Source organism: Mya arenaria, chromosome 8, assembly GCF_026914265.1.
Source record: "Mya arenaria isolate MELC-2E11 chromosome 8, ASM2691426v1".
NCBI classification, from domain to species: Eukaryota; Metazoa; Mollusca; class Bivalvia; order Myida; family Myidae; genus Mya; species Mya arenaria.
In genome coordinates, this window is record NC_069129.1 from 41,575,860 (window position 1) to 41,632,027 (window position 56,168).

Consider the following 56,168-nt stretch of genomic DNA (forward strand, 5'->3'; position numbering starts at 1 on the left):
TCAATTCATATATTAACTCCATTTTAAATAAACCATTGTCTTTCATTCTGTGTAATGTTAAGTTATGATTACAGTTAAATCCCACTTTTAACCACATAGATTGGTGTCCTGTTAGCGCAGTGGTCAGCGCATTCGCTTGTCACTTATGCGACATGGGTTCCATTCTCGGCCTGGCCGTATGTGTGAGTTTGGTTTGTGGTCACTAAGCCGGAAAATTTGGTTTTCTTCTTGTACCCAAGTTTCCCCCACAACAAGACCACACTCTTAGTAAAATTGTGGCAAAGAGAGTGATTAATTTAATGTAATAGTAACTTCATTATCTTAAAATAAAGAAGTTTAAACTAAACCACTAAATTTGAACCATAAACTCAAAGGTCCGTGGAATCAATCAGTATTTTAGCTTATTGCAAATTAATGTAAAAGGGATATAACTCTTGTGTAACTTGAGTGATTTTTCCAACAAACTGTGTCTACAAAGGCTCTCACTTAGTTCATTATTGTACTGATCGTTCTATAATTAAGTAATTGTCTCTGCAAGTAATTATGCTATTCTATATTTCACTGTAAAAGGGGCATGACTATTGAGCTACTGAGGCGATTCACCCAATAACCGAACCTGACAGAGCCAGTATGCCCATAACCACTGAGAGTTACTGGTGCGGTTCACTCCGAGACAGTATGCCCATAATCAATGAGAGTTACTGGTGTGGTTCACTCCGAGACAGTATGCCCATAACCAATGATAGTTACTGGTGTGGTTCGCTCCGAGACAGTATGCCCATAACCAATGAGAGTTACCGGTGCGGTTCACTCCGAGACAGTATGCCCATAACAAATGAGAGTTTCCAATGGGAGTTACTGGTGTGATTCACCCCGAGACAGTATGCCCATAACAAATGAGAGTTACCAATGGGAGTTACTGGTGCGGTTCACTCCGAGACAGTATGCCCATAATCAATGAGAGTTACCGGTGCGGTTCACTCCGAGACAGTATGCCCATAATCAATAAAAATTACTGGAGCGATTTACGCAGAGACAGTATGCCCATAACCAATGAGAGTTACTGGTGCGATTTACCCTTAGACGTAATGCCCACAAACACCGTCACCAAGTTTTATCATGATCGTACAATACAAATTAAGATATTTTCTGCCGCATACTAAAATACTTTTTTCCTAATGTAAAAGGGGCATAACTGGGGAGTTACTGACATGATTCACTCCATGACGGAATTTGACTGAGACTTGCCATCAAATGCTGTAACAGAGTTTCATCATTATTATGTAAAAGGGGCATAACTGGGGAGTTACTGACATGATTCACTCCATGATGGAATTTGACTGAGACTTTTTCTGGCGAATACTTAAAAGAACTATTTCCTTATGTTAAAGGGGCAAAACTCTGACATGATTAACTCCACAGTGGAACTGGGCTGAAGCATGCCCACAAATACTTTAAACGAGTTGGATAATAAAAACTTAAGTAACCGCCTGCAATATATATACATACACTTACTTTTTTTAATGGAAAAGAGGCATAACTCTCGAGTTACTCGGACAATTGATTCTCTCCACAATGGAACTTGACTGAGACTTGCCCACAAACGCTGTGCCTGAGTTGCATCATGATTGAATAATAATTATAACTTAAGTTACTGCTTGCATGATATATACACCTATTTTTAATGTAAAAGGGGCATAACTCTGCATATACTAGGGCGAATAACCCCACGATCAAACTTTACCAAAACATGAAGCCCACAAACAAGAACTGTGACCAAGTGGCTCATAATTGGATAATAATTATACAGGTTTTGAAAATAATGCAGTTGACCTTAGTGGATACATGACTCGTAAATAGCTCATTGAAATTAAAACAGTCAAAAAGGTTTATCACCACATGTTAACTACATACATGTAAATAATAGAAAGCTGGTTGGGTTTTGTTGCAGATTATAATCAAATTTCAAAAATCAATAATTTAGATACATAAACCCATAAGAAGATGGCTGAAAGTTTTTAAATACATTTATTAGTTAAAGGTTTATACAGAAATCAAGTTGCACAATACTACAAAATTGTTGTGAAAGTAATTACAACCAAGATTCCCTTGTAAGGAATATACGGTTATTTTAATTCTATGTCTTAATAAGACAGGTCACAAACATTGTCAATAACAATACAATAACATTCAGTAGGCAAACGTTCAAAGAAGATAATCTGAGATATAAAGAAATTTTTGTCATTTTTTAAGAAATTGAAGACTTTTCATTTGTACTATTCCTATGGAATAATCACTCGGAAATTTCCATTTTGAACATTCTTCATAGTAACTTTGCAATGCTTTGCATAAACGTAAAATATAGTCCTATTTTATGCATGTCAGGTTTAACACATTTAAAACAATTCTAATATCTAATATATAATTTGAAAAAGAACATTCATCCAAAATCTTGGTTTTACAGTTAGTCAAACATAATTATAACTTTAACTTTAAAACCATGAAAAAATATTCATCTATATAAAGACGATTTTGTAAAGCATTTTTAGATAAGGAAATAGTCATTTTGTAATATTATATATATATATATATATATATATATATATATATATATATATATATATATATATATATATATTAGGGGTGCAAACGGATATTCGATCGTACGTTTAATATTTGAATGTCAAAATCAGTTTTCGAACATTCGAAGTGTTTTTTTTATTGAATAGATAAGGCAATAAACCTTTCGCCTACATCTGTGTTGTTGTTTATAAAATTCGTTTGTCTTGTTTTTACAACAATTGGCCCCTAATGTCATTGGCGTGAATGTGATGACAATACACTATACACGCGTCATATGTCAATTAGGGCATATGGTCGGGTACTATAAACAGTTCCATAGCTCAAATCACCATGATGATATGAATGCAATAATTTTGTGACAAATATGTGCTTAAAACTGTTTTCCGTGTTTCCATACAATGTTCGCGCATTGAAATGTAAATGTATAGTATAGAGTTTTAGGAAATATTTTCTATATTGTTGTACAATAGATGAGTCAAATCCACATGTTTTCGTTTTATTATTCAACTAGTTTCCGAGTTGGTTTGGGTTTTTCATAGTTATATTTAGTCAATTTTTAGAGGTCAATCTCAGAATGAGGCTGCTCATCCTATGGAAAGACCCTCCATTGGTGCAAAACCCTATTTGACTAAGAATCCACCTAATTTCACATTGTTTAGAAATATAAAGGCTGCGGTATTGAAATTATTCAATTTTGTTGTTTGTTTGTTCATACTGTATTGCTTTTTTTCTTTCTGAAAATGGAAAATTTCAAAGGCTCATTTGGGAAAAATCAGAATCCGCCACGTGTGCTGGCTACGACAAAGTAGGGTGAAAATGTCCCGGTTATTACTTTAGCAAATAACTATAGTAGTTAACTACATCTTCTAAAATATGTATGTTGATAATCGAATATTCGATCGGAAGAATTACCGAATATTCGAATATCAGTTTTGCCATTCGTTTGCATCCCTAATATATATATATATATTGATTGATTGAATATCTAAAACATCACAATCTAAAAACATAAAAAATATGATTGAATAGGTTTTTGATGTAATACAATATTTACACTTGCTCATTATCCTATTTGTTGCAAAATTAAACTGCAAAATAGCTGAGCATTTATTAGATACATGTATATCTCAAAGCTGTCCAGACATAACGGAGCATATTTGGGGACATGTGTTATAAATCATGAGTTGCCTTTTTTCCATTATTTCCATTTTTGTTTCACATAACTAGCAATTTTCATTCACTTTGATAGAACTCTTTTACAATGAATAAATAAGCGTATGTTGAAAAATAAATTGGATTGCAGTTACATTTCACTTGCTAAAACATTATTGAATACATGGTTATGCATGCCAGAGAAAGCACAATCACGACTGATGAAGAAAAACTGTCAGTTTGCATTAAAGACCTTCAGTGAGTCAATATCGTACATCCCGGCAACTATGGCACGTGTGTAAGGACAGAAGGACACGGAGTCGGGAAGGGTCAGTCCGTCCTTCTTTCCAAGTATTTCCGTCATCTTGCCATCCCTCTCTGTTAGCAGCATCACGTTGTTGCTGTCCCGCCCACACACGAGAAGCTGACCAGGCCCTACTTTCAACACGGACAAGGGATGGCTGAGCTCCTTGTCTCGGTACTCCCCCAAGACCTTCCCTTCCAGGGTCAACTGGAGGACGGTGTGGGCAGAGTAGTCAGACACGCACAGGGTTGGTGGTGTTGAAGCTGACACAGTTAGGTAATAAGGTTCATGGAAAAGTAGTTTTCCATCATCTTTTAGAAATGTACTAATGATATGACCATCCAATGTCATCACTTCAATACGCGGGTTTGACTTGTACGAAACGTATAATTTGTTGTTGTAAGACGCAATACCTCGACAGTCGGGTGATGCTTTAATTTCCTTTCCATACGACAACTGTACTTCCTTTGTAGACATCAGATGGATGATGGACTTGTCCGGGAGAGTGACTGCGGCCTGGTCATCAGGGAGCACACACACGTCCCAGGGCTTGTCTGGCAGATGGAGGCGGGACGTGACGGTGCCGGTGCTGACATCTACGAGTTTGACACAATTGTTACCATTGTCAGCTAAAAGGAAGATACCAGGAGAGATCAGGGCTGAGCCCGTGATCCAGCAGAGAAACTTGTCATGAGACGTTCTAGCCTTGATATCCGTCTGCTGCTTCCATGTCACAGTCGAGAGATCAGGAAATGACACTGAAAGAAATAAAGGAATACATGTATATCTTTTGTTACTTTGGCAAATGTAAGAGTATACATGTACATGCTCACACTTGTATAAAGGCAGAACTTCAATATCCAGTTTGTTTTGGGTAAACTAACACAACAGACACCACAGAATAAATAGTAATTATAAATACATTTTATGACCCCCACACATTATCAACTGCAACCGCACACACTCTCAACATCACACACTCGCAATCCCACCCGCACCCACCCACACCCGGGCACACACACGCACGCAAACACATACACACGCATGCACACATACCCGCACACACACACACACACACACACACACACACACACACACACACACCCGCACACACACACACAAACACGCACACAATCTCACCCGCACACGCGCACACATACACACGCATGCACACACGCGTGCACACAACACGCGCACGCACACACAAGTATTATTTTTAATACGATCTTAAGGCACAATTTGCTATTTTAAACCACGTTTTATGACGAGATTTACCTCGGGGACAGCTTTTGCCACCGTGGCCAGATTTACCCCAGGTGCAAATATGTGCCTTTAAATGCTAAAACCTATGTCTGGAGGTTGAACAAATTGCCCCTGTCATATAATCAGTATTTGCATTATAATAATGCAAATACTGATTTGTCCCCAGTGGTATTTCTATTTTGGGAGGAACAGTAAAGATTCAACATAACACAAGATACTAATTTTCTCAATAGCTATAAAACGCGTCCAAAACTTACCACTTGGGCAAATTTGGATATATAAACGCAGCACTTCAATGAAAACAGTGAAAACTGTCTTTTAAATAGTATTTCGAACTGAAACTTAGAACTAAATAAATGTCGCTAGAGACAATAAACACCTATAAAGCACGGTCAGTAACTGTTATAATTGCCAATTTATACCGAATGGGGAAAACAGACGAGCGTTGGTGTTCGCTCAGGGGCCTCTTTTGTTTATTTACACTGTAATTGAAACTAGAATGGTTTACCCAATTGACCAGCAGATACTTATTGAAGATCAGTAACCTTGTATTAAAACATTTAACCAAAGTATGAAACTGTATTTCATAATTGTAATAGTTAAGCATATTATTCCTACCAAACTCCCCCGCTACGTCCAGTGATCCAAGCCCCATTTTCGACCACAGCAGCCGCTCCGTGTCCGCGTCTTTAACAAACCGGTACTTCCGGGCCTTCATTCTACCAGCCATCGTCTCAATCTTGTGATGAGCCCCCTGTAGCTCCTTCTGTGCTCGCCTTGCCGACACGTACCGCTTGTTATCCGAAACGTCCCCGGAAGTCAGTTCTGCCCTAGTGTCCGCAAGTCCCCCTTTCGCCAACTCACAAGCAGTCTTCAGCTCAGTCAGCACGCTTTCATCCTCAGTCTTCATTTTCTGGATGTTGCCGAGCAACTCCTTCTCGCGTCGGTCCAGGTAGGTGTTGATTTCTGTCCGGAACTTCCTCAGTCTGTCGATCTCGTCCTTAGACTGGTGTTCGACCTCGTTAAAAAGCTCAGTGACATTACTTATGCACCAAAATAGAAGATCTTCCGCTTGTTTCATTGATGGTTCCAGCTCCCTGAATTCCCTTTCATTGACGAAATCTTTAGACACATCAGCAATGTAATCGACTTTGCACGTGTTATGATCGATGTCTTCACAGTCACCACAGCCAAGATCGCCGTGGGTCGGACAGTAAAACCTGATCATCTGCCTGCTGGGCTCACACCTGCTCGGCCTGCAGAGATATACGCAGTGTACCAGCCAAACCTACCAGGGTGCGACCAGGAGACGTTCGTGCGGGAGTGCAGCAGATGGACGGCTAAATGGACGACAACATCCCCTGCTCCATATCCATGCCTAGAATCAAGCTTGGGCGTGGCAACTGAGGCGTCCTATCCTAATATCCGGATATGCATGATGATTTTGTTGTGTATGCCTGTATCCACAGCTACGGCAGAGAGGTCGTTTTCAACGATGAAGCGGGTCAAGACCTACCTCCGAAATACCATGACCACAGAGAGGTTACCCGGGCTTGGGCTACTGAATATTTACCAGGAGCGAAACATTAACGTTGAGCAAGTGGTGGATGCTTTTGCCCGTCAAAAAGATCGTCGCCTTGCTCTTATTTTCAAAGTTTAAACATATTATAGACGAAAACTGGTTAAGTGGTTGCATAAACACTTAATGAACTAACTGACGCCGCAACGAAAGATGTTTGATATTATATGAATGTTATTTCAACTTTACAAAAATGTATAATGAAGTTAGTATTTGTTACGTATCGAATGTTAATATATGTGACTTTGCATTTTCCTTACATATTTCCATTTTAACCCCCCAGATATATTGCACGGTGTAAGTCTTACAATTTTGATGCCACAATGCCCTCAGATGCCGTCTAAGACGGTCTGTGAATTAAAAAAATCCCGGGGGGGGGGGGCATGCCCAAGGACCCCCATAGAAAGGCGGGAGTATCTCGAATTATGGCCTGGCTACGCCCCTGTATATAGATGAATACTTGACAATGCTAGTCATTTCGCTATGCCACAAAATACCCAAACACAACACTGTTCTGAAATGGTCTTAAAAATGTTTGTTTAGGTTAACATCCCCAAAATTATCAGGCAGGCTAGGTACCGGTAGGGATTTTATTAAAAAAATATCAAATATGCTTTATGTTGTCATTTTCTTGCAAACAGCACTATTTCTTGCCAGTCACTTATATATTACTGTGTGACAGAGCTATATTATGTCAAAAAATAATGAGAGTTAATGTTTAAAAGAATCAGTTAAGTTGGTTGGGTTACCTGAAACAAACATTTTTTGTCTTAGTGTTGTGGTTATTTTTTTCTTTTATAGAAAGATTATTTATTTTATGAAAAACAAATGTTTAATTTTACATTTTGTTTATTTTTGGAGAACTTCACCATGATTATCATCACAAATAAATCAAGAAATAGCGGATATTTGTTTATTTCAGTGTAAGATCATATTTTATTTCACAAGTGTCATAGAAAAACATATTTTCACGAGTGGCGAAGCCACGAGTGAAAATGTAGTTTTTTTATGATCACGAGTGAAATTAAATACGATCTTACACTGAAATAAACAAATTTTCTGTTTCTTTTATGCTTATTTTCGGAGTTTTATTTGTTTTTTTTATTTATTTCTGAATTACCCCCTTTTTTGAAAAGGGTGGGCTTTACGCCGCTACCCGTGGGGCGCCCCTCATGCATAATTATAGCTGTCAACTTTTCTACTTTCGGTTTGCTGAGAAATAGTTCTCTGCTATTCATTCTTATAGCTTAATATTCGCTCGTTTTTTATTGCAAAGCTTTATGAACAGTAAACAATGAAGTATTATTAGTGCACATATGTTCCAAAAATAATGAAAACACTTTTTATTTTAAGATGGACATGAATCATAACCAAATTACTACGCCGCTATTTAAAGAATGAAAATTTGGAAGGTCAAATGTGTTAGCAAAACAAATGTGGATACTCATTGGATTTTAACCATTTTTCTTAGTTTAAGCTAGGCTGCATGTACGCGTGTTTTTATAGTAAGTTAATATTCAGTCAACTTACTGTCAGAGACCAGTCTGTTTCGATTTAAAATGTTTGTTTTCCAGATATTAAAAGAGTAAATGCCACGCTAGTTTGTTGACACATTTTGAGGTGTGGGTGGGGTAAAAAATATCGGATCTATCTGTAAATTGTTGTGTGAATTCTCCAGGAAGCTCATTTTACGTACTACAATGGTTAACAGTTCAAAATACATTTGAACGATGATATAAAATTTTATTTATGTTCGAACAGTTGTTTTTGTCTGTAATTTGTTTGGTATGAAAGCAAATGTTCGAACATTCAGCTTCAAAGATCAGTAAAATGTTTGATAAACGGGATAACCGGTAATAAACGGTAAGCTGTTAATTTCCAATTATATATTTATTTGTTTAAATTTATAAAACATTTCTTTTATATTTTTTTAAACATTTTTTGACATAATTTATTGAGGTCCAGTGTTCTGTTTTGATCAAGGCAAGTACATGTAACAACAAAGGAATTTAAAGTAGTTCTGAAAGTTGATATTTTCACCCCTTATTTTGCAGTGAAAATATCAAATTGATATTTTCACTGTTGTTATTTCACTGGTAAAACCCCATATTTCATCGAAAAGCATGAAAGAAATAATGTTCAACTTTCAAAGTATCCGATCTGCTTTTAATATACCCTTTTTTCAAAGGGTTTTGGTAAATCCACTTTAATACAAAATCGAACTTTTTTTCAAATACTTCAAATGTGTTCACATTAGGAAGGTAACACGACTAATTACCGGTAAGCTGAAGAGAACAATTATACATACATGATTGGAGTACGATGATATTATTATCTGCACACGATTTTGACGACTGTGCCACTGACTACCTATATATCGCCTTTAAATATGACACAAAAATATATAAGTTGGAATTCATCATATTGGCAAATGGCTTCGTAATTGGTATGAGACAAATGCATGCAGTTGAACTTATGCAATGAATATATGACCTGTAAGCAGCTCATTGAAAATGAAACCAGAACAAATGTGTATAAAGTCATGACCTCATAACTTCGTAATTGATATGAGACATATACAAGTTCATGTCCCTTGATTATACTTGATTCGGAAATAATGCAGTTGAGCCTGAAAACAGCTCATTGAAATTGAAACTGGAAAAAAACGTTTATAACCTGTCTACACATATATGCAAAATCATGGAAAGATGGTTGGGTTTTTTTTGCAGATTATATTCAAATTTTGAAATCAATAATTTAGATAAACATATACTACTGTTTTGAAGTTATCCATAATAAGAGGACTGAAAGTTTTTAAATACATTTATTAGTGAATGGTTAATACAGAAAACTTGTTCCACAATAGAGAAAAAAGAACAGTAAATGACACTGGCACCGGATTTTCAAACTCAATATTTTATTTTTTTAAATCCAAAAAAAATCTTATAATTCCATACTAAAAATTATTATACCGAAAATATGAAAAAATATTGAAAAATATTTTTTTTTATAAGTATGCACTTTGTACTGTATATTATACTAACTAAACTAGGAAAACAGAAAACTGGGAATAAAGTAAAAAAAAAATCGTATGATCTGCGAATTCCTTCGCAGGCTAAGGTGCGTGTTTGGAAGATGGATATCATATCCTTTAATTCCGATGGATGTTAATCTGCAGAAGTTCATTTAAACCGCGTAATTAGATGATTACGTGACCCGGGTAGCGAAACGTTCAATACCATGTTAGTATATAAAAAATATATACAGAACAAAGTGTATACTTATAAAAAAAAATGTTTTCAATATTTTTTCACATTTTTGGTATAATAATTTTTAGTTTGGAATTATAAGATTTTTTTTTGATTTTTAAAAAAAATGTTTGATTGAGTTTACAAAATCTGGTGCCAGTGGTAAATGAATATAAAATTGTTGCAATAAAAGTGATGACACCCAAGAATCCCTTGTAAGAGAAATATACGGTTATTTTCAATCTTTGTCTAATTTAGACAGGTTACAGACATTGTAAAAAGACACATGTAAAAGAAGATAATCTGAAAGTCATGCTTGTCAATTTTTAAGATTTTTTATTTGTACTTTTTTTAATGGAGGCTGGATTTACACTTTGAAATTTCCATTTTAAATATGCTTCATAGTAACTTCAAAATTCTTTTCACTAACGTAAAATGTAGTTATATTTTATGTATTGCTACTGAATAAGAAGGGGCTGGCCATGACAAGTTCAACTAAGTGGGAGACGTGAATAATAACCCACAGTGAGTGAAAAGGACATTTATTCAATGTCGAAACTAAAAAATAAATACGAGTTTGACGTCCTCGTAACATATTATTCATTATAGCATATTGGGCGTCCAAACAACCGCCCAATAATGAATAAACGTGAAACAATAAAACCAAAATATACTAGAACAAATGCATAAACATGTATACATGTGTATGTTCAAATTAAGAAATGTATAAATTATACACAAACAATTTAGAAATGAGTTGATTGCACTACAAATATACAACATAAAGAAATGCATACAAATAATATAGACATAGATTATTTGAAAACATGTATGGAGGTGGATTGGGAGGTGGAGGAAAATTATGCAAAATATTTTGCTCAAAATACGCAAGCACGTATCTCTGAAGATTTTTCTAGAATGGCTGACGCGGGAGGCTAGCGATAGGCCGACACCAACCACGTGACCACTGGTCACGGCTTGGAACGCTGATAAGCCAAACACACACCACGTGACCACTGGTCACGGCGCGGAACGCTGATAAGCCACGCTTTAGATGTAACCGGTTCAACCCGCAAATTTAGCAAGGGGTTATTCAGTTCATTTTATGTGAAGTCAAGTTTAAGACATTTAAAACAAAATCCAAATTAGGACTGATGAAGAAAAACTGTCAATTTGCATTAAAGACCTTCAGTGCATCATTATTGCGCATCCCGACAACTATGGCACGTGTGTGAGGACAGAAGTACACGGAGAAGGGATCGGTCAGCCCGTCCTTCTTCCCCAGTATTTCCGTCATCTTGCCATTCGTCTCCGTTAGCAGCATCACGTTGTTGCTGTCATTCCCACACACGAGCATCTGGCCGGGCCCTACCGCCACCACGGACTCGGGAAACCTGAGCTGGTTGTCTCGGTACTCACGCAGGACCTTTCCGTCCAGGGACATCTGAAGCACGGTGTGGGCAGTTAGGTCAGACACGTAAAGGTTCGGTGGTGTGGAAGCTGACACAGTTATAGAACATGGTGTAAGGAAAAGTTGTCGTCCATCATGTGTTTGGAATGTACTTATAATATGACCATCCAATGTCATCACTTCAATGCGCGGGTTTGATGCGTTCGAAACGTATAATCTTTTGTTGTAATACGCAATACCACGACACTCAGATTCTACTTTAATTTCCTTTCCACACGACAACTGTCCTCCCTTTGTAGACACCAGCTGAATTATGGAGTTATCCAGGAGAGTGACGGCGGCCTGGTCACCGGGAAGCACACACACGTCCCAGAGCCCGCCTGGTAGCTGGAGGCGGGACGTGACTGTGCGGCTGCTGACGTCAACGAGTTTGACACAGTTGTTACCACGGTCAGTCAGGAGGATCAGACTAGAAGAGATCAGGGCTGAAGCAGTGATCCAGCAGGTGCCCTTGTCCTATGACGTTCTAACCGGGATATCCGCTTCCTGCTTCCATGTCACCGTAGAGAGGTCTGGAACTGGAACTGACAAAAATAATGGACTGCATGTATATCATTTTGTCATTTGGATCTTATAAATGTAAGTGTACAAATTTGTATAAAGTCACAACCTCAATATACAGTTTGTTAAGAAACATGTTCGCTTCAACAATTGATGTTTGCAAACTTAGAATTAAATTTAGCATAAATAAATGAAATTCTTATCAAAAGTACATGTATTGAGTATTTTCTTTCAATTGAAGAGGACAAAGAAGATGTTTAAAGCAAATAAACATGCCAATGTTCCATTTACTACAAATGTCATTATGTCAGCGTAACACACTTTTTACTGAGTACAGTTTTCCTTATAAACATTAGGTTAATAAAACACCGTTTTTACTGTCAGCTGTGCATAATTGCGCTTCACTCCATAAATGTATTGACGCAAGCACTTGCACACTCGCAACTGCACGCGATCTCACACACACACGCACGCTTGCTTTTTCACAAACTCTCACCCCCACACCCGTAAACACAAACACACACACACACGTACGCGCACACACACACACACACGCGCGCGCGCGCACACGCACACACACACACACACACACACACACACGTGCGCACGCATGCACACCCGCACGCACTCTCACAAACATACACAAATACACGCACGCAGTATCACCCGCAACTGCACACACGCACGCACACTTTCAGATTAATTAATCAAATATTGAAGCATGTGAAGGTGCTTATTTATTAAGTTAAATGAGTACTGATCTTTTAAAATACCAACAAGTATTATATTTTGATACCATCTTATGGCACAATTTGCTACTACGTTTTATGACGAGATTTACGTCGCGAAAAACTTTGACATCGTGGCCAGATTCACCCCAGGTGCAAATATGTGCATATAAACGCTAAAACCCAAGTCTGGAGGTTGGACAAATATGCCCCTGTCATATAATGCAAATACTGATTTGTCCCAGTGGTATTTCTTTTTTGGTAGGGACAGTAAAGACTCAACATCACACAAGATATTAATTTTCGCAGTAGCCGCCATGAAAACGTGTCCAAAACATAAACGCAGCACTTCATTCAGTCTTTTAAATAGTATTTCGAACTGAAACTTAAATACTAAATAAATGTGGCTAGAGACAATGAACACCTATAAAGCAAGGTCAATAACTGTTATAATTGGCGAGTTAAACCGAATGGGGAAAACAGACGGACGTTGATGTTCGTTCAGACGCCATCTTATTTACAATGGACTTGAAACCAGACTGGTTTACCCAATTGACCAGCATATACTTATTAAAGATCAGTATGCTTGTTTAAAAACATTTAACAAAAGTATGAAACTGTATTTGATAATTTTAGCAATAACCTTGTATACCAGACGATACTGAACAAGAACATAAAATAGGCCAAATTATTGGGAGATTACCTAGAGTGCTACTCAATTAATCACAAGGCAAACTATTTTGGGACATACTGATAGTTAACAATACTTTATCTACCAAACTCTCCCGAAACGTCCAGAGTTCCAAGGCCCATTTTCGACCCCAGCAGCCCCTCCGTGTCCGCGTCTTTAACAAATCGGTACTTCCGAGTCTTCATCCTACCAGCCATCTTCTCCATCTTGTCTTGAATCTTCCGTAGCTCCTTTTGGGCCCTCCTTGCCTCCACGTACCGCTGGTTATCCGAAACGTCCCCGGAAGTCAGTTCTGTCCTAGTGGCCACAAGTCCGCATTTCGCCAACTCACAATCAGTCTTCAGTTCAGTCAGCAAGCTTTCATCATCGGTCTTCATTTTCTGGATGTTGCCGAGCAACTCCTTCTCGCGTCGGTCCAGGTAGGTATTAATTTCTGCCCGGAACTTTCTCAGTCTGTCGATCTCATCTTTAGACTGGTGTTCGACCTCATCAAAAAGCTCCTTTACTTTACTTATGCACCCAGATAGAAGATCTTCTGCTCGTTTAATAGATGGTTCAAGCTCCCTGAATTCCCTTCCATTGGTGAAATCTTTAGACACATCAGTAATGTAGTCGATTTTGCACGTGCGATGACCGATGACTACACAGTCACCACAGCAAAGATCGCTGTGGGTCGGACAGTAAAACTTGATCACCTCCTTCGGATGTGTTCTACAATATTCAGTTAGGCCGATGTCAGACTGCTTGGTGGACGGGTAGAAAGACGGCATCTTATCTTTAGACAACATGATGTGATTCCTGGTCACCTTGAATCTCTTATGGGCCTTGCTGCATGGATCACACATGTACTCCTCGCAGGTCTGACAGAATCTCTGGGCTACAGCGCATTTGCCTTCCTCTTCACATGGCTGACAGTAGACAGTAGCGTCTGCGGAGCCCTTGTCAAGGTCAGGGTCACGTCTCTTTCCGGATACTTCCATCTATGAAGGCAATTTAAATAAAGAACGAAATAACATGTATTACATACTCGGAGTTTTCTAGCTGTATTGATACAGATAAAAGTTCTCATTTTACATGTAAATTACAGGTTGTGTTTCAAATGTGTTTGCTATTATAACAGGAAGTTTTGCATGTCTGTAGCTCAATAAATATACTGATAATAAAAGTTGTACACAAATGTTTACCTCGATTTTAATTGATCGTCAAACCCTGCCAACACGGAAGTAACTGAATTTTTCTATTGGTTACAGAATGGTTTCAGGGGACGTCACTGTGTTTAGCTTATACTTTATTATGGTGATGTGTGACCAAATTCCGGAAAACCCGAAGTCTAAAAATACCTTTTGATAAGGGAGATTACTCTCATTACTTTCATGATTCTGTCGATTCAGATAACATAACCTATTTTGGAAGTTCTTTAATTTGTTTGTAAAAACTGCTGAGCACTGCTGAAGGTAATGTGCTCGAAGTTTTTTACCAACGCTCTGAATGAAATCCGTTTTCCAAACATCTGCATTAAAATAAATGCTTGCTAAAAATCATATTTTTACAAGTCTTGCAACTGAGTGATTTACATTTACAGCACTTCAACACTGCTAGTTCCTTTTTGCTACACAAGGCTTAAAATGTTATTTCTTTTGTTCTACTTATTGATCCACTTGGCAAACCAGTCTAATAAAATTGAAGTTCAATATTTTTAATATATATTTTCAGTTTATAGAGGAAAGGGACATTAAAAATAAATAATAATAATGGAAGGAGATCAGTGTGAAATGTCCCTAAGATCACTTTGCATGGTTATCAAATCCACTGGTCCAAATTTCCCAATACATGCCTCTATTGCCAAGCAAAAGGAAGCTACTGGCAAAAATTGTTCATGTCATTTAGTTTGATGCAGTTGGTTTTTTGGGTGTGTAGGTTTATTTATATTCGCACTCCGACAAGAACTTAAATGTATTTGGTGATAGCTCTGATAAGATTGTTAGTCATATAAGTGGAGCAAAGTACTCAGACAGAAAAGCTACCCTTGTTCTTTTACATGTATCAGTGTATAGTGCTCACTGTCACACAGGTCTTCAATATAATTGCCTTACCAGAAGGCGATAAGATTTTTTTAGCGGTGCGGCACAAAATTGAACCTGCAACCCCTGCATTTACAGTCAAGTGAGTTACCACTGATCTGCCGACATTCAGTCAGGGATTGAACCCTATAATATTCCTTCAACACCTGAAACATATGCTCTACCACTGAGCTATCAAGGCGGATTTACTTTTATGAAGTACCTGAAATCACCAGAGACAAAGAATGACATTTTTATGTCATTTTAAGCAACATTTCTACAAAAAAATCTTGCATTTTCTTCAAAATAGGGGCTGTCAATCTAAAAAGCACAATACTCTTTTGTAGTGGCCGTGTGTTATAGCCATTCTAGAGTATTAGATATACATCTCTTGTTCTATTCTTGCAGGATTAAAAGAACGGAGGAATGACATCAAAAGTGAAGTGGACAGCTGTTGTTATCACATGTCCAAGAAAGGAATGGTCACTTATTTTGCAGAGAGGTATACACTGGGGATCGGCTTGATCAACTTCTATTTCGCTAGGTTTCAAATTTGCAGAATAATATTTTTGGCTAAAACATACAATTACCACTGAAAGTCATAGGCTATATTCATAAAGACATATATGAACGTTGGTTTCAAATTACATGACTGTATAACTCACTTCAAATTAATTTCTTAATTAGTGTTGCCAGTTATTGTGAGAATTATAATTTACATGAACATGTATCACGTCTTTAGAGTTAGAGTTTAGACAGACGAAGGGTTACATTGACAAGGATGTGTTCTTATTGGCTGTTGAGGACCCAAAACAAGATGTCGGCAGCGGAGGGGCCACAATCAATGCCCTGCTGACTGTGGCAGAGTACATCAGTGCCCAGAGGGGATTCACTGTATGTAATTACAGCGCTTCAGTCATAAATGTTTTTATAGTTTTGATTAAAAAGTTCAGAGTGAGCGCAAGGAGCAAGTGCTTATTAGTTATTAAGATTTTATAAAATATGTTCACACTGACTGAGATTACAACCAGGTAAAATTATGACGTCATGTCTGTTATGATGTCAAGATGCAATTTGTTATGATTAAGCATGTAACTTATTGAAGGCCGTTAGGGCAATTGGCTGAAAATGTAGTTTTAATAATTTTGAATATTACCTGTAACCATTGCAATTATATGTGTAAAACATAGAAGTTATGTTAAAAGGAGTTTGAGGTAGAATCCATGTAATCAATTTATACTTATAATAAATACTATTGTCATTTCAGGTTTTGACCACAGATATTTTGAAAGATGCTTGCATTCTTATCTTACACAATGTAAGCTTCATATCATTCGAATGTTACAAGCATCATGTATACATTTACATGTTTTAGTGGAACAATAATTTAATTTAATTTATTTATGTATTTATATTATATATAATTATGTTAGTAATCATAATGGCATATTGCCTATCCTTACCCAACACCTACATGTAAATGAATGTTAACCATGAACCCTGCTTTAATAATCAAATGAATTACTATATGCTGATGTCTCTATCCATATCTTATTCCTTGATCTATTGTTTATAGCTTAAAAAGTAGGAGTGTATACATACAAGAAAAAGATGTATTAGTTTTTATTAGGCAGAAAAAAATGGTGTTTTATGCATCGTTTAACTGTGCAAGTTTGTATTAAGATGCTGTTAATGCATAAGTCAAAAGTTCTGTGTTGGCACCATCTCCATATAGTCGCGTTATGAACATGTACTCTTGTGAGATCAGTACACACCTATTATGATTTATGTCCCTTTGTTCCTGCTACTTGTCACACAGGGGCGGGGCTATGCCTATGACAGCTGTGGCCGACCATTCACCAGTTTACCAGTGAAGATGTGTGGGTTGGACCATGAAGGGATTGTCAGCATGGTGGATCTTACAGTCAAGCTGATTACTGAAACGGTACTGATGATGTTTAAAGATTGTTACAGAAAACTCAGGTTTCAAGTTCAAAAATGGTTTGCAAAATAAATGCCTAGTCATAATTAGCTCTTCCATAGTTCATAGAAAATAAGTTTGGGTATTATGATGGCCAAGGTGTCATTTGTTGTGGGTCGTCATCGTTGTGCAAAAAGAACAACCTTAGCCAGGTATTGACATGAAATTTGGTACACATGTTGCCAGAGACAGTAATGTGGTGCATAGCAAGGCCCATAACTCTGAATTTTGTGTTTTGTCCTTTTTTTACTGAAATATAACCGACATGGAAAGGGACTAGATAGTGATTTGATAAACTTAAAATTGTTGTCACACTCGAGCTAAAAGAAATAAGCATAACTCTAAACAAATCAAAACTAAATGAATGAAACCATGTTAATCTGTCTTTTTGTTTTACATTTCTTATTGGGGTTTACTATGGACTCATTGAAGCCCCTCTTTGGGTCAGCAGCCTTGATCTGACCCTGTTCCTGCCTTTCATTGTTCATCTTCGTATCTGTGCTACATTTCAGATTGGGGTTCACTCAGGAGCTGGTGTTTGGGTCAGCAACCTTGATCTGACCCTGTCCCTGCCTTACACTGTTTATCTTCGTATCTATGCTACATTTCAGATTGGGGTTCACTCAGGAGCTGGTGTTTGGGTCAGCAACCTTGATCTGACCCTGTCCCTGCCTTACACTGTTTATCTTCGTATCTATGCTACATTTCAGATTGGGGTTCACTCAGGAGCTGGTGTTTGGGTCAGCAGCCTTGATCTGACCCTGTCCCTGCCTTACACTGTTTATCTTCGTATCTATGCTACATTTCAGATTGGGGTTCACTCAGGAGCTGGTGTTTGGGTCAGCAACCTTGATCTGACCCTGTCCCTGCCTTACACTGTTTATCTTCGTATCTATGCTACATTTCAGATTGGGGTTCACTCAGGAGCTGGTGTTTGGGTCAGCAGCCTTGATCTGATCCTGTCTCTGCCTTACATTGTTCATCTTCGTATCTATGCTACATTTCAGATTGGGGTTCACTCAGGAGCTGGTGTTTGGGTCAGCAACCTTGATCTGACCCTGTCCCTGCCTTACACTGTTTATCTTCGTATCTATGCTACATTTCAGATTGGGGTTCACTCGGGAGCTGGTGTTTGGGTCAGCAGTCTTGATCTGACCCTGTTCCTGCCTTACATTGTTCATCTTCGTATCTATGCTACATTTCAGATTGGGGTTCACTCAGGAGCTGGTGTTTGGGTCAGCAACCTTGATCTGACCCTGTCCCTGCCTTACACTGTTTATCTTCGTATCTATGCTACATTTCAGATTGGGGTTCACTCGGGAGCTGGTGTTTGGGTCAGCAGTCTTGATCTGACCCTGTTCCTGCCTTACAATGTTCATCTTCGTATCTATGCTACATTTCAGATTGGGGTTCACTCAGGAGCTGGTGTTTGGGTCAGCAGTCTTGATATGACCCTGTCCCTGCCTTACAATGTTCATCTTCGTATCTATGCTACATTTCAGATTGGGGTTCACTCAGGAGCTGGTGTTTGGGTCAGCAGTCTTGATCTGACCCTGTTCCTGCCTTACAATGTTCATCTACATATCTATGCTACATTTCAGATTGGGGTTCACTCAGGAGCTGGTGTTTGGGTCAGCAGTCTTGATATGATCCTGTCCCTGCCTTACAATGAGGGTAATTTTTGGAACTACATTTGTAATTTCAACTGCGTTTTTCTTTGTCAGATTATATAATAAAATAAGTAATTACTAGATTGCAAACTTTATGTATGAAAGACAATTTTAAAAGTAAAAAATGCCAAAAAAAGTATACTAAACAAATCACAAAAACTTTAAGAAAAGGTTAGGGTTTAGCCATGGCTTTGGTGCTGTCAGGTTTGTTGTTGGCGTTGTTGTTGGCGTTGTTGTGCAAAATCTTTAAGATTAGAAATTACTCAAAAATATGTAAAAAGATATTCAAATGAAACTTAGTATAATGTTGCCACAGATAAAACACACATGTATAGAAATTCCCATAACTCTGGTATTAATCATCATTGAGTTATTTCCCTTTTTGACAGTAAAATAACAGTTGAATATTTATTAGGCATTCTATAGAGGTTTTGTTTATGTTAAAAATAGCAGATGGGTATTGGTGTTCACTCTGTGTTTAAGTTCCAAATTACAACCATTTTGCATCTGTGTTGCAGCTGTGCCTTGGGAAAAATGCGATGTTTGTGCCATAACTGTTCCATCATCTCCGACATACTGTCGTCAACATGGTGTCTACAAGCTGGATAGTCAGGTACGATGTTGGCATTTATTTGGCCATATTCCCAATTCCTAGTACAAAAGCTTTACCTCTGTCCATATTTGAATGTGACAAATTACCTCATAAAACGTTAAAAAACTAGAAGGATATATTTGGACAGAAAATGCCAAATCTGATGGGTTCTTTTCCTTCATAGGCATCGAATATCAAGGCATGGTAAGTCAATTCAACCGACGTTGTAACTCGTTCTACTCTCTTAAATTTAAAGTTTTTACTAATCAATTATGTTGTGAATATAAAACCTAGAATGTGATTCAATTTATGGTACACAATTGCCTTTTGATAATAATGTGTCACAAATTCAAAAACTTGAAAATCAAACATTTGTATAAAGAGGATTATAATGCAAAAATGTAGCAATAAGCCAGTCATATTTTTTCTGGATCTTTTGTTTTCCCATCTCTAACACCTAAAATAAATACCCTAAAATGGCCAGCAAAAGCCCTGTATGTTGCAAAAGGTTGTAGGGGACATTTTAGGATGGCTGTCTGTTCAAAGGTATTTTTAAAGTATTTTTACCCAATCTATACCAAACTTGTGTGTTTATTGGCATAACACCTTGAACAAGTTCAATGATCAGCCTGAGTGCACTTTTCACCCTTGAATTATGGCCCATGAAATTGTTATGGTTTAAGCAAACATGGACAAAATTGTATTCTCCAAAACTGGACTTTTTGAAAGATCAAATACTCTGCACATCTTACTATTGTTCAAAGGTAATCTAGATCAAATGTATGTTTAATGTTTATGGGTATAACATCTTGACCAAGTTCAATGAACAGCTGGATCACACTATTCACTCTTGAATTATGGCCCCTGAATTTGTTATGGTTCTAGCAAACATGCAGATAATTGTATTGTCCAATACTGGACTTTTTGAAAGATCATATACTCTGCACACCATACTTTGGTTTGAAATACAACTAAACATTACAACTCACAAAGTCAGTTTAGATAGCACACTCACTGCTCAACAAGGCGCCCCTGGTTTGATTCCCCAGCTGGGCGTGTCTAATTTGGTTGGTGGTAACTAAAGCAGACAACTTGGTTTTCTCTGGGCCTCAATATTAGGAAACATCTTTAATACCTTAGAGCTATTCTATTCAAACATAATTATAACCCCCAATTGGAAGGCACTTTTTAATTATGCCAACCCCCTACAGTAGCAAATTTACACTTTTGCAGTCTAAATTAGCGAAAAAAGACACCCGCCTATATACCATTAAAAAATTAAAGAATGGAAAACATTTAAACCATGCTCAGCCCAGTTGTGTGAGGTACTCCATGACCTTTCTGTTATTGTACAGTGTATTACTGATTGACTGGAAGGTTTAACTTATGACACTGTAAAGACGTTTCTCATGATAAAAGGTGGAATCCTAACGTGGCACTCAACACTGTTTGGTATTAACTCATTAACCTAACACAGCATTGTAATTATGAGGTGTATTACTGAATGACAAGAATGTTAAGCTTATGACACTGTAAAGATATTTCTCAATTTTAAAATGTGGAAGTGAAAAGGTGACACTCAACACTGTTTGATATGAACTCATTAACCTAACACGTATAGTAATAATGCAGTGTATAACTGATTGACAAGTACGTTAAGCTTATGACACTGTAACCTTCTTTAAGGCTAACATGGCATTGTAATTATGTGGTATATAACTGGTTGACACAAAGGTTTAGCTTATGACACTGTAAAGATATTTCTAAATTTTAAAATATGGAAGTGATTTAAAATATGGAAGTGAAAAAGAGGCACTCAACACTGTTTGACTTTGTTTTGTACTCATTGTCCTTGTCTTTGGTGTAACACAGCTCTCTGAATGTGCAGTGTTCAACTGAATGACAAATAGGCTAGTCTTTTGATACTGTAAAGATATTTCTCCCAACCCCATTCATGTAAAATAGCATTTGTGCTCACTTGGTGAAATTTATTGCGATATTACACACACTATCAACTACCCTTCATATCTTTGTTTTTCTACACTTAAAGTTATTCATTGATGACCATATGTGAACAAATACTTACTAATACTTACTTTACCAAAGGCCAAGACCTAATGCCTCAAAACAAAGTGGCCATTTTGTTTTAAATCACATGCACACAGAGTTAAATACAATAGTCCTTTGTTATAGTATTAAGAACAATAGTTATATTCTATACATTGTAGCTTTCTTTTCTTTTCATTAGTCGATCAATGTAGTATATTATAATTTTCTAATGTAAACAACATTTCTTTGCAATCTGTGAAGCATGTCATACACACAGGAATTTGTTATCAGCATTTAGTTTCATTATGAGCAATAACTCATGGTTAAATGCTATGTCTAACATTCTTTAAACTTTGTTTGTCCATTGGTCACCAATGGATTTTGAAGTCAAAGGTCAAAGTCAAAATGAACTTTAATAGAAAAATGAAGGGCGGCCACATCCGCTTTCATGGAATCTAATTAGATTGGGCACTCAAGACAGCCATATATCCAATGTTGCAGAATTATAATTAGGTAGGGCGCAACCAAAGGTTGGGCGACGCATCCAGTTTCGCGTATTCTAGCTAGCTTAAAACAATTAATTTCAGTACTGCAATAACCTTGCTGTCGTTGTACAAAACAACTAATGATGTTGATTTAAACTTGGTACACATATTCACAACGACAATACAAAAAATCAGTCATGTGTGGTAGTCCTAGAATTCTTGCTAAATTAGATGTTGAGTTATGCCCCTTCTTAAATAGAGAAAATAAGAAGGGCACGGGCATCTCTTGGCAGTGTTCTCGTAATATTGACAAAAAAACAGCTAGAAAAGACACAACACAATTTTTTGTAGAATCTTTTAATACAATCTGACATGGGGTGTATGTCCGTCCCGCTCCGAAAAAAACATATTTAAGAATAAAAATGATATTGAAAGTAATGAAAATTATGATTTTGGATAATGTGTTTGAATACATTTTCATATAATATAACTTTGATCTTCACAAAAATATTTATGACATTATATTGTTTTTTTTTGAAACCGTAGCTGTAAGCTTTGTAAGCTTAATGTTAATTGAATCACTTAAAACTCTACATAGGTTGAGGCTGCTGCCATGTAAACCAAGCAACTGATAGATCCTACTGTTGTGAAAATAGAAATGACAAGGAAACAGACTTTGTCAACAGCAAGGCTGAGGTCTTGCCACGTAACATTTTCAAAATTATTTTTATTATCAGAATCATTTTCAATAGGTTTTTCGAAAGTCATGCTGTTCTTGTCAGCTTTTGATCCAGTGAACTTGAAAGATTTTGTATTCTTCTCTGCTACAATTTCATTATCTGCCATCATCATGTTTCCATCAACTTCCACTCGGTTTTTCCCACAATGACCCGCGCAACCTTGAAGTGCCATGACCCTCACAAACATAGTATACCATGGCCCCAATGGCATTGATTTGCTCTTGTGATAAAGTCGCATATTGAGAATAACTATCACCATAGAGACTAGGCTAACAATTATTCCCATGAGTAAAAATATGCATATAACTGCAGTTGGTTCTGAAGTTTTTGGCATTTCATCAGCAACGACTGTTTGAAACACAGCTAGGGCTAGCATGATAGTTATGGAAAAGCTGACACGTTCACCAGATTCATTTGGTAGCAGAAACACGAGGGAACTGGCGATGGTCATTCCGGCAATTGGAACAATGATAGTTAAGATATAAAACGTGGATTTGCGCTGGAGATAGAAGCGGAAGCTTGATTCGGACGTTCCGTATTGATTTATTACGAAATGCTTTGTCTTTTCGATAATCCACTCAGAATTTGAGCTTGTATAAAGAATTATCCCTGGATCTGAAACACTCAATTGTACCTCCGTGGTGTCAAAATCTATTGGAATAAAGTTTACATCGCAGACTTGTTTATCAAATGGCCAAAACTGCATGTTAAAATTACAGGAACTTTCTAAAACATTCCCATTATGAATCCACGACCAGCCATTTGGTGCCACAGTGGCAAATGTTTTAGAGTTGATCATGAGTGTAAATTCCACGGGCGACGAAAGTGCCATTGGTGGTTTCCAAACCTCATTCTGAAAAAACTTCATCTTGTTTATTCCGTCGTAATCAGCAGGATTCCATGTAAGTCTTTCGTCATACCAACTACAGAACAAAGACAGAACCAGTGTCACTACGCCTTTAACGCTGTCCACTTCGAGCAATGAGTATAGATATAAAGATACATTAACATTCAGCACATCTGTTTGGTTGTTAAGCGGCCGCACAGACGGTTGATAGTTTGTCAGCAGATCCTCATGTAATTTCGTCGCATTTTCATACCTTTGTGACTGAGCTGGTGCAATAAGAAATACAAATACAATTGTAAGTTCCAGCGTCAACTTCATTTTTTCCGAATGTTTGTAATGTTTCACAATGTTTTTAAGTTAGAAGTCCTTGATATCCTTGAGAAATGATAAATTTGACCTTAACACTTTTCAGAGCCTAATTGGCATATGTTAGGACTTTTGTCATGTAAGGGCCAAATATCTGAAAATGCCAGTATTTTTATTGAAGTATAAGTTGTAAACTAAAACAAAACCATTATTGAAAATCAAAAGATCAAATGACTCTCTCAATGAGCAGAGGGCACTTTTATGTAATTAACCATACGATTATAGTACCGTTGTTAATACGGAATTTGTAAGCATTGAAAAAATAATTTGTTTGCCGTGTCTGGGTCAATATTTCAGGTATTTTTTAAAGAAGAAAGAAGTGAGTTAATGGTGTTGGTGGTCTCATGATTTTTTAATCCTCTGCCAATGCTTAAAAAACATTTGAGACATTTACATAACTTATCACCCCTGTTGCCAGAGTTCAGTGACAATCCCACATCTGTAGCAAGGGAAATAACTCAGGTTTTAATCATTGTGGAGTTGTGCCCCATCTTTGTTAGAAAAAAACTCATAACCAGGCATATGTCAGTATAGGATTGTATTTCTCCAGTATATTACATGATTTAACTATCAAAACAAGAGAACAACAGTAGAGCCCTCAATGTAAACTAAGTATACTGGGTCTGTTAGCGAGACATAAATGTATTGATTTAAAAAGACAAAAGAAAAGAAAAGCGAGGTATTGGTGTCAGTGTTGATGTTATTGGTGTCATTGTTTTTTTGCCAAATCTTATGCCAGAGTGGCAATATGCACATTTCTAATAAGGCAAATAACTCATCATTTAATCATTTTAGGGTTGTGACCTGTTTTTGATAAAGAACGTCAACAATTTGCATGCATCAGTTTAGGCTTGTAGTGTTCTGGTATATAACTTGTGTTATGACTTAAAGCACTGAAACACCGGGGGGCACACTTAAACCATGTATTCCGGGTTTGTAGGCAAGATATGTATGTATTGATGTAAAAAAGTGACTTATTTTAATCGTAAATTTCGAAATGTAGGACAACTTATGCCAAAGGTACTCATTGATATGCATTTTTTATTGTCAAGTCAATTTCAAAAGTGTACCAACAATTATTAATTTTTCCGTTTACACTTTTTGACCAGGAAAACATGATATACCTCCGACCCTCTGAACATGCTGAAAAAATGTTGTCGTTTCTAACTTTATTACGGCTAGTAGTAGGATTTATTATTGGTCTCAGATTATGGTAAAAAGAAACAAGTTGGGGCATTTTTTTGTGAGTGGGTCATGCTGCTTCAAAACACAAAATAGTTTTAGGTTGGCCTTAGATGTCAATACAAAAAGAAAGAGTTTTTGATCAATAGATTGTGATAGATTAAAAGTAATCTACTCAGCTAATTGAATGTTCTAATTGAATGTTCTAGTTATTGTAATTAGAAGGTTATGAAATTGATTTATAAAACGAACTGCTTGAAATATAATTGGCTAATGTAAAATTATACTATTGTTAAACAATTTGTCTAAAACAAACATATAATTGCTCATGAAGTAATTATTTTCATTCGTTAATTGTGATCAAACAGGACAATTACTCATTATAAATGGGAAAAAGAATTGACAAAAATGACCCGCCATAATTTTTCTCCTTTTATGTTCACTAATGACATGATCAAATATTATAAAACTAGTGTCAATTGACTATAAACATTGGTATTGAAAATAAAAAAATGGTAACATGAGTATCAGGTATGATGGGTCATGAGTATTAGGGACTTTTGGGACATGAGTATTGGGGACTTTTTCGACATAAGTATCATGGACTTTTGGGACATGAGTATTGGGGACTTTTTGGACATAAGTATCAGGGACTTTTGGGACATGGGTATTAGGAACTTCTGGGACATGAGTTTTAGGGACATTTCAACATGAGAATCAGGGACTTTTGGGACATGAGTATCAGGGACTTTCTGAACATGAGTGTCTGGGACTTTTTGAACATGAGTATCAGGGACTTTTGGGACATGAGTATCAGGGACTTTTGGGACATGAGTATTAGGAACTTCTGGGACATGAGTATTAGGGACTTTTCAACATGAGAATCAGGGACTTTTGGGACATGAGTATCGGGGACTTTCTGAACATGAGTGTCTGGGACTTTTTGAACATGAGTATCAGGGACTTTTGGGACATGAGTATCAGGTACATTGGAACATGGGTATCAGGGACTTTAGGAACATAAGTATCAGGTACATTGGAAAATGGGTATCAGGAACTTTTCGAACATGAGCATGAGGGACTATTGGAACATGAGTATTGGGTATGTTGGGACATGGGTATCAGGAAATTTTGGAACATAAGTATCAGGTAAATTGGAACATGGGTATCAGGGACATTTTGAACATGAGTATCAGGGACTTTTGGAACATGAGCATGAGGGACTTTTGGAACATGAGTATCAAGGACTTTTGGAACATGAGTATCAGGGAATTTTGGAACATGGGTATTTAGGGACTTTAGGAACATGGGTATTAGGGACTTTTGGAACATCGGTATCTGGGACTTTTAGAGTATGGGGTATGTTGGGACATGGGTATCAGGAAATTTTGGAACATAATATCAGGTAAATTAGAAAATGGGTATCAGGGACTTATTGAACATGAGTATCAGGAACTTTGGGACATGAGTATCAGGGACTTTTGGAACATGAGTATCAAGGACTTTTGAGTATCAGGGACTTTTGGAACATGGGTATTTAGTAGGGATGCAAACGAATATTCGAATATTCGATCAAACGTTTGGTATTCGAATGTCAAAATCGGTATTCGAATATTCGAAAAAAGTTCAATAAAGAGAATAAAACACATTTTGCTTACAACGCTGATGTTGTTTATAAAGTTCGTTTGTCTTGTTTTTACAACGATTGGCCCCTTATGCCAGAGGTGTGAATGTGATGACTAGACACGCGTCATGTGCCATTTAGGTACATAACGCCGGGTACTATAAAAGGTCCCCCTACTTTTACAACAACTAGCTAGGGATCGGCTTTAACACCAATGTATTGTCTTGGCTGCAACTACTGTACAACAAAGCGCAAATGGAAGTGATGATATGAATGCCATGGGCTACAAAAATGTTGTTGCATATATGTGCTTTTTAAATAAACTGTTTCCATGTTTCGATACAATTTTCGTGCTTTGAAATGGATTTTAGGATATATTTCCTCTCTTGTTGTACAATAGCTGAGTCCAATGCACTTATGTTTTCGTTTAATTATTTTACTAGAACCGAGTTGGTTTGGGGTTTCCATATCTTTATTTAGTCAATTTAGAGGTCAATCTCAGAACAAGGCTGATTATCCTACGGAAAGACCCTCCATAGGCGCAAAACACTGTTTGACTAGGAATCCATCTAATTTCACATTGTTTACAAAAGGCAGCGGAATTGAATTATTCAATTTGTTGTTTATAATGTTTTGCTTTTTTCTTCCTGAAAATGGAGAATTTCAAAGACTCATTTGGGGAAATCAGGGTCCGTTGCGCGTACTGGCTACGACAAAGTAGGGTAAAAAACGCCCCGGCTATTGCTTTAGCGAATAATAATAATATTTAATACATCTTCTAAAATACGTATTTCGGTAATCGAATATTCGAATATTCGATCGAAAGAATTACCGAATATTCGAATATCAATTTTGCCATTCGTTTGCATCCCTAGTATTTAGGGATTTTAGGAAAATGAGTATCAGGGACTTTTGGAACATGGGTATCAGGTACATTGGAACATGGGTATTAGGGACTTTTTGAACATGAGTGTAAGGGACTTTTGGGACATGAGTATTAGGGACTTTTCGAACATGAGTATCAGTGACTTTTGGAACATGAGTATCAGGGACTTTAGGAACATAAGTATCAGGTACATTGGAACATGGGTATCAGGGACTTTTGAAAGATGAGGATCAGAAATTTTGGAACATGAGTATCAGGGTATTTTTGGAACATAAGTATCAAGGACTTTTGGAACATGAGTATCAGGGACTTTATGAACATAAGTATCAAGGACTTTTGGAACATGAGTATTAGAGAGTTTGGGGACTTTTGAAACATGAGCATTAGGGACTTTTGAAACATGAGCATCTGGGACTTTTGAAACATGAGTATCAGGGACTATTGGAACATGAACATCAGGGACTATTGGAACATGAGCATCAGGGACTATTGGAACATGAGCATCAGGGTTTTGAAACATGAGTATCAGGGACTATTGGAACATGAGTATTAGAGAGTTTGGGGACAAAAGAAAGCCAGCCTGAACTTGCCGGGGTAGCAAAACACTCTTGATTTTTTTATAATGACACCCTACTGCCTTCATGAAATACATATATATATATATAAATATATTTGTTCAGTTGCATTCATATTTTGATGAATGCAACATCTCCAAAATACCTCTTATCTTACAAAAACAATGCTTATGATTGGTCAAGTTATGGGGGGGGGGGGGGGTGAAATGCATGTGACATTGATGAAACAAGGTTTAATATACTAAGTTTCATTGTCTGAGAAGAGTTTTTTCAGTACTGTAGTTGGATTGTCACAGAGAAACTGCAAATTACAAATGTAGATATAACCTTTAAATATTCATTTGTGTATGGAAACATTTGCCCTTTTGTTTTTTTAAATTGATGAACCTGCAATAATAATAATAGTTATAATGATTATAATAGTAATAATTATAATAATGATAACTGTAATGATAATAATAATAAAAATAATGATGATGATAATCATCATCAGAAAAGCTTTATTTCGATGACTGATTCCCATAAGTAGATGTATGTATGTAAAAAGGTTATTATTTTTCCTATTACAGGGCTTTGTAGAAGACATTCTGTTCCAAGAGACATTAGAAAACATGGAGAAATGTGAGCGGAAAGACGGCACAGTTGCCATGGTGGGTAGCCGGCAACAGTTTGGAGCACACAACAAGAACTGTTGTTAATTGTTTTATGAGCTGTCAATGCCTAAACATGCTACTAAAGGAACAATATTCAAATACAGATGATTTATTATGCCCCCCTTCGAAGAAGAGGGGTATATTGCTTTGCACAGGCATGTCGGTATGTCGGTCGGTTGGTTGGTCCGTCGGTAGACCAAAGCTTGTCCGAGTGATAACTCAACAATTCCTGGACGTATGGTCATCAAACTTCACATGAAGATTGGGCCTGACCAGTAGATGACCCCTATTGATTTTGGGGGTCATCGGGTCAAAGGTCAAGGTCACAGTGACCTTTAATGGTAAAATAATTTTAAAGCTTGTCCGAGTGATAACTCAACAATGCCTGAACCAATGGCCCTCAAACTTGACATGGAGGTTGGGCCTGACCAGTAGATGACCCCTATTGTTTTGGGGGGTCATCAGGCCAAAGGTCAAGGTCACAATGACCTTGAATGGTAAAAGGTCGTCCGAGTGATAACTCAACAATGCCTGCACCAATGGCCCTCAAACTTGACATGGAGGTTGGGCCTGACCAGTAGATGACCCCTATTGTTTTGGGGGGTCATCAGGCCAAAGGTCAAGGTCACAGTGACCTTGAATGGTAAAAGGTCGTCCGAGTGATAACTTGACAATGCCTGCACCCATGGCCCTCAAACTTGACTTGGAGGTTGGGCCTGACCAGTAGCTGACCCCTATTGTTTTTGGGGCTCTTCGGGTCAAAGGTCAAGTTCACAGTGACCTTGAATGGTAAAAGGTTGTCCGAGTGATAACTCAACAATGCCGGCACCCATGGCCCTCATAATTGAATTGGAGGTTGGGCCTGACCAGGAGATGACCCCTATTGTTTTTGGGGGTCATCGGGCCAAAGGTCAAGGTCACAGTGACCTTGAATGGTAAAAGGTTGTCCGAGTGATAATTCGACAATGCCTGTACCCATGGCCCTCATAATTGAATTGGAGGTTGGGCATGACCAGTAGAAAACCCCTATTGTTTTTGGGGGTCATCGGGCCAAAGGTCAAGGTCACAGTCACCTTGAATGGTTAAAGGTTTTCCTTGTGATAACTTGACAATGCCTGCACCCATGGCCCTTAAACTTGACTTGGAATTGGGCCTGACCAGTACATGACCCCTTTTGTTTTTCGGGGTCTTCTGGCCAAAGGTCAAGGTCACAGTCTCCTTGAATGGTAAAAGGTTGTCCGAGTGATAACTCGACAATGCCTGCACCCATGGCCCTCAAACTTGACTTGGAGAATTGGCCTGACCAGGAGATGACCCCTATGGTTTTTGGGGGTCATCTGGCCAAAGGTCAAGTTCACAGTGACCTTGAATGGTAAAAGGTTGTCCGAGTGATAACTCGACAATGCCTGCACCCATGGCCCTCAAACTTGACTTGGAGGTTGGGCCTGGCCAGAAGATAGTCCCTATTGATTTTAGGGGTCATTGGGCTAAAGGTCAAGGTCATAGTGACCTGGAATGGTAAAAGGTTATCCGAGTGATAACTCGACAATGCCTGCACCCATGGCCCTCAAGGTTGACTTGGAGGTTGGGCCTGGCCAGAAGAGGGCCCCTATTGATTTTAGGGGTCATTGGGCCAAAGGTCAAGGTCACAGTGACCTTGAATGATAAAAGGTTGTCCGAGTGATAACTCAACAATGCCTGCACCCATGGCCCTCAAACTTGACATTGAGGTTGGGCCTGACCAGTAGATGACCCCTACTGATTTTAGGGGTCAAAGGTCAAGGTCACAGTGACCTTGAAAGCGACCTCGACAATTCCTTGACCTATGGTCATCAAACTTGACATGAAGGTTGGGCCTGCCCAGTAGATGACCCCTATCGACTTTGGGGGTCATCAGGCCAAGGTCAATGTCACAGTAACCTTTAACGCAAAAAAGTTAACAAATCTTCTCCCACTGATATCTCAACAATGCCTGAACCTATGATCATTAAACTTGACATGGATGTTAAGCCTGACCAGTAGATCACCCCTATTGATTTTAGGTTTCATAGAGCCAAAGGTCAAGGTCACAGTGATCTTGAATGGTAAAAGGTTGTCAGAGTGATAACTCGACAATGCCTGAACCCATGGCCTTCAAACTTGACTTGGAGTTGCATCTGACTTGTAGATGACCCCTTATGATTTAAGGGGTCATTGGGTCAAAGGTCAAGGTCACAGTGACCTTGAACGAAAAAAACTTGTCTGTGTGATAACTTGACAATGCCTGCACCCATGGCCCTCGAACTTGACATTTAGGTTTCTGGTGACCAGCTGATGACTCTGGATTTTGAGTTCATAGAGTCAAAGGTCATGGTCATAACACACTCTATCCTCACACTTTAATGGTCATAATCTGAAAACTGCCTTAATGGCAACAAATCAGCTGTCATTTCGGTCCATGCATATTTCATTCAATTGTCCATATAATCCTGACAACATGGCGCTCAGGGGGGGCATAATGTTTGACAAACATCTCTTGTTTATTATGCCCCCACAAAGTGGCGGCATATAGGGTTGCCCTTGTCCGTACGTACGTACGTACGTACGTACGTCCCGAAGATTGTTTCCGATCTAATTCTTGAAAACCGTTTGTCCAATCCTCACCAAACTTTAAACACATGTTTGTGACCATAATATCTTGATCAAGTTCGATAGTCATGGAAATCGCTTTAGTCATTTAGGAGTTATGGCCCTTTTTTGCCAAAAATTCCCGAAGATTGTTTCCGATCTAATTCTTGAAAACCGTTTGTCCAATCCTCACCAAACTTTAAACACATGTTTGTGACCATAATATCTTGATCAAGTTCGATAGTCATGGAAATCGCTTTAGTCATTTAGGAGTTACGGCCCTTTTTTGCCAAAAATACTTCAAAAATATATGTTTCCAATCTAATTCTTGTTTTTCATTTATGTTAAGAGTTATGAAAAAGTGTGTCCCCATGCTTAAAATTATTGGTACATTCTAATATTCATACATGACATATTTCTGAGAGGCTTCCCAGGGGATTTTGTTCTGAATCCCAGGGGATTTTGATATTGGACCAGGGGATTTTTATAAAGTGTAATTAAATGCAATATTGACATGGGATATGGCATGTATGAATATTGTGAGTCAAATATTTGTATTGGTAATTGAAACAAGAACATGATACCCTCTTTGATTATAGATATAAATACTTGGTATTTATGAATCTTATTATTTGCAAATGAGTTTTTGAGACTAAACCAGAAAAAAATATTTCAGTATTAAATGAATTATTTTGTTATTCTTTTATCATACTTGTATATAATATATTGGTTACTGCACCCATTAGCCGAGATATTGTAAATTTACCCAACGATCACAAAGTGCAAGTTGGGTGAAGGTATTGTTTTAAAGCATGTAAGTTTGGCTTATTGTCAGACAACTGTCAAGCTTATCAAGATTTGCATGCAATAATGAAAATGTGTATACTGAAGTAACATCTCAATTCATTCCTATGGTATTTATTACACATTAGCTTCTGATAAGAGAAATTATTGAATGAAAATAAAAAAAAAAACTCTGGGAGATTGTGCAAAGGTCGGACATTTTATCAATTTTCCACATCTCTATGTTATTTGTTTTCAGGTTTGTGGGATGGTATATTTCTCCCCCCAAGTATCTGAGACTCTGCTGTCCTTCTTTACAAAACCTCCGCTAGACGCCTGCACTTACTTTGGTCTGGACAGCGGTGAACCAACCATAAAAGTATGTAATCAGTGTGAAAGACAAAATCCCCAAGCCCCTTCCTGGATTAAAACCCAAGCCCCATCCCTTGACAAAATCCCAACCCATATTCCTGGACAAAATCCCCTACCCTATCCTGACAAAATTCTCACCCCCTTCTCAGAACAAAATCTCTACTTCTATCCCGAACAAATTCTTTTACCCAATCCTTGGACAAAATCCCCTTCCCCTGAAAAAATCCCTTACCCCATCCCTGAACAAAATCCTCACCTCCTTCTCCAAACAAATCCCTATCCTCCCCAGCAAAATTGTCTACACAATCCTCGTACAAAATCTCTGCCACATCCCTGGACAAAATCCCCTAAGAATCCCTGGAAATCTACCTACCCAACATCCCAGGACAAAATCTCATACATGATCCCCAGACAAAACACCCAACCAATTCCCTGACAAATTACCCTACCCAAATTCTCGGACATATTTTTCACTGCCATCTCCTGACAAAATTATACACACACCCTCACCGAACAAAATTCCCCAACCCCCATCCCCTGACTAAATTCTAGCCCCTATCCATGTACAAATTTTCCACCCTCATCCCATGACAAAATCCCTGTCTCCGAACACAATCCACACCCTCGTCTCCAGACATATTTCCAACCACAATCCTCAGATTAATTACCTACCCTTATCCCCTCACAAAATCCCTCACCCATATTAAAAGACAAAATCCCCAGCCCCATCCCAGAACAACATTCCCACCCCCACCCTAGACAAATTCCCCATCCCCATTCCCAAATTAAATTCCAACCCCCATCCTAGAACAAGGTCACCACCCTCATCCCCAGACAAAATCCCTTTGCACCAATTTTAACCAGGTACCGCGTCATTCAGGCGGACAGGAGGCAGGATCAAGGTCATTGTTATGAGAAATAGAAACATAGTTAGTACTAAATAACTTAAGTTTGGGTTGACATATCTTGGCTAATCTTGGTATTTAGGAAGAGTTAATGGAGACCTTAGGGTCCCTTAGGTCAAGGTCACTGATACTAAAAATAGAAAAATGGTTGAAACTAAATCTCACAATGAAGGCTGAAGTTCTGTCAATCATAGAAATCCTGGTTTCGTCACATTGCGGCATTTCTTGTTTGTAGATTGTTATACAGTAAGTATTTATCATGATGATGGCATTGCAAATTTTACATGAAATAGATAGCCCAAACCTTGTAAGATTGAAATATTTTCTGTAATCTTTAGAATAGTAACATGAAAAGTTTTCTAGTTTTTAGTTTTGCAGTAAGTATTTTATTATTTATTGAAATGTTTATGGAATACAACTGCCAATTTATTCTGACCATCCATTTCCTTTTGTGATTTGACTTAAATGATTCCAGCTGTCTCTATTCTTCGATGTGATGTTGCCAATGTGTTCAGGGGTGAATGCGCGAGAGTTCCGGTCTGGTGCACGCAGTGGGAGTTATGGGAAGGATGTTGCTGTGAGTGACATAAAAACGATGCGGGCAGCTAGAACCATTTTGTGGGAGGATCTACACAAGTTCAAAATCAAGGCCTGTAAGTTGCAATCTCAATGTCGGTCAAAATATTCTAAAATACCTAAGCCGTACTATGATGCTTAAAATCAATGTCATATCATAGTTTGATATAAGGTTTTCTCCATCAAATTTTATGGAAAGGTGAAAAGACAGTCATCACAATTCCAAAATTTATATAATTGATAAGTCTTCCTCTGATATCAATCACATGTGTTCACGTATCCCACTGCTTGTTTTTCGGGCACAATACAGGAACTTAAAAGAAACATTCTGTAACAAATTATACTAAATGTTTGTTTCCCATGTTTAAGATATACTTAATAAGGGCAGCTGTGTTTTCTTGCTCAGTACAGGAACTCAAATTGAACATTATGGAACAAATCATACCAAATGTTTGGTTTTCTCATGTTTTAGGTATGCTTGAGAAGGGCAGCTGTGTTTTCCCAAAACAATACTCAAACTCAAATAGAACATTATGGAACAAATCAAACCAAATGTTTGTTTCAGGTATGCTTGAAGAGGGCAGCTGTGGTTTTCCTTCAACAATACAAGAACTCAAATGGATCATAATAAAACAAATCAGTTAAAAAGAATTCTCCCATGTTTTAGGTATGCTTTAGGAGGGCAAATGTGGCTTTCTTTCAACAATACGAGAACTCAAAGGGAACATTATAGAACAAATCACACCAAATGTTTGTTTTTCATGTTTTAGGTATGCTTTAGGAGGGCTACTGTGGCTTTCCTTGAACAATACAAGTACTCAAATGGAACATTATAGGACAAATCACACCAAATGTTTGTTTTCCCACGTTTAAGGTATGCTTGAAGAGGGCACTTGTGTATTCCCTCGCACAATACAGGAACACAAACGGAACATTCTGGAGCGAAGCATGGAGACATGTTTTCCCGAGGGTCAGTTGATATGGAACAACATCACTCATTCGCACATCAAGGTTTGTGTAATAGAACCTTGAAATAAGTTTTATTTACGGTTTTAATTATGATGCCAGCTTTAAAATATTGTTTGTTCAAGTGGGTCTATTAATCTAGTGAAAAATTACGAAGATTAGTTGTTGTTGTACAGTAGTTGTTATTGTAATCAAAAGAGTTTTTGCATCCCATAAGTAAAGATTTGAGTAAAACCCAGAAACCAGAATATTCACAGTAAGCTGAGCGTCAAGTAATATGCCTTGACAAATACATATGAGCTTTGGTGGTATTTCTTAACTATTCATTTATTTCCAAACAGAATCAAGCCAATGTAGATCCATCGTCAGTGATAATCAACAGCCTTCTGCATGAAAACGTGTCCGTGGGAACAAAATGCGTCATCTCACACTCACACATTCAAGGGGACGTCATTGTGGCGAAGGATTCTGTCATAACTGGGCTAGTTACAGGACCTGAGGTATAAAGTATGAATTAACGCTTGGACAAAAAATTTAACCCATTATTGGAATAAGCAAAGAAGGATTTGCTCATGATGTCAAAATTGGCTCATGATGTCAAAATTGGCTCATGATGTCATAATTTGCTCATGATGTCATAATTGGCTCATGATGTCATAATTTGCTCATGAATTCGTAATTGGCTCATGATGTCATAATTGGCTTATGATGTCGTAATTGGCTCATGATGTCATAATTGGCTCATGATGTCGTAATTGGCTCATGATATCATAATTGGCTCATGATTCATAATTGGCTCATATCATAATGGGCTCATGATGTCATAAATGGCTCATGATGTCATAAGTAAATGTGACATTTGGACAGATGGCACGTTTGCATTCACGAGCATTGTGCAGCATTAAAAAAATATTCTTAGTGTTCCTAATGAATGTTTCATTAAGCTGGGAAGGGTGGTCATTATTAGAGGTTGTGTCGAAAAATAACGATGACAATCTACATGGATTTATGTTAAGTTTTTTGTTTATGACAAAGATGCACTCTTACTCCCAAATAAGATTAACCACAATTAATAAAATTGTTTTAATGTACCAACAAGGATGAATAAATGTCGAAAAGAATGTTTTTTATGAAGGATACTGGGTTTAATTTGAAAGGAAGGTGTAGAAAACATGGTATTTCTACCTTATGAGACGATAGTAGATCACAATAAATCTTTTAGCATTCACCAATCATTTAAAAAAAAATTGTATTCAGGTAATAAATACACAGTTACAATCTTGTTATTATTATTTAATATTTTCCATTAATGCATTATTTAGGAAGTTGTTAAAGGTGTATCATTCAAAATTTATGTTTTTTACATGTGTATGTATTGATTTTGAATAAGAGTGTCACTTTAAGTGCTACTCCAAAAATTCCACTTGACATAAAAATTATATTTGTTTTACAGTTTTCAAGCAGAGTGGAGTTTGGGGAAGCAATGATTATCCAGTGCTTCAACATTTACCTGCCGTTCCTTGGGCGATCCATGTACGTTATGACCACTCATGGCAGATTTGACAACATTCAGGTAAAACTGGACTTAAAACTGCACTCTCACAGATTTATCATTATTACAACTTTTCAATTTTTTGTCTTGGAAATAGCAAATTTTTGCATAAATATCTGCAAACCAATGATAAAATATTGCTGACAAAAAATCAGATCGCGGATTTTCGCAAAAATTGGCTCGTTCCAAGACAAAAAATAAAAAAGTTGTCCAAACGTTCAATCTGTGACAGTGCAGCTTTAGAAAATAGATTGGTATTAAGGAATAATTGCATGTAACTTTAAATATTAGGACGGTAATGATGTTTTTAAATGATTACAAAATGAAAAAAAGAAAATTAAAATGAGAAAAAGTGTTGAAAATATATTAGTCTAGACCAATTTTATAATGGCAAATTCGGGTCTTAAGTAAATAATTTTTAAATATTTTTGTTAAACATGTTAAGGAAACCAATTATATCAATTCTAATTTAAAAAAGTTATCAACACCATAAAAATGCCAAAATAAGGATTTTGCAAGTGTGAGGCTGTTAAAAGGACTGGGATGATAAGTATATCACTGGTCATATCATATAATAACTTATAATATCTAAATATAAATATCTAAAATACTTCTTTTTATTAATTTTATGTAATGAACATACTGTTATGCTAAAAAAATATGTACTCTTCCTTATGTATCATATGTGAAAACTTTCAGAAATATTTAACGAATACTGGCTTTAAAATTTAAGTACACAAGTAGGCCAAGGGACCATATCCACTAACATCTTGCGTTGAAGTTTAAGACTTGGTCTCAAAATCTTAATATTGATGCTGAACATTCCTGTATCTGTCACAAATAATCTGTTCTACAACCAGGCAAACATCTTTTGTCAAAATTTGTACATTTTTTGAATCATTCAAGAATTCAGTTAGCCTTAAGTCTTCAACTCAGAATTAAGATTTTAGTGAATATGTACACTATATTTGAATTTATAATAATCTAATCATTTCATTTGTACAGAGCCCAATGTGGAAGAGCACTAGCAGCTTCTGTAACGACCCCTGGATGTTTATGATGAACCGGACAGGCATTATCAAGGAAGATCTTTGGGGTCAGGACTGTGTAAGTAATACCTGTTACTTCTGTAACGACCCCTACAAGCATTATCAAAGAGGATCTCTGGTGTTGGGATGTGTAAGTAACACCTGCAACTTCTGTAACGACCCCTGGATGTTTATGATGAACCAGACAGGCATTATGATGGAAGATTTGTAATGAAACTTGAAAGATTTTTTTTTTTAAACAACGTCATAATTTCATTTTGATTTCTTTTATTTTTTTAAAATTAAAGTTGGGGATCTTTCTACCTGTTGTTATAATTATAACATGTACACTCTAATACAGCATTTATCCAAGCAAGTTAAATAAAGGAGTGTAATGTCAACAGGAGACAGATGATCAAACGATCGAGACGGCATTGTTGTTTCCCGTCTTCCATGCAATAGAGAGGGTTGGGCTTACGGAGATACTCTGGCTCCAAGGAGTCATACAGGACAGCGATGATAAACACATACTCCGCAGGTAGATGGATTAATCATATTATTACACTGTCATTTATTATTGAACCAGACAGGCATTATCTAGAAGGATCTCTGGGGTTAAGACAGGCATTATCTAGGAGGATCTCTGGGGTTAAGACAGTATTAAACCAGGCAGGCATTATCTAGAAGGATCTCTGGGGTTAAGACAGTATTGAACGAGACAGGCATTATATAGGAGGAATTCTAGGATTAAGACAGTATTGAACGAGACAGGCATTATCTAGAAGGATCTCTGGGGTTAAGACAGTATTGAACCAGAAAGGCATTATAAAGGAGGCTTTCTAGGGTTATGACAGGCATTATCTAGGAGGATCTCTGGGGTAAAGACGGTATTGAACGAGACATGCATTATCTAGAAGGATCTCTGGAGTTAAAACTGTGTTGAACCAGACAGGCATTATATAGAAGGATCTCTGGGGTTAAGACAGTATTGAACCAGGCAGGCATTATCTAGGAGGATCTCTGGGGTTAAGACAGTATTGAACAAGACAGGCATTATCTAGGAGGATCTCTAGGGTTAAGACGGTATTGAACCAGACAGGCATTATCTAGAAGGATCTTTGGGGTTAAGACAGTATTGAACCAGACAGACATTATCTAGAATTATCTCTGGGGTTAAGACAGTATTGAACCAGACAGACAATATCTAGAAGGATTTCTGGGGTTAAGACAGTATTGAACGAGACAGGCATTATCTAGGAGGATATCTGGGGTTAAGACAGTATTGAACGAGACAGGCATTATCTAGGAGGATATCTGGGGTTAAGACAGTATTGAACAAGACAGGCATTATCTAGGAGGATATCTGGAGTAAAGACAGTATTGAACGAGACAGGCATTATCTAGAAGGATCTCTGGGTTTAAGACTGTGTTGAACCAGACAGGCATTATCTAGAAGGATCTCTGGGGTTAAGACAGTATTGAACCAGAAAGACATTATAAAGGAGGCTTTCTAGGGTTAAGACAGGCATTATTTAGAAGGATCTCTTGGGTTAAGACTGTATTGAACCAGAAAGGCATTATCTAGGAGGATCTCTGGGGTTAAGACAGTATTGAACCAGACAGGCATCATCTACATGTAGGTGGATCTCTGGGTTTAAGACAGTATTGAACCAGACAGGCATTATGTAGGCTTTATCTAGGAGGATCTCCGGTGTTAAGACAGTATTGAACTTGACAGGCATTATCTAGGAGGATCTCTTGGCTTAAGACGGTATTGAACTAGACAGGCTTTATCTAGGAGGATCTCTTGGGTTAAGACAGTATTGAACCAGACAGGCACCATCTAGGTGGATCTCTGGGGTTAAGACAGTATTGAACCAGACAGGCATCATCTAGGTGGATCTCTGGGTTTAAGACAGTATTGAACCAGACAGGCATTATCTAGGCTTTATCTAGGAGGATCTCTGGTGTTAAGACAGTATTGAACTAGACAGGCATTATCTAGGAGGATCTCTTGGCTTAAGACGGTATTGAACTAGACAGGCTTTATCTAGGAGGATCTCTTGGCTTAAGACGGTATTGAACTAGACAGGCTTTATCTAGGAGGATCTCTGGGGTTAAGACAGTATTGAACCAGACAGGCATCATCTAGGTGGATCTCTGGGTTTAAGACAGTATTGAACCAGACAGGCATTATCTAGGCTTTATCTAGGAGGATCTCTGGTGTTAAGATAGTATTGAACTAGACAGGCATTATCTAGGAGGATCTCTTGGCTTAAGACGGTATTGAACTAGACAGGCTTTATCTAGGAGTATCTCTTGGGTTAAGACTGTGTTGAACCAGACAGGCATTCTCTAGGAGGATCTCTGGGCTTAAGACTGTATTGAACTAGACAGGGTTTATCTAGGAGGATCTCTTGGCTTAAGACTGTGTTGAACCAGACAGGCATTATCTAGGAGGATCTCTTGGCTTAAGACAGTATTGAACTAGACAGGCTTTATCTAGGAGGATCTCTTGTGTTAAGACTGTGTTGAACCAGACAGGCATCATCTAGGTTGATCTCTGGGGTTAAGACAGTATTGAACTAGACAGGCATTCTCTAGGAGGATCTCTTGGGTTAAGACTGTGTTGAACCAGACAGGCATTATCTAGGCTTTATCTAGGAGGATCTCTGGGGTTAAGACTGTGTTGAACCAGACAAGTATTATGAAGAATTGTTATTTATTGTTAATATTTAAGTATAATTTCTTTGATGTGTTTGTCAAGTTTAATATGTCTAGATGTTGTCAATGGTCTCAACACTAACTTGGGCATTGTGGTACTGCAGTTTCTAAAAGGCATTTACTTATGGCATTAGTGTTTCGTGCCAACAGAATAGGCATTAACAACAGCATTTCCAGATGAGTCACTTGCGACAATGGGCCACATTTAGATCTTTACCTGTGTAGGTTATGTTAAGTAAGATATGGTGTTTCAATAGAGCCTGATCAATTACATATTTTTAAGAAATTTAATCACAAAATGAAAATGAATAATCCTTGAAATATATTTGACTAGAACATAGTATCTGTTACATCTGACAGAAGATTATTGCATGCACTTTGAAGATTTTTACAAATTGAAATTGATTATGTGTTTCTGGTCAGGATCAAAAAATAAGGCTCTTGATAGCTCTCTGGACTAGTCACACATGATATATATTATTATTCTTACAGCTCAGCTTTTTCATCCTTACACCAGATGAATGTTACTTTCAAAAGCACTGTTTAGAGGCATATATGCTTTTCAAGTGTTTCTTTGTTTTCAGGTGGAAAAGTTCCTGGCGTCTTAGCTTACGAGACATACAGAAACTGATTGATTTTGAAAAGGAATTTAATGCAAGAAGGTGAATGGCTTCAATCTGTGAAATATATGATAAATATTTTGTCTTAGATTGTAAGTTTTTAGATTGTCTGTTTTTCAAAGAAGAAAGTTGAGGGGTTGCCATGGCCTTAGTGTTGTTACTGTCATCATCACTGTCGGGGTTGTGCAAAAACGTTATTTCTATGCTATGACTCAAATATCATTTATAATATTTAAATGAAATTTTGTACACATGTTGCCATAGACAATATGCATGTATGTTTTACAAGGCCCATAACTCTGCACACCATCACATATAAATCTTAAGTGTTGGCTATAACAGTGAAATCATTCAGGATAATAGTATGAAGTTTGGTACGAATGTTCATAATGAAAACATGCATAATGTGTTCAAGTCTGCTAAATCTGTCTTAAATATTTCTTGGGTTACGCCTCTAGTTAAATGAGAAAAGAGACAAACATTAACATGTCTCTTCAATATTTGTTAAATAATTAGTATTAATAATTCAGTTGTATTAATGTTCTAAACACGCTAAAAAATCTCTAAAAAATAACATGTCAGTTTGGTGTTTCACTCTATCTAATTCGATTAATTGCAAATTCACATTATGAATATGCGGAATATAATATTAAGATAACTTGATTTTCTAACAAAGACCTTAATTGAATCAAGCCCTTGACTTCATGAATGTCATTGCTAGGGAGCTGTTTTACACTGTCGGAGAGTTTGACCTCAAGAGGGCGCTACTTAACCAGGAAAATAAAGGCTTTCGAGCCTTCTATAACAGTGCGGTAGTAGAGGGCTACACCCAACATGTGCTAGGTGTGCTTGATGAAGGTAAGGCTAGTTCTCTTATCTAGTTGTCATGCTTACTGCTTATAACATCGAGAGGTGCTTTAGTTTGTTTGTCTGCCGTGTTTGTTTTTGTTTGAAAGCAACTGGTATTAGCATGATTGAAACCTTTCTGGCAGTTGCATGAGGTTAGTAATAATTTGAATGTTTGTTAGGTAAAATCAATGTGTCTTGGCCTTTTTTTAGCACTTAAATGATAATAACCAGGCATTTGATAAGTGTAACCTGGTATTAGATTTAGAGCTAGCTTTTAGAGCGATCCGGTAGAGTATCCGCCTGCAGAGCGAGAGGCTGGAGTTTGAACCCCGACAGGTGCACATAGCAATTTGTGCATTCTGTTACATAAGTAACTTCAAAAATAAAGCTAAAATTGCGTCTCTCCAAGAACTACTGCTGACCAAGAAATACTAAACCTCTGGTACACATTTTATGCTGTATTTATATAAGTATGTCATGTTGTCAAGGGTTACCTGGCAACATTGCTATAAATAAAAGGAAGCTTGCATTTATCAATATCCTGTGACTCCAGATTTAAATTCATGTTGTTGAACGTCCTTACTTTTATTGGAATTACCCAGGTAAACTTGTGTGGATATTATTTCCACATTAATGTATGGAAGGTAACTATTATATCAGTGGGCCATTTCAATAAAGATTTCAGTTGATTTTATACGTAAATTAAAATGATGTTAGCTTCATATTTCATTATGTTTCAAAATTTAGCCAGTAATAAAAATTGGTGATGTTTATACAGGTTGAAGATTATCCTTTGTTTAAAAGGCCCCCCCCCCTTTGGACAAATGGTAACACACAAAAAGGGTTTTTAAATAATAATGCATTGTTCCAGTGGCCTTCACATGACAACTCATGGAAATTGATATTCACCAGTAAAAAAGTGATATGGAAGTGAAGATTCCATATGTTGATAACTGGATGTGATACCATTCCTGTTGTACAATATGATTAAATAAGCGACCAAAAGTAGAATTATGTTTGCAACATCATTTTTGGGGATTTCTAGAGTATATTTTTCATATTTTTTTTATATTATTGTCTTTTTGGCCATCACAATATTCATGCCAGTTTATCAAACAAATTTAAAAATTGGTTCCCGTTCTTTAGTCTGTGAGATGAGCCTCGATGAGCTGCAAGCAGGAACCGCAGCCCGGACATTGGCCAACATTGCGGATGTTCTCGGTTGTATGGCTGGGCCAAAAGGTGGTCTGCGTAGTGGACCCGCAGCTAATAAGGACTGGGCAGTGGCCTTTGATCTGCTAGAGGTATGACTTATCAGTTTTTTGACGGAAAATGATGTTGAGATATTGTCATCGCCTTGGTGATGTCATCAGCAGCGTTGTTGACATCATGAAAAATCTTTAACCAGAGGCCATAACTCAAAAAGCGTACAACATTTTAACAATTTAAATGCACAAAGAAACAATGTGCACATGTGTAGCAAGGATCATAGCTCCGGCTTTGATAAATTAAGAGTTTAGCCCCATTTCAGCTGAAATATAAAACAGACAGGTTTTGGCATTTACTTTGCTGATCTCTTGTTTCTTGTTAGTGTAGGCAGAAGGTAGATTTTTGTATTTGCATAATATTTGATGATATGATTGGCTTTCTTGGTTGGTGAGTCAAAAATATTGTTCTGATTTCCTAGATTTGAAAAATGCTAAAGTAAATCAATGGTCAACAAGTTTATCATGGCGTTAATTAATTGTGTAGGTGAAATCATAATTCAATGTGTGATTAATAATTTTTTTTTTTTTTGTATCAGACAAAAGTCCCTTTACAAAAACTATATTTACTTCATAATTGCTTTGACCTATTGGATAAGTGATATTAAATTTGATTGTCAAAAACATAACTAAATTTGCACCTTAAAGATGCACACTTACTCCCAAATAAGATTTACCACTATGAATAATATTGTTTTAATGTTCCAAAAAGGATGAATAAATGTCGAAAAGAATGGTTGTTATGAAGGATACCGAGTTTAATTTGTAAGAAATTAGCATAAAACACGATATTTCTATCTTATGGGACTAAAGTAGAAAACAGTAAATCTTTTAGCATCCACCAATCATTTAATATTTTTGCGCTTTCTGCTATCAAATACAAGGTTACAATCTTGTTATCAGTAATTTAAATTTTCCTTAAGTGCATTATTTAGTAAGTAGTTAAAGCTTTATCAGTCAAAATTGATGTTTGTTATACATGTGTATGTATTGTTTTTTAATAAGAGTGTCACTTTGATAAGGACTGGATAGTTGCCTGTGTTCTCTGGGGCTGTATTCAATAAGGAACTTAAATTGAACTTAAATTTAAGATTATATACTCAGTGTTTAGATTGGCCTGTATATTGAGCTGACCAATAGGCCGAATGGAATCACTGAGGCATGTCTGAGGATAAGGATAAGATCAATAATGAATACTTGCACTATACAAGGTTTTGATAATGTTAAGATTGGCTGAAATGTTATCACCAAAAAACGGTTTTGAAATCTTATAATGTAAGAGACAAAATTCTGTAATAGCCAGCAAAGTATCAATATTTAAACTCGAAAACCTTGGACTAAACTTTGTATTTTTGTTGATAACGAAAACCACACATAATTGTAGTTTTAATTATAATGATTATATATAAAATATTCATGCAGTGTGTCTAAAATATTTGTTAAGCCACTTGCTTTGTTGTGAAACACAAATTATACTTCATTGCTTCAGTATTTTATGCATTAAATTTCGTTTATTAGCCTTTATTGTCATGGGCGTTGAATTAGCAAAATTGGCATTTCTGGACTGTCAGCTCAAAACTTTAAAAGCATATTATTTAAAGTCATGCAAACTTAGGGGTGTATTAAGGGGGTGATGCAGTTGTGCAATGGTATTTTTTAGCCGCTGTACACAGTATATCCAGAGTTATGGCCCTTGAATTAGCAAAAGTTGTCATTTTTGGACTGGTTGAATATGTATCACTCATTACGTCAAATTTATTAGTCATACACTTATGAGATCTTTCAGTAAGGTGTTTGATGATACTTGTGGGACTCATTATTTTATGGAGAATGGACAATAAAATGGCCCTTTGCTTTTGTGACAAAAGTGGCATATGTGGGTAACTTATGGACACATTAACTTGTAATACATGAACTATAACCACTACATGTACTTATCCTAGGCATTAATTTGCAGTGCTCTGCCTAGTTTTATAAATGAGTTATTACATAACATACTTAGAAAAAATTTGAGCATTTATTTGAATAAAATTATGATTCATGATTATGACTGCAGTCCTTGAGTAGAAGTGAGGATATTCCTGGGTGCATTGTGCAACAGATCCATGCATTTGACTTAAGATATATTAGGTGATCAGTCAATTTTCAAATTCTATTGCAGAAACACAATATCCACCATGGTATTGATCAGCTAAAACATGAGAGAGGTCAATGGTTGGACCGGCCGGACAAGTTGATCAGAGCCGCACGCCACTATGAGGGGGCCGCGCAGATACTAATAAGACATGCTGTCATGACAGCTAAACAGGTGGGTGGGGTAATGGCTGGACAAGCTGATATTGGGTGCAGGTCACTATTATGGGGGTGTGCAAATACATGTGATCATGACAGAAAAACAGGTGGGTGGGCAAATGGCCCAACAAGTTGATCAGGTCCGCACTCCACTATGAGGGCGCCGCACAGATACTAATGAGACATGCGGTCATAATAGCTAAACAGGTGGGTGGGGTAATGGCTGGACAAGCTGATATTGAGGGTTTGCAAATACATGTGATCAAGACAAAAATACAGGTGGGTTGGGTAATGGCACAACAAGTTGATCAGAGTCACATGGCACAGGGCGCAGCTCAGGTACTAATTAGACATAGTGTCATGACCTGCTAAACAGGTGGTTGGAGTAATGACAGGAATGCTTGAATGCAAACCTGTCAAGTCTCACGATGTTGGCAATGAAATCACGGTCTCGCGCTGACTATGTTATTTCTCGCGCATTTCAATTGAAACAAAATTCACAAAAATAAATACTATGGTTTTATGAATAAATCGGTAAAAACATTGATTTGTGAATTAATTGTTTTTGTGAACTGGTGTTAAAGTGCTCATTTAGTCATTCTGTTTTATTTATTTTTGCTATTTAGATTGACTAATTTACTTTTAAAACGAATCAAGAGTTGCTTTACATTTACGTCATAACAATGTTTTAAGATGAATGACATATTTGAACAAAATAAATGTTAAAGTGAAATGCAAATAATGTTTATTTGAACAACATTTGTGTAAATGTGAATGGCAATTAATGTTAATTTGAAAGGCAAGGCAATTCTTGAATAAGTGTTATTGTATTGTACTAAATGTGTTTTTTTATTACAGCATGTGACACTGACTGATGCCCAACCCACTGGGTTGGGCCATTGGGTGCTTGCTGAGTGCCCAGCCCGTATTGACATTTCTGGGGGTTGGTCAGATACTCCACCAATCACGTACGAACATGGCGGAGCCGTTACCATGGCAGCACTGCTTGTTAATGGCAAGGTTAGAAACTTTGACTTTTGTGTTCATTTAAAATTAAACGATGTTTATGTTCAATGACCAGCCTTTTTCTGTTTTGAACTATTTAAAAACTGGAAAATATTATAACTAGTATGCTTTTTGTCAAGTTTACAAAATTAGCATTTCTTTGTCATCATAATTAGTCTTTTGGATAAACAAACCCGAATTTTATACTTTGATATGTGGCTATTAGGCTTTAGAAAATGTAACAAGCTCTTTCAGAGTGCTTTCAGCAAGCCTGAAAAATATTCAACCCGTGTTGGGCTTGTGGGATTGTGCTTAAATCAACTAATGATTTCTTCTGTTTTGTTTCAGAGACCAATTGGTGCTAAGTCCAGAAGAATTAAAGAGTAAGTCAGCAATGAAAAACAAGAAACAAATGAAGCTTTCTTAGTGTTCATTCTTTGATGATGTTAGTATAGGTAGGAATTTCAAAATCTAAAGACATATTGGAACTCTTTAAATAATTCTTTATTTCTAATGAATGAATTGCAGCCAATTCTGGGTCAATCACTGGCCAAGAGAGTAATGACCAGTAAGAAATGAAATCTGTGACAGTTCTTACTTGTCAGAGCTGGTATGCTTACGTTTATGTTGAATATTTAATGTTGGTCTCACCTGAGAGATTATGGGTTTCACTAAGCCTTGGATATTTGGTCTAGTATTAAGACACTGGACTAGTCTGAGACAGGGCCTGGTTTAAAATCCGGGTCTGCTCCTAGCAAATTTCTGAAAACCCTGTCAGCTCCCACCTTGATGTAAAAGTAAAAGTGAAAACAACTCACTGCTAAAATAGATATTTAACGATGAAATTAAGATTTGTAGTTTTGAGTTTGAAATGCAGATTCCAGACGTTAGTGACTTTGGGCCCTGTTTCAATCCAGAATAAAGAACAGATTGATATCAGTTGAGTGGTGTCTTTACAATGGGGCTAAAAATAAGCATGGATAAAGTATAAACAAATAGAATATGTAAAATGGAGTAATGAAAACCAAAAATAAGCAATAGAACAGCTGTGTCATAATGTGATTTCTGGATTTCCAATCGAAGGATTAAATTATTATTATTTTATTTTTAAATGTTCAAAAAAGTTAACTGGATGCTTTCTTTTGTTACTTTATTAAAACTGGAGTGTCAATATTATCAACAAATTAATATTGACTCCAGTTTTCATCCATTCGAAGGGATTTTCAGAGCCAGCTCCCAAATCCCTTGCCAAAACTGTTTGAGCCCTTCAGCTGCCATGTCATTCACATCTCTGAAATTGCGCCTTGTCTTGGTTAGACTCATCAGTATCAAATGGCACTTCAATGTAAGGCGTGAGGTTATTTAATACCACGCACAAGCAAACCTTTTTGTATGTCAGAAATATTTTTTCGAAAAAAATAACAACATCCCGTCTGCTATTTGTTCTATTTGCTTTTACCCTGATGAAGGAGCAAGGCTTGTGTTGATCTTAAAAATGAGTTTTAATATGTGTGTTTTTGCGGGATTATTCGATTTCAAGTAATATACTGTTTAACCTTTTTAACCTTAAATTATTTAGACCAAAGTTGGTGCTTGTTCTCCACGGGTCGACGGAGGCAAAGGAGGTTGTGTGTACGGAGTTATCTGACCTGAGTGACTATTACCAGCCCCACAGCCCCGGGGCACTTCTCAAGGTATCCAACTCACAAATTGATAATAAGCCAGGGCCCTGTTTCCATAAAGAATCTTAGTCATATCTTAAGTTTTTACTTCATAGAAGACAAAATATGTTTTCTTATGCCCCTAAAGGGCAGCGTATAGTAATCGGAGCTTCTGCACGTCCTTCCATCCCCATGGAAAAATATGTTATGTACTAAATGACAGGGCTTCTAAAAACCGACTTGACTGAAAAGTAATGTTCAGAGGGGATGATGTCTGTTAAAGGCCACTGTTGAATAGGGTAAAAATAATGAATAGTTTCATTTAGTTCTGTTAACCACCTTTAAATTCGGATATTTGAGTTTGGTTTGTGGTCACCTAGCTGGACAAGTGGGTTTCCTCCAGAGGCTCTGGTATCCACACAACACAAAATCACACTCTCATATTGCAACGAGAGTGATTATATAATTTTTTTTCTAAACTATTTCAATTAAAAATGAATGTGAATACTAGCATATTTTTCAATTTCTCAGGGTTCAAAGATATATTTTGTCAAAAAAATGTGTTTTCTGGCATTTTCTTTGTTTACTCACAAAATAATGACAACAACATTATCATAAATGTATACATATAAAAGGCATAAATAATCATTTTTAAAACTTTAAGGCTGCATTCGTGTGTGCAGAGTTGGTCGATCTTACCTCAGATAAGTCCCTAACTGACCAGCTCACAGCTCGATATGGTGGTGGGTTTGAGCTCCACAGCTGGACCAATTTACCACAGGGCTCTGGTGAGTTTGCTGATTGTGGGAATGGAATACCTTATGTATCATTAAAGACATGTAATAGACAGGTGGGTGGGGTCTTTTTCCATGATCATAATAAGTCCTTAACAGTGCTTATCCTGATTCAAAACATAAATATTCAAGCTTATTTTGCTGGAAGATGATGTATCATCTACCATTTTGTTGACAGTGCAGCTGTTGGTGCATTTACTGTATAAAACCTCCACCCTTTTGTACTACTTGAAAGGTTACACACCACCAATAGTTAATTATAAATTGGACAAGATTTTAGAGCTTAGAGGATTTGAAAAAAAGCTGTGCATCAGTTTAAACTGATATATGGTAAATGGCATGGACGACAAACATATAAATGGATTTCTCCATATAGACTGAAAATACTTTTAATTACAAAACCATAATTGTGTTTAGGTTGAAATAACACAAAAAAACAATTTAGCATTGTGAAAAGCCTATGACTTTTTTTGTGTTAACAATGCAGTTTGCAAGCAGTAAGTATTACCAGTTACACCAATCTCTTATCTTGTTAAATTGCCTACAGTATAAACAATTTTTCCTCAGGTCTTGGAACCAGCAGTATCCTGGCGGGAGCAGTGATGGCATCTCTGCTGAAAACAGCCGGCAAGTCATGTGACCTGCATAGCCTCGTGCACATGGTACAATGAATTTATTGACCTACAGAAAATTCACTGTCTTTGAAGAGGGTATTGGATATAAATAGGGCTGTTATATCTTGTGTCTTAAATGAAAAAAAAGAGTAGCCAAGCTCTTGTACCTAGTACAGCCATCTAATTGACAAGCATAGAAAACTCACTGTCAGACTTCTTATAGGTTATCAAGTCATATTAAAACATCTTGTGGGAATCTTTATTTTTTGGGCAAGCATAATAAGCAACAATTAGTGTCCCAAAATAAAAGGTTATTTCACAGATGCCTCTATTCAGTATTGTACTATGGTACGCTACATAAACTTCAGTTTGTGAGTACATTTCTCTAAAAAAAATGAACAAATGTCCTTGGCCAGGATTCAATATTGGTCTTATTCTTATCCTTAGACATGCCTCAGTGATTCCATTCAGCCTATTGGTCAGCTGAATATACAGGTCAATCAAACCACTTCCGGTAGTTTCTAATCTTAAATTTAAGATCAATCTAATTTGCTTATTGAATACGGCCCCTGAACAATTATACGGACTAATTTGATCATTCATCACTGCCGACTACAGGTGTTGTACCTTGAGCAGCTGTTAACAACTGGCGGTGGCTGGCAGGACCAGGTCGGTGGGCTCATGGGTGGGGTCAGGCTGGGCGTGTCAGAAGCGGGGCTCCCTCTCAAGGTTGATGCCCATGACCTTGACCTGGGGCCAGAAGTTGTACAGGCCTTTAATGACAGACTGGTGCTTATCTACACAGGGAAAACGAGGCTGGCCAGGAACCTGTTACAGGTTGGAGTGTTATTCTTGCTGAAATAATCAGTATATAATTAATGGTTGCATGATTGTGGCACTTCATGTGAATTCTCATGCAACATAATACACAAAACAGTTACAACCCCTAATTATTCACTATTTATGAAAAAAAGGGGTTAATTTCCAAATTCAAAGTGCCACATCAGATCCTTTATCTGACCATGCAAGTCTGCTATGATATTATGTCAACTACATTTGTTCTTTTCCCAACGCCAATGAATTACAACATAAAGGGTATTAAGATTTTGAGACACAGATTTTCATGACTTTCACTTTAGTTGCTGCCTCCCGATCCAGAAAATTAATACTGTTGAAATGAAGCATGTATTGATGTATTGTAATTATGCAGGATGTGGTGAGGAATTGGTATGCTCGCAACCCTCAGATCGTTGAAACAGAGGACAGACTGGTCAGTCAAGCCCATGACTGTGCAAAGTTTTTTCAACAAGGTACAGTATAGGATGAAAGTTCCGTGATTTAAAAATTTACTGAATTTGTTAATATTAAAATGTTCGCCCAAGTTCATTTATGCTTGAGTATGAAACATCTGTTGGTATTAATTGATGTTGTTATGAATTTTTTTATGGATAATTTATGTAATGGTGTTGTATAATGATAATGACATATATTAATTTCATGTTATATTGATATTTAATATTGATTGTAAAGTTAATCATGATGAAGTAAGAACTACAGTCGAGACTTACTATGTCAAACTCTGTTATCCCGATTTTCCAGTTATGTCGATTTTTTTTCAAATATTCGGGGTTTAGATAGACATGTTTTGCATTTCGGTTATATCGAATGTTTATTATCTTGAATATTTCCCGAGGTCCAATAACAAATTCGCGTTAGCGAGTTTTGATTGTATTTTTTGTCCTTCACAGGTGACTTAGAGAAGGTAGGACAGTGTATGGACCAGTATTGGACCCTCAAGAAGCGCATGGCTCCAGGATGTGAGCCTGAGTTTGTCAGCCGCCTCATGTCAGCTGTGCGCTCAAACGCCCTTGGAATGAGCATGGCGGGGGCCGGTGGCGGAGGATTTATGTATGTGCTGGCACGAGATCAAGAAGCTAGGACTAACATAAAAAACATCATTGATTCCATGGAGGTAAATTTTAATGGTATATAGTTTGGTCGTCTGCTTAGCATGACAGAAACATAGCCGTGCATTACTTTGTCTTGCAGCATCCGTTTGTTGGAAATTCCATGCAATATAGAACAATAATACAGAGTATACAGATGCTTGTAAAAGTGTCATTACTGTAAATGACTAGGAGGGTCACTGCAGCTCCCCTATTAAATACATGACCAATGATGCAATGATGTCACATTCTACCTTGTCCCCAAGCAGTGAATACACCAGTGCTAGCAGGGCTTTGATTCTCAACAGAAATCATTTTCATTGATAACGTCACATCTCTTTTGATACTTTTCCAGTCTATGGATGGGGTTTGCGTTTACGAAGCTTGCCTGGATACAGAAGGTATGGTTGTCACAGTGATTGAGGAAGACGGCCCCTCGGAGCCCATCTCAGAAGGAGATGAGGACATGAGCACATACTACAACCAGCCTGAAACCCTTCTGGATGATGACCACGCCCCGTCCCTCCCTGGGGACGTCGATATGGTCAGCCTGGTGGCCAACCTTAGTGCCGGGCTGGCACAGGGGATGGGGACAGAGGAGGGTGGAACTCAGAAGTCAGGAACAGATGGGGAGGAATTGAAGGGGGAGGGGTCAAAGGATGCAGAAATTAAGGGAGAGGGGGTAGAAAAAAAGGGAGAGGATGTGGGGACTGAAGATGTGGTAGGGGGTCCATCCACTGCAGGGTGTGGGGATATGGGAAGTGTTAATATTTCTAACAAAACAAGCATTGGAAGTGGGGATAACAATGATGCATCACAAACAGTGGCTCCGACTGGGAGTGGAGAAAGTGAGAAAGTGCCTACATGCCAAACAAGCAGTGCTGAAGAAAGTGCGACCTAGCGCTAGTTGGAATTGCCAAAGGTGTGGAGAGAAGGATGTCAGAGTGACTTAACAATTATTTTTTTAAGTGCCTTAAAAAATGTCAAGTGAAGACACAAGGCAAAGCAAACCAATTGGAGTTCTTTATTAGTCATTTGAAGGATTACATTTCTTGCATTTAAGTGAGGCCATGTTAAACGGAATTTATGTTCAGCAACATCTGATGGGTAGCTTTTGGATCTTTAATACCAAGAACAAATTTTCAAAACTAAAAGTAAAGCAAAGAGATGCATTCATGAAGCTTATAGAAACCTAGGGTATAAAATCAACCAGATATGGTCAGGGTTGGTATATGTGTTGAATTTGGAATATAGTTCAAATTACTTGTAATCAATCCGAAAAAATGTACTGGTCCTTTTGAAACAGTATCATTTTTTAAATATGGACTTGTGTTTTGTTTAATTCAATTTTTGGATTCAGACACAAAGCCATATACAGAATTATGCTGCCATTTTTAATTTAATTTCAGTAAATTATAATTTATTGTGTGTTCAGGTTGTTGTATTATTTATATTTGTCAACCATGTATATTTGTGTTACATTATTTGTTTTCTCCTAGTTTCTGGGGCAATGATTAGGTATGAAAAGTCTCGAGTCCCAAGTCCAAGCATAGACTCGGACCCAGAGAAGAAATCTTGTTAAATAAATAACGAAGGATCGTCTTTATTCCATTTGTTTTACAAAAATAAATGTGAAGGTTTCTACAATTTCAAATAATAATAAAATTCAACAACTTCATGATCAGAACTCAACTGGAAAGAAATAAACATTAAAGAGGTTACGTTATACTAAATGTACATTTACATGTGGGCTATGTTGTTTACTATATCATCCAAGTATCTGTACAATGTTTAACATGACATGTTGAGATTAACTTATATATTTTACAACGATTGTGTATCAAGTTATTACAACATTACTATATTGGCATGATTTTATGCACGAGTGTGGTTTTTTGATGTGGGGAAAACCGGAGTACCCAAAGGAAACTCACTTGTCCGGCTAGGTGACCACAAACCAAACTCACATGCACCTAGGCTGTGAATCCAACCCAGGTTGCCTAGGTGAGAAGCCAGTGCACTATCCACTTCGCTTACCAGACAACCGGAACATGACATGTACTTAGGCAATAGGAAAATGATTTATGAGATAATCAGTTAGCCTACTTCATTAGTACAAGTTTGAATAGAAATTTTGACATTCAGTTTCAACTGCAACTTGTACACACACTTGTAGCCATACATACACTTACACATGTACATCATGTTTCCAAACCAGTCTTTAAATAAAAGTGTACATGGGTATGATGGAAATATTTGATGATTTAAACAAAAACTGTTTGGCATCATTTTGCTTGAGGGGGAATTTAGTTTCCTCTGCAAACATATTGAGACAGTAGTTAACAATTCAAGTTTTAACATTATTTAAGTCTTATTTGTGTTTATTGTTTATTACTTATTATCAGTACTTATTATATATTTAACGTGCTGAGAAAGGGAGAGCAGTAGGAAAGGAAGGAGGGGGGGGGGGGGGGAGTGGTGCGGTTGGAGTCCATTGTATTATTTTATTATAGTATTATATTGTACATCTTCCGTGAGTGCTTCATGTATTTTTTAAGTGTTCTCCCACTTATTATGATTGTATCTGTGCAAGTTTTTTATGCAATGCTTTATGACAATTTAACATGACTTTGTATGCTGTATTATTACATTATTATAACTATTATAAGTTAATCTCTTATGTCTAATGTGATAATTTTTAATACACGCTCACATGCAGTTTAAAAATAGATTCCTTGCTTTTCCCAGTGCATAGTTCAATTGACACTTATAAAATATAGTTGAAAATCCATGTTAGTAGATGCTAAGTGTTTCGAAGATGTTACCAGTGTAAACAATTGGCTTTATTCTTTATGTTTCACAAAACAATTGCATGGAATAATGAATTAAATATCAGATCCCATTGGGGGTGATTAGCATATAACAGCATCCCATGAAAGGTCAACCTCAGCTAGCCCTTCTGTTGACATTAACTTTCTTAGGTTATAAAAAGGGAGGTTGCGAAACAACATGTTCTTGCTCATGTTAAATCTGCGGTTGTATTTAAAAGTTGTTTGTTAAAACGCGGTGTTTCATCGAACGTGTACTTTTAGCCTTAACGATACTTGTACAACTTAATTCTGTTGTCATGTTGTACATGTTGTTTTAAACATGTACGTTGTTCACATAAATGAATGACATACGGGTAGGGCTCCTGAAGTAGTGCACACCTACCCCGCAGCCACTCTATTAATGTTGTTCATACTACTGAACTTAATTGCTAAAAAATAAAGTTGATGATTAATTGACAATGTTTAAAACAGAAACAGAAGGTATTAATTATGTATGAGATATAGATAGTTTACTAGTCATAACTAACCTTAATGGCTTAGCAATTCTTGTTTTGAAGCATGGTGCTTTTCTTCCTTTGTTTTTTTTCCAGCAATGTATATAAATACAGATTATATACTTATATAATTTATATGCCGCTCTTCAGCCCTTTCAGCATTCAGGGTTGAGGAATCACTTGACTTCAAAGGGGTTCTCACAGAAAAGATATGAAAATATTTCTTAATCTATAAAAGACTATGGTATTTTCTACTAATACATGCGGTAAATATTTTATATTTGCTTGTTTCTTAATGATACAATCCTTGGCCAATATTTCAGCATTGCTCCTTTCTACAAAATTCTGTCAATTAATGTGATTCCTCATACTGGTAGAGCTCTAACTCATATGTTTTTGAAGTTTTGTCTAATAAATAAGATATCATGCTTATGAGAAATTTATATTTATAATTATCTCAGGCCCCATTTTCTCAAAACTTCTTAAGCTTAACAGGCTTAAGTAGCTAATTTCAATAAGCCGAAATACATTCTTAAATATGATTTTCATCAATACAAAATGGTTTATTGTAATTATCTCAAGGATAATTCATATTTAAAGTCCAAAATCTCCCAGCGAAGTATATATATTACGAATAATAGACAATCGAAAATAGTGAGCATAGCTTGATCCTGTTAAAAAGTTTCAAGAAATTGGGGCCTGGTTTGATTCTATATCTTCACCTCTGTGCAGAGCAAGACAATTATTGTTTTTTCATGCAATAGATTTATCCGTGTTTAAATATATTTTCAAGGGGTTGTTGATTAATAAAAATAAATGGGTAAAATTAAGTGTTTTGTGTTGCTACTTATTGCATGCCATCCATGGAACAGTTTCAGTAAAGACCTTAGTTGTAGTTTTTTATAAGACTTTCCATCGAAAATTCTGGGTTATAGAATGGCAAAAATCAGGCGTTCATGGTCGATAACAATTTTGCGTTAACTGTTTCATCCTTGTCATAAACACAACAGTTTTTATCTGATCTTCATGAAACTTGGTCAGATTATTTGCCAGT

At 37.0% G+C, this 56,168-nt stretch overlaps 4 protein-coding genes across 4 annotated transcripts; 1 reads left to right on the forward strand and 3 right to left on the reverse strand.

Annotated features, from left to right (window-relative positions):
* Positions 1 to 3,970: 3,970 nt before the first annotated feature.
* LOC128244202 (uncharacterized) lies at positions 3,971 to 6,383 on the reverse strand. The gene is made up of 2 exons (XM_052962219.1): positions 5,921 to 6,383; positions 3,971 to 4,797 (listed from the first exon to the last, which is right to left on the reverse strand). Exons 1-2 carry the CDS (start codon positions 6,381 to 6,383, stop codon positions 3,971 to 3,973), a joined length of 1,290 nt encoding a protein of 429 aa, XP_052818179.1.
* Positions 6,384 to 10,655: 4,272 nt separating this feature from the next.
* On the reverse strand, positions 10,656 to 14,797 carry LOC128242840 (tripartite motif-containing protein 45-like). Its single transcript, XM_052960200.1, has 3 exons — positions 14,705 to 14,797; positions 13,606 to 14,500; positions 10,656 to 12,124 (listed from the first exon to the last, which is right to left on the reverse strand). The coding sequence occupies exons 2-3, from the start codon at positions 14,498 to 14,500 to the stop codon at positions 12,057 to 12,059; spliced, it is 963 nt and encodes a 320-aa protein (XP_052816160.1). The 5' UTR covers positions 14,705 to 14,797; the 3' UTR covers positions 10,656 to 12,056.
* A 55-nt stretch (positions 14,798 to 14,852) lies between these two features.
* LOC128242830 (L-fucose kinase-like) lies at positions 14,853 to 55,944 on the forward strand. The gene is made up of 28 exons (XM_052960183.1): positions 14,853 to 14,974; positions 15,989 to 16,082; positions 16,323 to 16,474; positions 16,848 to 16,898; positions 17,400 to 17,525; positions 19,163 to 19,235; positions 19,750 to 19,844; positions 29,147 to 29,227; positions 32,880 to 32,999; positions 34,373 to 34,550; positions 35,348 to 35,484; positions 35,781 to 35,939; positions 36,893 to 37,012; positions 37,997 to 38,098; positions 38,424 to 38,557; positions 41,328 to 41,405; positions 42,085 to 42,221; positions 43,359 to 43,516; positions 45,639 to 45,785; positions 46,628 to 46,789; positions 47,123 to 47,157; positions 48,354 to 48,468; positions 49,100 to 49,223; positions 49,797 to 49,891; positions 50,462 to 50,680; positions 51,054 to 51,153; positions 51,592 to 51,815; positions 52,145 to 55,944. Exons 2-28 carry the CDS (start codon positions 16,007 to 16,009, stop codon positions 52,688 to 52,690), a joined length of 3,744 nt encoding a protein of 1,247 aa, XP_052816143.1. The 5' UTR covers positions 14,853 to 14,974; positions 15,989 to 16,006; the 3' UTR covers positions 52,691 to 55,944.
* Positions 22,729 to 24,449, reverse strand: LOC128242838 (acetylcholine receptor subunit alpha-like). Its single transcript, XM_052960198.1, has one exon. The coding sequence runs from the start codon at positions 24,260 to 24,262 to the stop codon at positions 22,940 to 22,942; it is 1,323 nt and encodes a 440-aa protein (XP_052816158.1). The 5' UTR covers positions 24,263 to 24,449; the 3' UTR covers positions 22,729 to 22,939.
* Positions 55,945 to 56,168: the final 224 nt, after the last annotated feature.

Coding starts and splice junctions, on each gene's coding strand:
- LOC128242840 (XM_052960200.1), bottom strand. CDS start 14,500: ATGGAAGTATCCGGAAAGAGACGTGACCCTGACCTTGACAAGGGCTCC. Junction 12,125..13,605: donor GGACGTTTCGGGAGAGTTTG/GTAGATAAAGTA, acceptor TATTTTTGTCAG/TTCCAGTTCCAGACCTCTCT.
- LOC128242830 (XM_052960183.1), top strand. CDS start 16,007: ATGACATCAAAAGTGAAGTGGACAGCTGTTGTTATCACATGTCCAAGA. Junction 33,000..34,372: donor GCGGTGAACCAACCATAAAA/GTATGTAATCAG, acceptor AAATGATTCCAG/CTGTCTCTATTCTTCGATGT. Junction 51,816..52,144: donor ACATCATTGATTCCATGGAG/GTAAATTTTAAT, acceptor ATACTTTTCCAG/TCTATGGATGGGGTTTGCGT.
- LOC128242838 (XM_052960198.1), bottom strand. CDS start 24,262: ATGAAGTTGACGCTGGAACTTACAATTGTATTTGTATTTCTTATTGCA.
- LOC128244202 (XM_052962219.1), bottom strand. CDS start 6,383: ATGAAACAAGCGGAAGATCTTCTATTTTGGTGCATAAGTAATGTCACT. Junction 4,798..5,920: donor GGACGTAGCGGGGGAGTTTG/GTAGGAATAATA, acceptor TATTTCTTTCAG/TGTCATTTCCTGATCTCTCG.